At 43.2% G+C, this 72,089-nt stretch overlaps 4 protein-coding genes and 1 long non-coding RNA gene across 7 annotated transcripts; 1 reads left to right on the top strand and 4 right to left on the bottom strand.

Moving 5' to 3' along the window:
* The first annotated feature begins 7,874 nt into the window (after nucleotides 1-7,874).
* Nucleotides 7,875-32,188, top strand: LOC124259820. Its single transcript, XM_046694021.1, is given in 3 exon segments — nucleotides 7,875-8,012; nucleotides 30,463-30,927; nucleotides 30,930-32,188. Coding segments are annotated over 2 exon segments (1,557 nt in total). The 5' UTR covers nucleotides 7,875-8,012; nucleotides 30,463-30,629.
* On the bottom strand, nucleotides 19,286-19,789 carry LOC124259812 (alanine and glycine-rich protein-like). The gene has a single exon (XM_046694015.1). The coding sequence runs from the start codon at nucleotides 19,787-19,789 to the stop codon at nucleotides 19,286-19,288; it is 504 nt and encodes a 167-aa protein (XP_046549971.1).
* On the bottom strand, nucleotides 19,786-20,442 carry LOC124259813 (glycine-rich cell wall structural protein 1-like). The gene has a single exon (XM_046694016.1). It carries the CDS (start codon nucleotides 20,440-20,442, stop codon nucleotides 19,786-19,788), a length of 657 nt encoding a protein of 218 aa, XP_046549972.1.
* Nucleotides 32,189-32,281: 93 nt separating the features above from the next.
* LOC124259821 lies at nucleotides 32,282-35,741 on the bottom strand. 3 transcript variants are annotated; one of them, XR_006893928.1, is made up of 3 exons: nucleotides 35,490-35,741; nucleotides 35,049-35,220; nucleotides 32,282-34,758 (listed from the first exon to the last, which is right to left on the bottom strand). It is a non-coding gene; the product is annotated as an uncharacterized LOC124259821 (long non-coding RNA). The 3 variants fall into 3 exon arrangements; XR_006893930.1 differs by lacking the exon at nucleotides 32,282-34,758 and adding an exon at nucleotides 34,904-34,927; XR_006893929.1 differs by lacking the exon at nucleotides 32,282-34,758 and adding an exon at nucleotides 34,976-35,014.
* A 26,051-nt stretch (nucleotides 35,742-61,792) lies between these two features.
* LOC124259807 lies at nucleotides 61,793-65,145 on the bottom strand. Its single transcript, XM_046694007.1, is given in 2 exon segments — nucleotides 61,793-63,673; nucleotides 63,676-65,145. Coding segments are annotated over 2 exon segments (1,626 nt in total). The 5' UTR covers nucleotides 64,376-65,145; the 3' UTR covers nucleotides 61,793-62,747.
* Between the last annotated feature and the right edge of the window lie 6,944 nt (nucleotides 65,146-72,089).

Consider the following 72,089-nt stretch of genomic DNA (forward strand, 5'->3'; position numbering starts at 1 on the left):
GGTGAGGTGAGGTGAGGTGAAATTGGGTTTAACGTCGTGCTTGGGAATATTTCGCTCATATGACGACGTGCATGCGTGTGTCTGTGTATGTGCGGCTGCTTGTACTAGCCCAGACTTAAGCTGGTTTTATAGTGCTAGCTCACTGAGATACCATGCCGCAGTGAAGCATGAATACCCCACTCAGACACAGTATACTGACTCCGAGCCGACCAGTCCTTGTTGTACCCAATAATGCCGCTGCCAGGCAGGGACCAACAAGTACCATACTTTAACGTCTTTTGGTATGACGCGGTCGGGGATCGAACCCGCGACCTTCCGCTCTAACCACTACTACACTGAGGCGGTCTACACATCATGATCCACACATGATTTGCAGGCCATTTACCACACAGAGGATACATGTTTCTCATGACCGTGGCGTCAACTTTGACATATACATTCACATATTACAAGCAGCTTTACTAAGAATCATGGGTTTCGATGATTAACTATATTTCACTGTGCCATTCGCTTGTATCCTAGACATTGTGTTTATTCTCGAAACATTGGCGTGTTTAATTAAACGCTTGATAAATATAGATAAATAATTCACTGGCTTAGTTACCAACTGTTACATGTTGGTTTGGTAAGTCATCCACCCGTGACTGTATAGCTGGCTAGGCATGATCCGCGGCGTCATCTATAGAGTCGGAGCTGAATAGTGTATATTCGTCAGTGATAAATTAATAATTGTACATCGATCTTTCTGCGTAAAGGTACAAGTGAAATCAATGCTTTATGAAGGTCCTCTATATCAGTAATTGTCTACTACGACGTAATTTGTCTTTGTGAGCTGCAGCGAGCACAAGGTGGTTGAGAGAAATGTATTCCCATGTTTAGTGTACTATGGCGATGGTCGGGCAGTGGGAAGTGTGTATCATTATAATCTACCAGAACGTTATTTGTCTCTAAATACACAATACCTCTTGGAAAGTGGTTAACTGCACTTTCTCAGCAAAGTATAGATTGTATTATTTCTGTAGGTTGAGTCCCATCCAGGATTCGAACACACGCTCTCAGAATAAGGCACCTAATTACCAGCAAGCAAAATCAGCGATTTAACCCACTCAGCCACCGCCGCTTCCAAGTACTAAAATCTGTATTGTACTGAGAAAGGGTTACCCAAATATAACATCTGCTGCATTAAACCACTTTCTTAAAGGCATTACAACGTATGTGGCAGTTAACGTACCTGTATTGGGTATACATAATTTGTTACAACGTTATGTGTCATTGTTAGCTGTAGTCAGGCTGTATTAGGAGTATATAATTGGGAATACTTTGTTACAACGTTATGTGTCATTGTTAGCTGTAGTCAGGCTGTATTAGGAGTATATAATTGGGAATAGTTTGTTACAACGTTATGTGTCATTGTTAGCTGTAGTCAGGCTGTATTAGGAGTATATAACTGGGAATAGTTTGTTACAACGTTATGTGTCATTGTTAGCTGTAGTCAGGCTGTATTAGGATTATATAATTGGGAATACGTTTGTTACAACGTTATGTGTCATTGTTAGCTGTAGTCAGGCTGTATTAGGAGTATATAATTGGGAATACTTTGTTACAACGTTGTCATTTTAGGCCTGGGTGTGTTGGGAACATAGTGTACTCGGTATAGTCTAGTTCAACGTAGAATACCTTCATGGCGGTAGTGAGGAGGTGTTTGGAGTTTATACTTGATGGTGATGATCGATTAGTCGTTATTGACGTTATCGCCATTCGTATGATCGGATAACGCAACATACCGGTTAACAGGGTAAATATCATACTGATCCCCAGCAAATACTACAGTGCTGGATTACCTCTTTGTATCGAAGTATTAACTCTGATTATTTCTATTTGACAAAGACAGTTGCACTAGACCATAAATATTGAATTATGCAATGTTGTAACTATCTTGTTTTTGTTAAATTATCTATAAATACTGAAATACAGGTGGGAATGTTATCTAGTTGAGTTAGCTGTGCATTATCGAGAGTCTGCTTTTCTTGAAATACTGAAAACTCGATATGGATTTGTAGTTACAAGGCTTTTCCATATTTAAAGTACATGTTCTTCGAATCTGGAAATGTCACGTTCATTAGATCTGATCGTAGCCAATAAATGGGGATTAATATATAACCAAGTTTATTTTTGTTGAGCTCTTCACCAGCAGAAAATCTTTACTATGAAGTTTTAAAACGTGCTCACCCTATGTGAAACCAATATATGATATGTTTCTGAGAGAAGCACATTGTGTCACGAAACAAACATCTGATCTAGACGGGGCGGTGGGCTAGACCGGTGGTTAAAGCGTTGGCTCGTCACGCCGAATACCCGGGTTCGATTCCCCACATGGGTACAATGTGTGAAGCCCTGGTGTCCCCCCAACGTGATATTGTTGGAACATTGCTATAACAGGCTCAGTCCAAAGTTATCTATGCTCATATCAGGAAGGTTAGTTAGCTACCCAAAGACGGATGTTAAGAGTTGCATACTTTCCATTTCCTCCAGTGTGTGAAATAAACATGACCCCACGAAGGAGAAACATGCTATGAAGGACCGAACAAACCAACGAACGCTAGTATTTACATTAAATAGGTGCACTATTAACACAAGCTATGTAAGTGTGCATTCTTCATGTCGATACAACTGACCCCCAAAATAGTCAAGTATATCTTTCTCTTCCTGAAGTTCAATTTGAACATAATTCCAACATAAACAATACTGCCACGGTGTTCGAGTTTTATCATATCGATCATATTTGATAACTCCTTTGTTGAAGATCTTTTTCATGTTGACCCAAACGGGTTGTGTCGTCAATGATTTTTGCTAACAGCTAATAACACTAAGTACATCATCCATCAGCAGAGTCGTTGTTCTAATATCGACATTAACAATGGTCATTTAGAGATGGAAACTCGGGAATATGTGAGAACGTCATCATTGTCACAGTTGGAAACATCTGGACGTTGGATGAAAAGACTGCTTTGTCTACAAAAAGGCCATTAGTGTGTAAAGCAGTGATACTAGATGACAATACACAGTGGGTGAAGGAGACATGATTGTATGTGTAGCACCTGTGAACGGTGGTTCGACCTCACTTGAAACACCTGGTAATCAATCACGCCTTTTAATGTGTCATTTGGATAAATGCCACAGGTCACTTGTCTACGAACTGGATTATGTGTATGTACATTCTACAATCTACTTGTCAAGTGATAGCAACGCTAGAAAGCAGTCATCATGTGTGGACAACGTCTTCGGGTATCTGAATTATTAGACACTAGGCATAGTTTATTAGAATTATTATAGTAATCATTACGTGCCTTCGTGGCGGTAGTTAGGAGGTGTTTGAAGTTTATACCTGGGTGATCTCAGCTGCAATTGTTGTTGCCTTAGTGGACGTCAAGAGGTGGTTGGATTTTATACCTTGGTGATCTTAGCCGCAATAGTGGTTGCCTTAGTGGTGGCCGTCAAGAGATGTTGGCAATACGTCTGTTAGAACATATACACCACACTGAAGTCTGGAAGTATCCATATACAAAGTTTTAAAATACGAACTACTTTAGGCCTTACCTATTGTTATAATTACTTAAATGTAATGGTTAGTTGTCCACCCAGCTTCTGCTTTTGGGTATATGTTTATCCTCAGATTTGATGACAATGGAGAACCAGTTTTACCTTTCGAATGATTAAACATACCTTCACGTTTATCATTCGAGGTGTTTAAATATGTATGTATGTTTATCGTTGTAATATAGTCTTTAGAGTTATTAAGGTGGGGAGTCAAACACCGGCTGCGTGTCAGGCTTTCACTATCTCCAATACAAACAATACTCTTCTCAAGTAAATAGCCATTAGGCTTTTAAGTCAGAAAGAAGCAGATCGATGTATTTACATAGGCATTGCTTGACTGTAGTCAACACCTTCACACACTGATATGTTTCGTAGTGGTACTCCTGCCATTATCATTGAAACTGTTCATAGCCATGTAAGCCCCAACTGAAAACAAGTCGGATGTTCCCGAGTTCTGACGGTCGTGTGATCAGATCCTTTATCCCGACGGACGCTGTATCCCAAGGTAACATCGCGTCCAGCGCATCTTTGTCCATTGCCTGCAGACATGGTTACAGCAGTAACGGCCTTTACAACATGACGTCAACTACATTGAAGTCGTCGCCTACAAATTGATTGACATACAGAGAGCGGTTAGGCCGCTATTTCTGTCATGTATGTAGTTGAAGACTATACAGCTATTGCCTGTGCCACCATCGGCTGATGGAACCCGGATGTCTCGCATGTGTCCGTTGTCTGCGTGAGGTTGATGTTTAGATAACAGTATCAGAGGTGGTGCTGCAATGAATACGTGAATGATATTCTATACGGCACTACCTGTTAGTTATCTTAGAGTTGTATTACATGCCAGTTGTAGTACGTGCTGGTAGGTAGCCTTGTAGGTTAAGTGTTCGACTTACACACCAATGACACTGGTTTGATTCTATCTCTCATACAAAGTGTTTAGCCCGTTTCTGGTATTGTGTGGACATAGTTAACATGACATAAGCCATACTCACTCACACACTCATTCAGTCCACCAAGCTGTAGTAAACAAGTCTATTTCAGACTCAAATAAAAACTGACGACGGCCCCAGATCGTTGTGCCAAACGGGTCCACAGTCACATGTTACATATATCAGTGGTCTGTTTGGTGTTTTAACTATAAACTTCACTTCCTAGTTAACGGCACGGATATCGTCCAATCTCAGACCCCTCCACGGAGAGATGCTAGGGTCATTAGTTACCGCTGAGCGGTAAGTATCCCCTGGTGTTTATTCAAGTACACAATGTTTATACGATGAACAGATAAACAGGGTTGTACGGTAATCTGGAAACAAAACATTGATCACAACAGACATATTTTCGAATTCCCCTGTTTACACGAACTAGCCAGATGGTAGAGTGGTTCACTGATGGTCCGAGACTTTATGAACATATTAGACTATTTGTAGTCTGCTGAGATGTAGAAATAATGTTGCTCAATGATTTCGGCGCCGGGTCAATAAACACTGCTGAGATTCCTAGCATATTCCACTTGGCAGGATACACACTTCAGCATTTAACAGGTAATAACACAGGTATGAATAACAGGCTAGATATAAATCATACACCAACAAATACACCTTCACCTACACCTTCCACATCTTCACATACACCTATATCTACACCTTCGCTTCACGCTCACCTTCATCTACACCTTCACACACACACCTATATCTACACATTCACCTGCACGCACACCTTCGCCTACACATTCACGCACACACCTATATTTACACCTTCACCTGCACGCACACCTTCTCCTACACCTTCTACACCTTCACATACACTTATATCTACACCTTCACCTGCACGCACACCTTCGCTACACCCTCACACACCTATATCTACACCTTCACCTGCACGCACACCTTCGCCTACACCTTCTACACCTTCACACACACACACACACACACACACCTATATCCACACCTTCGCTTCACGCACACCTACACCTTCTACACCGTCACACACACCTACATCTACACCTTCGCTTCACGCTCGCCTACACGTTCTTTTGCGTCTTGATATTGTTGCTCAATAACAACTGCGGGAAGAACCCACAACTACATCTACACTTTTACCTACGGCCACTCCACCTACATCGACACCAACTGCTACAACGCATTATGTGCTAGTGCATTGGTAGCGTATAAACAATAACATTGATATGAATGATTGGCGTAATAAGATTTCTTGGTCAATAGGACATATCTAATGTCAGGCGTTGCTACCAAAATGTGGAACTGCTACACACTGTGGAAAGTTAAATGACCAATATTTCACTAATAAAATTTACTGATCAGATTTCTACTCCAAATCCAGACACCAATACCAGAATAACATTAACACCTCAACACCTCATCATTCCAAACATGTTCTTGTTTGTTTCGAATTTCGATTTCTGGGTAAACAGAAGAAACTATATAATTTCCTGCCAAGTATATTGGTACAATGAAGACCATTCAGAATCTAGGCCATTGTCCAGATGCCCATCCTCACAAAATAACACATACACTATGTTGTGTTTCAACTTCGAGCAGACATTAGCAAGCTTGCACACTGACCAAAAACCCCACACATGCAAACAAGAATGGAGTGAATATCATGCTACCGATTGATTTGAAGTGTTTTATGATTTCAACTTGCGAGATGTTAGTCCCTGATTTAAATACCCGTTCTCATGGTGTATGGGTGACGTTTGTGCTCTCTCGGTGATACTGAGAATATTGAATCTGGTAGAACGGAAGGTCCACTCTCATCTGATTTAAGTATTGCTGGACCAATTACGACCAAGTCGATGTGGGATATGGTGCCCTTGACTCTCGTCACATGGAGGTATATTTGTTACAATTACGGCCAAGACGGTGTAGCGTCGTTTTGGGACTGAAACCGTTGGTGAAAATTGGCCAGATCTCATTCTTGATTTCCTCATTCTAAAATTCGGATCAATACTTGATTTCCGGGCAGACAAGGGCAGCTTTCCTGATTGTCACCGGAAGTGGATTCCTGTTGCAAGGCAAGCGCTAGTTATCACATCTGATATGAAATGAATATGCATTTAAAATGTTTGGAATCGTGTACACCTTACTGCAACCTGCTGCCCGACACTTAATGTAGCTACAGTTTGCAAGCAATGACCAACACGTGTTATTGGCCGCCTTTTAAGTATATGTTAAGCTATTGGGAAAGGCGCAATAACTTTGGTGAAATCCCATGTCATCTCGGCTAGCAAACTGGAACTAGTGACTATGAAAATGGAATGGTCTCCATTTGGTACCATATTATCTGAATGGTATACTAGATAATGTCTCCTCATTTATATATATAACATCAGCAGCGGAATTTTATGTGTCAGATTCCGTTGGGTGTATAAGGCAAAATAGCGTCTACGATTGCAAAATAGATCACCGAAAATTAGTGATGATAACAGATGTTCGCGAAAAAAATAGCATATTTTACTCCACCGGTATCATCCGCAACTCAAACAATTTACATAGAATTATAAATGTTTGCTGCAGCAGTGCTTGTCATGCGTCGAGTCTTGCCCAGCGGGTAGACAATCAGGTCTTGACAACAGTCTACCTACCATTACCTACTGCATGATCTATCGGAACAGTACATTCAGTGATTGAATACAACATGATGTTTAGGAGTGTCCAGTTCGACAGGTTGTGCGGCTAGTATATAGTCAGTAATGGCCATCGTTACAAATCTTACCCCTTGAAACCATCCCCGCTTTACCTTCCTTCACTCTACAGTTAGATACTGGTAGAGGAGGAGTCAAACGGCGGAATGAAATCAGGATGAGGTGTTCATGCTATTAACCCTTGGTATTTCTGGTCCAGATTCGACAACGTAAAAGTACTCGTGATGCAGCAGCTATATACATATCCTATATCTCTACTATATGGCTCGACGGATTGATATATACCATATTTCTCTATATCAAAAGCTCAAATGATAAACATAATTTATCCAATGCATTTACATTTGTACGCATTAATAACCACGATTAAATACCTACATTAGACAGAAATGCAATAAAAAGTGATTAATGGAATTCTTCACATAATTTTCAAGTATCACGCTCTGTGGTATATTCAAATATCGAATTCGATTTTTATTATTATTAAATTAAGCTCAACCCGACCATAGAACTATTCATATCACGCTCTGTGAGCTCAATCGATAAATTATGTTGACTGGATATGATGCATAGCATACCTAACTCTGTACCTGTTGACATAAAACTGTATGTTCACCTGACGCTTGTGTAACATGGCAGCGTTGTTCATTGTCGGATTCATGTACATATCCCCAATGAAACAGACTTGACTCCTCTTGAGGTGGGGTTTTTCGATCGTGGAAACAAGCTACACACATTTAGCAAGGTAAGGCGAGTTACCTAAAGTTTTACACATGTACGACAGGTGATTGCCAGTACACCTGAGATCATCGTCAACAATAAGAGGCAGGTAACGTCAGGTGGGCGGCAGATCGTATCCTGCTACACTAAATGTGGGTGTTGAAATGTCAAATGGCTGGTGTATAAGTAATGCCACTTTTATAGCGATGGTAAGTATCAAAACAACATGTACGTATAGATAGTTAGGACTTTCTCCGTATCAGGTTACACTGCAGACAACAGCCCACAGAAGGTGATAGTTAGGTGCATGACAGCAACAGCCATCGATTATATAATTGCTGGCACTAGTCGTATTCAATGTACGTGTCACAAGATGGGTGTTCAAAATATGTTCCTTCACTCAAGCACTTGTCAACATGCCTTTAAGCTGAAGTTTGTGCAAATATGATCGTGAATATGTTTAAGATGTCTCCACGATGCTTACCGACATATTCTAAGGGATTGTAAGCTCTCTGTTACGGGCAGATATAGGACCCGTGTCCGAAGAGTATTTATGTTCTCTGTAACGGGCTGTTCAAAGGTTCTGGTATCCTCAATGTGTTGAACCCCTCTGTTACGAATAGTTTAAAGGTTCTGAGGTCCTTACTGTCTTTACCCGCTCTGTAACGGACAGTTTAAAGGTTCTGAGGTCCTCGCCCTTTACCCGCTCTGTAACGGGCAGTTTAAAGGTTCTGAGGTCCTTACTCTCTTTACCCGCTCTGTAACGGGCAGTTTAAAGGTTCTGAGGTCCTTACTCTCTTTACCCGCTCTGTAACGGGCAGTTTAAAGGTTCTGAGGTCCTTACTCTCTTTACCCGCTCTGTAACGGACAGTTTAAAGGTTCTGAGGTCCTTATTCTCTTTACCCGCTCTCTATATAGGTAGGTAGCAGCCTCTGAAAGCAGACCGCAACACGGCAACTGTCGCTTGATGATGTTAAACACTTTTCTTGTTAAACTATTTTACTGCATATTGCCAGTGGAACATTTTAGAAATGCCTAGTGAATTAGGAATTGACTTGACGCAGTGAAGGACATAGGCTACACATACGGGGAGGTCAATCCGAGTCTTGACGAGCTAACACTCCATCTCAGCCTGCTAGGGTGGCATAACACGACTCTGTGTAGTAGTATTTCATCGTCACTATCTAAAAGACATAACTGATTGTTAAAGATCCAAACAGCAACTCTCCATCACCCTATTTGTGTGTGTTCCTAATATGACCCTGAAGACCAAGCTCCTGACCGGGTGAACTACAGAGGGTTTCCTTCAGACAGCTTACAGAAATCCAGAAGTCATGTTGGTGGTTTATCGTAGCCTCAGTGGGTTGGTAGCTTAAAGCGTTAACCTTGACTTTACGAAGCCCGTGTTCACACACCCGTACATTACCATCCATGTTGTGTCTCCGGGGTCTGAGTGACCTCACACAGAGGAGGTGTCTGACCCAGCCAATGACGCCTATCTGGAGCGTGGTAGCAAATGGCGATACCAACCGTTCAAAGTTCCAACCATGTTAATCTACCATCTGGCGCCTAATGATTAAATAAGGCTGCTTCATCTAATTCAAATATTTATCAGATCAATATGGAAAATGAATAGGTTATCTTTCCTTAAGGTCTGAGATAAGCTTATTATCGGAGTCGCCAAGTGCATTAGTGTAGCAGCGATATTGCCCACAGTTGAAGGATTTGTGACGGATCCTGGGTAATGCTCATCATTTAGAACATGTGTTGCAGGACGGATTGATTGGTCGTCTTATTTCTATGACTATGGTTCTATGTCTACTCCGAAAACCAATCACTTAAGAGCATTCTTGGCACCCGAGTCGTGACATTCTGCAAGAGTGCAGCGCACTACTGTATCACTTCTGGGGTCACATCGCTGTGCAGCATACAAACCGATATCTATCAGAGCATATCAAACCGAATCAGACGAAAGGAAGACACAATTTTATCAAATTTTATTTCAACGTTGCCCAAACAAGATCATTAAATAGATTAATTTTATTCGCGAATCAATATCATATCGCGTTAGTAAACATTTCTATGGCATGATTCGTTACGGAACATTCACTTAATGATTCAAGGAATGGGAGTTTTGCAAAGCTGCTTTCAGTGAACGTCTAATCAACAATCGTCTTGTATTACAAACAGTGCAACAGAGCCGTGACCCCGTATACTTGAGCTGACACAGAACACCCAATACGTTAGAGAAGGTGGCCGTAACACACATGACCATGTATGTTATAGATGACACACGTGATCATGTTTATTAGAGAGAACATCAATGTTCCTAGTTCCTTCTAAGTCTATAGAGCCAAGCCATCTTCTATCATGTCCACTATGAATTCAATGCTTCAAACCGGGAACATCTTTTAGCACAGTGGAGAAAGAGCGGCGTTATTGAGTTGTATTATGTTTGACTGTGATGTCTCTTGATTGCCCGTTGCCCCTTTACCTCCCCGTGTATAGATAATTGCATTAAGCAGATTCTCGACATGGTAATGAGGTTATAAGCTCCTGTAATTATTTTTCTAGATTAATCGACCTAATTTATCATGGCTGCACCATCAATAATCCATTCTCTGCTTTTAAAAGATTAGTTTTTTTGTGAATTACTGAAGGAACTCCACGTTATGGAAGCTAATGGGATATTTCTTGTACTATTTCTCGCGCAACTGCTTCCTTCCAACTTCTGCTGACATATTCCAATCCTCCGAGACGGTTGGTTTAACTCATAAAACTCATCAGGGTATTTGGTCTTCTACAGCTGCCGCATACTCTTCACAGCGGAATCTGTTATACTATGTCACGCCCATAGATAGGAAAGATCCCCCACGATTGTTGTAAATCATGCACAGCATGAGTGAGTGGGAGAGTGAGTGAGTGAGTGAGTGAATGAGTGAGCAGGAATGAAGGAGCGTGAGTGCATGTGTGTGAGCTGCCAGAGAGGGACATCGTGACATAGTTTTACGCAATGTTTTGGAGGCTGGGCTGCAATAGAAGATGACATCAAAGGATTTCAGTCTGATAATTATACTTGAAATGCATCTGCTTTTTCTGAACTGAGAGCGTTTCGCTTCCATTGTATTATGGGAAGATCGCGATGTGAACGTTCGCGGCGTGACCTACTTTATTTATATACGACTGTCAGCTGCTTTTATGATCCCCTTAAGAGTCATTAAGAAATGCTCCCTAAATGACAATCTAATTTTCTACGTGGCTGTCAGGATACGTTTTAAATGCACAGTGAAATATGACAGCTGTGAGACCAAATTGCAAAACGCCAACCATTCCAATTGGTTGTTACTGTACAATTGGGAAGAGAAGATAGCTTGATTGATGTGGGGAATGGCGGTGTCTTCTCGTTGGCTTCTTTTTCAGTGTAAAAGAGATGCGATTTGAATAAATGTATAATATTGGATGTTAAACCACTTAAATGACCAAAACATACCTACACCTACAGAGTTACGAGTATGAAGGTGGGAATGGATACGACAGCCGTCACAGTTTATAACACTTGCTTGGACAATCGTTCTAACAATACGGTAAAAGTATCAGGACTTAAAAGACCATAAGCCATAAAAGAAGTGCTTTGACAGCCATTCACTTATGCCTGAACAGTGGTACTTGGACAAAGAAAGACACCGGGTTCAGAATTATCGCTTTACTATGCGCGCGTGTGCCTGCGTGTGCGTGTGCGAGTGCGAGTGCGAGTGCGTGCGTGTGTGTGTGTGTGTGTTTGTGTGTGTGCCTGGGTGTTCCAATGCCGGCGTTCTATCCCAGGCTGCTCTGTCGTCCTATCCGCCACAATGCAGTTATGTACGACCATGGGTACTCCAGAAGCCTATGATTGCCGGTTTAAATTCCGGTGCGCACCAGTTATGTTTCACAGCTTGTCAGCTCCATACAGTTCACCGTTATACAATGTCATCACCTCGGTTACTTGTCCTGCAGGGGTAAAAGGGGCGTCAAACCGACTCACTCACCCACACTGAGATTGAATGTCGCAGTTTACCAAACACGCTGCACTCAGACATGGACTGTCCTACTGATACCTTCAGGCCAGTCAGGGTAACAGTGGTTCCACCATTTATCGTCTTTCGGTATGATGCGGCAGGGAATCGAACCACTGGCCCTCCGCTCTCCAGGCGTACACTCTATCCACTAGACCACACAGGCGGGCCGTCTCTGACTGACTGACTGAGTTTGGTTTTACGCCGCTTTTAGCAATATTCCACCAATATTACGGCGGGGGACACCAGAAATGGGCTTAACACATTGTGCCCATGTGGGGAATCGAACCCGGGTCTTCGGCGTGACGAGCCAACGCTTTTACCACTAGGCTACCCCACCGCCCCCGGGCCGTCTCTGGGAAAGAATGTATAGCTGGACAGACATACAACAGAGAGCCTTCTCTAGAAAAAAAAATGTATACCTGGACAGACATACCAGGAGATTGTACCATATGATACGGTAACCAAACAACCGACCTTTCTCTATCTGATAAGTCGAGGGTCAAATCTACACCTTCCCGTGCAGGTCCGAGTTAAAATTTGCCTTCAGCAACCGATGCTTGTCGTAAGAGGCGACGACGAGATCGGGTGGTCAGGCTCGCTGATTTGGAAACTGCATGTCATCGTATCCCAGATGGTGTAGATCGGTGCTCATTTTGCCAGTCACTGGATTGTCTGGTCCAGATTCGATTATTTACAGGTAGCCGGAAAATTGTTGAGTGTGGCGTTAAACAAACAAACAAACAAACAAATAAACAAACCTACACCGATGAATTAAATTGTAGATACTGGCAGCTATATAACAATACCTAGATATATGTAGGTATGGACCCAGACAATCATAGCTGGATACCAGCAGTTATGATTGATCTTCAAGAATCATAAATACAGCCAGGTATTCAAACCTGAGCACTGTCAGTCACAATTAGATTATGTGAGTTAGAACACGAGTACTGCCTGTGCAGTCTGCACAAGTGGCCGTATATCTGACAGGTTTATCAGGTAAACAAAAACTGCACGTGGTCTATCTATTCAATCTGGGGGATGTTGCTGTGTGGGGGTCAGGGCGGGGTAACGAAGGTAATCCCACGCATTCACACATTCCCCGCCTGAACAGGCGGACAAGTGAAAACACGTGACAGGGAGGTTAAGTAACTGTCGGCCATTGACCTTTCCAGATCACATTACATAATTTCTCCTTGAGAGATGTGGCCTTAAACACCAGGCTGTTTCAGAAAACAAATATCACGCAAACTGTAATGTTCTACTAATGTTCTAGTAATGGCATCATTAGAACATCCCCCTTAGTCAGTAGTTGAGTTAACTCATCTGAACAGGAATGTATCGTATTCGATGAGGGGCGGTGGAGAAGCCTTCTGGTTAAAGCGTTCGCTAGGCATGCCGAAGGTACGGGTTCGAATCCAAACATGGTTACATTGCTGTTATTCCCCGCCTTGATATTGTCAGGAATTTAATCTGGGTGCTAAATCCAAAGGAATGAAGGCTGTGGACGTCACGTGACATCTCTATGGGTATGGTGTTATACAGTCAAGAGGCACTATATTTTGCACAGCGAGTAGTATTTACTTCGACCCATCGCTCACATGCGACATACATCTGAGACACCATTCTTTAACAGAGTAGGTGTGAGTGAGTGAGTTGGGTTTCACGCCGCTTTTAGCAATATTCCAGCAATATCACGGCAGGGGACACCAGAAATGGGCTTCACATATTGTATCCATGAGGGGAATCGAACCCGGGCCTTCGGCGTAACGAGCAAACGTTTTAACCACTAGGCTACCCTAAACAAACAAACAAACAAACAAACAAACAAACCTACACCGATGAATTTGATTGTAGATACTGGCAGCTATAACAATATATAGATATATGTAGGTATGGACCCAGACAATCATAGCTGGATACCAGCAGTTATGATTGAACTTCAAGAATCATAAATACAGCCAGGTATTCAAACCTGAGCACTGTCAGTCACAATTAGATTATGTGAGTTAGAACACGAGTACTGCCTGTGCAGTCTGCACAAGTGGCCGTATATCTGACAGGTTTATCAGGTAAACAAAAACTGCACGTGGTCTATCTATTCAATCTGGGGGATGTTGCTGTGTGGGGGTCAGGGCGGGGTAACGAAGGTAATCCCACGCATTCACACATTCCCCGCCTGAACAGGCGGACAAGTGAAAACACGTGACAGGGAGGTTAAGTAACTGTCGGCCATTGACCTTTCCAGATCACATTACATAATTTCTCCTTGAGAGATGTGGCCTTTAAACACCAGGCTGTTTCAGAAAACAAATATCACGCAAACTGTAATGTTCTACTAATGTTCTAGTAATGGCATCATTAGAACATCCCCCTTAGTCAGTAGTTGAGTTAACTCATCTGAACAGGAATGTATCGTATTCGATGAGGGGCGGTGGAGAAGCCTTCTGGTTAAAGCGTTCGCTAGGCATGCCGAAGGTACGGGTTCGAATCCAAACATGGTTACATTGCTGTTATTCCCGCCTTGATATTGTCAGGAATTTAATCTGGGTGCTAAATCCAAAGGAATGAAGGCTGTGGACGTCACGTGACATCTCTATGGGTATGGTGTTATACAGTCAAGAGGCACTATATTTTGCACAGCGAGTAGTATTTACTTCGACCCATCGCTCACATGCGACATACATCTGAGACACCATTCTTTAACAGAGTAGGTGTGAGTGAGTGAGCTGGGTTTCACGCCGCTTTTAGCAATACTCCAGCAATATCACGGCAGGGAACACCAGAAATGGGCTTCACACATTCTATCCATGAGGGGAATCGAACCCGGGGCCTTCGGCGTAACGAGCAAACGTTTTAACCACTAGGCTACCCCACCGCCCCTTATGAGTATGATAATCGGTGGTGATGTATCACTTGCCGCTAGAATCATGGTACTGATTCAAAAATATGTATTTTTTCAACGTCAAAGAAAGGGTTATGGCATTGATAAGACACATACGCATGATAGCAAGTATCATTCTATGTTTCTACTTTATGCTACACTGACAGTAACCTTAGCACTGGTGCTGGCAGATCGCGTCAGGAACGTTATGTCTGTAGTCGCAACCGCCTCCGTGGTGTAGTGGTTAGAGCGTCCGCCCGGAGAGCGGAAGGTCGCGGGTTCGATCCCCGACCGCGTCATACCAAAAAGACGTTAAAATATGGTACTTGTTGGTCCCTGCCTGGCGCTCGGCATTAATGGGTACAACAAGGACTGGTCGGCTCGGAGTCAGTATAATGTGTCTGAGTGGGGTATTCATGCTTCACTGCGGCATGGTATTTCAGTGGGCTAGCACTATAAAACCAGCTTAAATCTGGGCTAGTACAAGCAGCCGCACATACACATACACACGCATGCACGTCGTCATATGAGCGAAATATTCTCAAGCACGACGTTAAACCCAATTTCACCTCACCTCACCATCTGTAGTCGCTTCTATTCACACTGTCATAATTGGTTTACAGAACACAGGGCTGATCAGTGATGAATAATATATCAAGTTTTGCACCAAGGCACCCGTGAAACCAGTCACATGACAGCTAATGAATTTGCCCGTTTGCTTGATTAGTTCTCCCATCTAATGTGGAGATCGCCTCCTTGGTTTAGTGGTAAGTGTGTCTGCCTGGATAGACCTGAGGTTCGATCTCCTCACCGTCATGACCGTGTTATACCCAAAGACGATACTTGTCCTCACCGAGCCTGGCGCGCAGCACTAGGAGGCTTGTCGAGTCAAAGTCGACTAACCATTAGTCTGTCTCACAGTCCCTGAACCACAATATTTTCCCTACATAGCCCTCCATGTAATGCTAAAGCCCTAAATGAAGCAAGTCTAGACTTCCTCAGGTTCAATGTAAATGGGTTTTTCCTTACTGTCAAAATTATATATATTCAGAGACTAAGCGTTAGTCTAACTAAACGTCGGTACACTGTGTCAGACTTGGTGTTAAACAGTGGTGTGTTATATCAGAGGGACAGTAGAACCGGCGTAAACCCGGACAAGTACCGGCCACACACACTCACGTACAAGTGAACTATCTTGAACCCCATTTCAACCACAGTCGCCATTCTTTCGGAGACACATCTCACTGTCATAATGAGTTTACGTACATTTATTCATCGCAAACAGAATTGTGTCGTGCCCGTTTGCCATTGACGACCTTGGCCTTAACCTGCCCCGCACTTAAAAGAGCAAGGGAACTCGTTGGCTAAAAATAAAATATGCCCCATCAAATCACGATTTTTCGAACTTCCGAAGACCCTAGCTCCCAAAGAACTGCTTCGATTTTTGTGCTGTACGTCTCATTTTGTAGGTAAATCTATTGGCTTGAAATGTGTGCAATTTTAAATGGGATAAATACAGTGAGCATTGTTGAATTCGCCCTGAAACGAGCTTGGTGTGTTGACCTAGTTACATCCCTTTCCTTTTATATAGTACTAAGACCCCGCCAGTGACAGTATATACCTTGATGGCAGTTTTTAGCGTTACAAGCCCCTGTGATCTCAACTTCACCTTCTAGAGTGGAGATCATTTTGAAGGCGCCCCCGACAACAGGCGAGCTGTACACTTAACCTAACCGAGTGGTTGAAAGCAATGTCTTAGCTGTTACCATGTCATTTCGCCTTGTTGATAAGAAATAGAAATGACGTGTTTTCTTAAGTACTGGCACCACCATAACATTACGGTCATTGTACATGACGCTGAAGGAGAATTTCAACTTGATTAGAGACTTGAGATTGGGAAGCCATCAGCAATGATTAGTGAATAGTTAGACTGTACCTGTTGTTGATTGCACAATGGGGGATTTAATTAAATACCTCCAGGGAAATATAGGCTTTGTGTTTCACCTATGTTGTTGTAATAAATTGATTATTCCTGTCCGATTCATTTAGTTCCTATTACTCTTTATGGGCTGTCAACAGTCTCCCATAGCAACTTGTTAAGAATGGATGCACAAGGGGTGAACATGTATTGTGAAAACTAGTCGATATCATTCAAAACTGACTACTCTAGTTCTGATCTCCATCCCATATCGCCTTTCTGCCATGAGCCGGGCACGTGTCTTTCAAGAGATAGGGAGAGGGGGGGTTATGGGCGTTTGGGAGGGGACGGGGGGGGGTTATATTACTTTAACTTTTAAAATTGAGGATAGGTTGAATCATAGTCAGCATAACATTTTCTGACAATCCAATTGAATAAAACGACTGGAGCAAGCCTGTTCCTGAACATCAAAGTACGTACGCGTATTGGTGTGGATAAAACATAGTTAATTCAATATTTGTGCAATAGCACTGCGTTTAGGGATGTGACAGCAAGATTTATGAGAGGCATTCCGCACATCACGGCTGATTCTGGTTGAATAGTGACAAGCATGGTGCACCTCCGGCTACTGGCCTTGACATGGCGGCTGTAATCCGCCTTCAGTTTCCCATCCATCAATGAACAGATCCTTTGCTGAAACCATTTGCTGGCTTTTCAAAGGAACGCCAAGAAATCTGGTCTAGTAAACAGTGAAGCCTGTTTCAGATGGGGACACGGCTATGGGCTGTAGGAGGCGTTCAGGACGGAGAGATGTAGGTGATGGGGGTGATTGGGACGGAAGGATTGGGGTGGCGGTGGAAGGTGACCAGGACGGAGGGATGGGGTGGTGGAAGGTGATCGTGACGAAAGGATTGAGGGGTGGGGGGTGACCCAGGACGGAGGGATGGGGGGGGTTTGAGGTCGGCGGTGTAATATTGTATGTTCGGTATCGTACTCGGCACAGGTACTACAAATGAGTACCCCAGGTACGTTTCTGTATTCAGGAACGTATCCTAAACAAAGACAAAATACAGAAATGTGCCCGGTACCCTAAATGGAGGACGAGTCCATATTCCGCAACCCTAAACCGAAACCGTATGTAGTTGTCCCCGTTCAACTGATGGCGAGTGGCATTGTGCACAGCTAAATATTCGTTACCGTGTATGCTCTTATATAACGCAGTCAAATGCAGTTCTGATTAAGAAAACGACACATACAGAATGGAATCGTCTTAGGGTACGTTTCTGATTTTACAGAAACGTATCTGGGGTACTCATCTGTAGTTTAGTTTTACGCCGCTTTTATTCCAGTATTGTCACGGTTGGGACACCAGAAATGGGCTTCACACGTTGTACCAATGTGGGGAATCGAACCCGGGACTTAGGCGTGACGATTGAACGCTTTACCCACTAGGCTACCCCACCGCCCAACTCAAATCATGAAGATCACACGTCTTTGTACGGTGTGGAGGTGACACTTGGCCTTCTAGACGGTTCATTATAAGTGACGCGAGTTGTGGAACCTGAATATTCATGCTGGAATGATGTATGTGGACGAGATATTAATTGGCTGAAACAGGATGCACGGTTCTGTACACCGTCATCGATTTCTATTTATTAGCTCTGAGCGATTCGCTGGTGCTTTATACTTGTGAATTGTCATGTTAAACATATTCTGTTATAACAGTTTGTTGAAGCATATCATTCTAGATATCAGAAATGCATAATTCATTTGTTAGTGTACTTTGAAACTACTGAACTTGACATGCAATGATCACCATGTTGTCGCTCATCTAGTAATGCTGGGCATCAACTACTTCCACCCTGCTCCACTCTCTCTACACTCATGTACTGTAGTGGATATATTTACAGTAATTACTCCACACCAGACCCCATCTCCGTGCTCTCACACCTGACCCCCTCCCTGCTCCAACCTGACCCCACCTCCCACACCTGACCCCACCTCCCACACCTGACCCCACCTCCCTACTCCAGACCTGACCCCACCTCACTGCTCCACACCTGACCCCACCTCGCCCTCCCACACCTGACCCTCCTCCCTGCTCCACACCTGACCCCACCTCCCTGCTCCACACCTGACCACACACCTGACCCACCTCCTACTCCACACCTGACCCCACCCCTCCCTACCCACAACTGACCCCACCTCCTTTCTTCACACCTGACTCCCACCCTCCCTACTCCACACCTGACCCCTACTTCCTACTCCACACCTGACCCACCCTCCCTGCTCCACACACCTGACCCCACTGCCCTGCTCCACACCTGACCCCACCTCAAACACCTGGACCCAACCTCCCCACACCTGACCCCACCTTCTCACCTGACACCAACCCTTGGTCCAACTGACCCAACCTCCCACAACTGAAACCACTCTTTGCTTCACACCTGACCCCACCATCCCTCCTGACCCCATCTCCACACCTGACTCCACCTCCATACTCCCACACCTGACTCCCTGCTCCACACCTGACCCCACCTCCCTGCTCCACACTCCTGACCCCACCTCCACACACCTGATCCCACCTCACACTCCACACCTGACCCCACATCCTTGCTCCACACCTGACCCCCACCCCCCTGCTCCACACCTGACCCCACCTCCCATGCTCCTACACCTGACCCCACCTCCTTGCTCACACCTGACCCCACCTCCCTGCTCCAACCTGACCCCACCTCCACACCTGACACCACCCACACCTCCCACCTCCACACCTGACCCCACCTCACTGCTCCACACCTGACCCCACCTCCATGCTCCACACTTGACCCTCCTCCCCTGCTCCACACCTGACCCCCACCTCCTTGCTCCACACCTGACCCCACCTCCTTGACACCCACACCTGACCCCACCTCCTTTGCCCCAGACCTGACCCCACCCCTCATTGCTCCACACCTGACCCCACCTCCTTTACTCCACACCTGACTCCCCCCTCCCTGCTCCACACCTGACCCCACCCCTCCCTGCTCCACACCTGACCCACCTCCTCCACACCTGATCCCCCCACCTTCCTTGCTCCACACCTGACCTCACCTCCCACACCTGACCCCACCTCCTTGACACCTGACCCCACCTCCCTGCTCCACACCTGACCCCACCTCCTTTGCTCCACACCTGACCCTCCTCCCTGCTCCACCCTGACCCCACCTCCCTGCTCCACACCTGACCCCACCTGCCCACACCTGACCCTCCCTTTACCTCCACACCTGATCCCACCTGACCCCACACCTTGTTTCCACACCTGACCCCACCTCCCTGCTCCACACCTGACCCCACCTCCTTGCTCCACACCTGATCCCACCCCCCTGCTCCACACCTGACCCCACCTCCTTGTTTTTGACACCTGACCCCACTTTCTTGCTCTACACCAGACCCCACCTCTTTGCTCCACGCCTGACCCTACCTCCCTGCTCCACACCTGACCCCACCTCCTTGTTTTTGACACCTGACCCCATATTTCCGTGCTCCACACCAGACCCCACCTCCTTGCTCCACACCTGATCCCACTTCCATGCTCCACACCTGATCCCACCTCCATGCTCCACACCTGACCCCACTTCCGTGCGCCACACCTGACCCCACCTCCTTAGTTCACACCTAACCTTACCTCCTTGCACCACACCTGACCCCACCTCCTTGCTCCACACCTGACCCCACCTCCATGCTCCACACCTGACCCTACCTCCCTGTTCCACACCTAACCTCACCTCCTTGCACTACACCTGACCCCACCTCCTTGCTCCACGCCTGACCCCACCTCCCTGTTCCACACCTAACCTCACCTCCTTGCACTACACCTGACCACACCTCCTTGCTCTACACAAGTAAATAATCATTTAATGTTTACAAGAGTTCATGCTATAACTTTAGATCCTTAAAACTGTCTTACCTGAGTAGCCCTGAGTAGCCCTGAGTATAAAGTGTCACTGGACAATCATGCATATTTCAATCACGCCACTGAACAAAATTTCCGTCATGCCATGTGCTTTTGGCCAATATTACTTCTGGAACCAGTGGATGGTCAGTTCCCAAGGTACGTAACTCTTGTGAGCATGCAGACGAACAGATGCTGCTCCTTTGGAAATGAGGTCACGTTGATTACATAACGTAGATTAGACAGACGTCCTTTAGCACCCACCAAACGTTTAAAGTGTAAAGGAAGAGCACCTCCTTCACTTAGTTATTACTACTGAATAGGTCCATTCATTTTAAAACAGTGACACTTTAAACCTGTGAAGCATCATGGTGAGATATCGGCTGAAATTTAGTGGCTGTTAGATTGATATTGTATTGTCCCAATAGAAAAATGTAAATATAGTATACTATCTAATTAATACATATCAGTTTTAAAATTATTATATTGTCATTTTCATGGGTAACGTGGATTACACTTTTATGGAGAAATTCTAAAAACAATACACCATATGAAGATATGTTCTGGGTATGGACGAAAATGTAATCTGTTTTGGTGATTTACATTGAAATATTCACTCAAAATGTTATACTATCATTGGAGACATGCACATTTTGGTGATTTTGACTAACTTTTTATCCTGAGTCACACACATGAATAACAGATCATTAACAATTTCTACCTAACAAGCCTGTCGCCTAATATAAACATGAAATGATCAGGTGAAGTCACCAAAAAAGTGTTTTTATTAATGCAGAGACACATTTCGTGAGAATAGGTGAGGTTCGTTCTTCCACGTGGACACACTTGCTTGTCGCAAAACGCGACTAATGGCATCTGGTGGTCAGGGTGGCTGACTTCATTGATGCAGGTCATCGAGTCCCATCAAGTCATGATATCAGTGGATTATCTTGTCTAGATTAAGTTATTATAATTGCCGTTATAAAGCTATGTTTTCTTTTGCGGAGTATATAAATGCAAAAATTACCCCAAAACACAAACACTACCACCAATAATCTGATTTCTACGGTTCTCTACTTGATAATCCGACCAACTTTCCCCATTTCCTACCACCTTTATCCAGCGTAACCACGCCTACTGCATTAGTATCCCCTTCCCTCCTACATCCCAGCAACAAATCCCCCACTCGTAGACTGCCCAGCACGTTGCTATGTAGGTCTCCCCCAGCTCCACCCTTCACCCTGATCCCTCCAATACCTGTCTTCGCTTACACGACCACTTGCCCACCAACGCAAACCACTGAATCAGCCCATCTCACCTTTCCCATCCTTTACCTGACTCTACACCTCACCTCTAACTATTCCCATGCTTCATCTCTCAGGCCACTCATCTTCACCCTGAATCAAGTGATCTCGTAGAGACGTGATCTCGTACAGACAGTGACACCTGATTCAGATAATGAACATCATGTAAAACGTGAAGAAAAAGTCTTGCTTCCATTAACATTACCTTTTGGTCTTGGATGCGTCCTAAAGGTCATGCCTTCGCATGGTAGGAAGCCGAAGGTTCTGTGAAGCCAACTCTCTATTTAATGGACCAACAGTAATGTCAGAACAGGGATATTACCTCGCTAATACATTTCTCTGTGTCTTTGATTTCTATTGTAATTTATCACTTCCTACCTCGATCCTTCACCCGGCCTCAAAGGCCGACTACACTTGGCCGACGTGGTAGCTGACAAGCCATGTTGTCTCGGCCCTGGGACTAAAACAAGGGTTCACACAGTGGACACAAGAGTTGTGAAGGAAGTAAATAATACAAGCTCCTTTCATTATAACATTTTCTCGACTCCGTTGACATTTGACAATGAGTGACAATGAGTCGTCGATTTCAAGAGGTGTTGGAATTTCAAGTTTTTCTTAAAATTATTTTTTTTAATTATTTTGTGTATATTTTGAATGCATTAGATAAAAGTATATGAATGTATACAGGTTTGCCTGGGAATATACAACATGAACACAAGCCCCACCCCCACCCGAACTTCACCTCCGCTGTTGTACAGACCATCTACTTCCCAGACAGACGTTGTGTCGTACAGGGTTTTGTTTTGTTCTATACTCATTAATGTACAGAGCGTCCACACACGGCGTTGCCGACAGCATCAAAGATAATAAGACCCAAGTGTACCCAGCTACATCAGACATCTAAAACTACTCATCTCAGAACACAGCTGACTCTCTGCATTGTATACACTGCCTCATTATACAATATACGACAGATTGGTTCATAACTGAATCTTTGATATACTGATTCATAACTGAATCTCTGAGATACTGATTCATTACAGAATCTGCTATGTACTACGTCATCACTGAATCTGTGATATGCCGCCTCATCAATTAATCCATGATATACTGCTTCCTTACTTAATCTATGGTATACTGCTTCCTTACTTAATCTATGGTATACTGCTTCCTTACTATTAATCTATGGTATACTGCTTCCTTACTTAATCTATGCTATACTGCTTCCTTACTTAATCTATGGTATACTGCTTCCTTACTTAATCTATGGTATACTGCTTCTTTACTTAATCTATGGTATACTGCTTCCTTACTTAATCTATGATATACTATGGTATGCTTAATCCTATACTGCTTCCTTACTTAATCTATGATATACTGCTTCCTTACTTAATCTATGATATACTGCTTCCTTACTTAATCTATGATATACTGCTTCCTTACTTAATCTATGGTATACTGCTTCCTTACTTAATCTATGACATACTGCTTCCTTACTTAATCTATGGTATACTGCTTCCTTACTTAATCTATGGTATACTGCTTCCTTACTTAATCTATGCCATACTGCTTCCTTACTTAACCTGAGATATACTGCTTCCTTACCAGATCTATGACATACTGCTTCCTTACTTAATCTATGACGTTCTTCTTCATCGTTGTATGTATCGCATACTTCATAATCCATGATATACTGATTCATTGTTCAAACTATGATATACTGATTCATTACTGAATCTACGATATACTGACTTGTTATCAAATGTATGGAATACCTTTTATTGTTTAATTTATTATATCCTGCCTCCCTCATTGAATCGATGGTATACAGTCTCATTATTGTACCTATAGTCTACTGGCTCGTCCCTGAATCTATCATACACAACTTCATTGTTGAAGGGCGGTGGGGTAGCCTAGTGGTTAAAGCGTTGGCTCGTCACGCCGAAGACCAGGGTTCGATTCCCCACATGGGTACAATGTGGGAAGCCCATTTCTGGTGTACCCCGCCGTGATATTGCTGGAATATTGCTAAAAGCGGCGTAAAACCGTACTCACTCACTCACTCATTGTTGGATATAAAGTATGCTGCTTCAATTTTGAATTAATTATATGATGCATCATTACTATATATTAGATGCAATGCTTCATATCTGAAACTATTAACTAAATGTGGAACGTCATTCTGTATCTGTGGCGTCTCTCTATTGAAACTGAAATTCTGTTTCGTTATTGAATCTGTAGTACATTATGTACCTTTCTAAGGTCTACCGTGTGTATGTGTACATATATATGTATGCGTGTGTGTGTATCGGCACTGATGTCTAATCACTGTACAAATTTAAACCTAACAAATGTGTCAGGTATCAAGCTATGATCATGTGAAAGGTTGCAATTAACGTCTCAGCATTGTGTGAACTATGTAATGTGTCATCCCTTCGTTTGCTGTTGTATGCATGCCTGAACGTTTCCAAATGTAAACACAAGCAACAAACCCTTTCCCACATCCACCAGAATGTTGCCAAGAGCAGAATTTACTTTTCAATATCGACTCTATCATAAGCATAGTGGCTATGAAATAGTGATGGTACCATGTTCGCGATAAGGTGAGCGTATCCTGCCACAGTTGTACAACATCGGGAACCACTTATAGTACAGATCGTGAATCGCATAAACTGACCCTGTCACTGATGCTTCAAATTTGGAAATGTCCTCAAATTGTGAACTAAATACGACTGTAGCGACCCTCGTTGTATTGTTTCATGGGGCATCACTGAATCTAAGACCCAACATCAATCCATGTGTTGTATCCTCTAATCAGTTGATGCACGGTATAATGTTTCCACATTCGATGATGACAGTCTCTCGGCTTTCAAAGTATTGTGTTAAATGTCCTCAGTCCGTGAGGTGTGTTTAGTGTTCCTGTATTGCAGCTATGTATTTCAATTATTACATGAATCTTGCTGAATGAGTGACTGAAAGAACTGCATTATGCTGGTGAGTTGGTCATTTTCTGATCACAACAAACCCATGATTTTGCCCTTACAAATACTCACTCGATATTATCAGACACAATTTGCGTATTGGTCGTATCTGTGGCTATTCCCGGAGATCTAACTCCAGTGTAAGCCTTCCGTACTCGTTGGTTGGTCTAGTGGAGGGAGAGTTGGCTCCTTATGACGATAATTCGGGTTCTATTCCCAAGCTGGTACAATGGTGTCCCCAAGCTTATATGGGATACTGCTAAATGTAGGTCACCCGGTTTTTACATCAGTGGTTCAGGACGGATTATATGTGTAAACCTATTGGCGACACACACCATCACCCACAGACAAGTTGTTGCCCTATACTAGGCCTCGCTGAACTCATACATCCAGACATGTCTGCGTTCTGTCGCCTGTACCCTGGGCAACCTGATGTAATTTCCCCATCCCCAGATATGTCTCGCACCCCTAGGCTCACACAGCCAGCTCCGTCGTCCCACCCCGACTTTCCAGTCTCAGGAGCGACTCTATTTCCGCCGTGCTCTAGGCTTTGTGTATACCGTGTAATTGACGGTGGGCTACCCGCAGCTTTTGTAATTTGACGCTGTATGGAGCTTGCGCATATCTGCGTATACTGGACTCAGTGAAGGTATCGTTTTCTGCATAAGAATCAGGTAAAGAACTCCTTCAGAAGTACTGTAGTGCCTGGTGAGCAGATTGTTATCCATCATCCCATAGCATCAGCACGCCATCTAGAGATCAAGTGTTACACAATGTGCACAGGCTAATATGTCACTGCTTGAAGGCCAAAGGCATGGAACAAACACGCAAACTATCATACCCAGGCCTAGTAGAACAATTAACATCGAAAACATTGGGGAGACGGTTAAAAAATCTTGCGCAATTTAGAAAATACAAAAATAACAACATTTAAGCAGATCTCTCCATCTGATACAAATGAAATCTGACTTGACATTCATGGTTCTGCATGTACAGTAGTGCCTCAGCCTGTGACATTGCCGCCATGACAGAGATTCTATCCTGTAGTCGAGGATGGAGACGGTTTACGTTGGTGACGTCGGCGAGGTGGACGTTGGGTAAATATGAAACGTCACCGACAGAGAATATTTAGCCTCGATTATCTCCGGAAACATGTCGAATTGGACGTAAAGGGTAAAATAGTGGGGAAAGTATATGAATGGGTCAGTGAAAATCGCTCTAAGATTTTGACAAAAGGGGTAGCATTCCAATCTCTATTGAGACCACACAAGTTGCATGGAGACTGGGTGTTTGTTTCCTAGCACCCATTACCTGACTACCACCATCACTGCGCTCTATATACCTTCAGCTGACAATTCTCTTTGTAAGTCAAAGAGTTTGCTCACATTGCGTGTCATCAAATCAGCGATTGCTTGAGTGTTTATATCTGCACAACACGTAAATTGTTTGATTCCTGGTTTGTTCCTGTTTCAACTGACAGAGTGCTTGTAGCATAAACACCCATAATATTAACTAAGGAATAAAAGTATTTATTATTTAAAAGCCATTCAACATGTTTCTGAAACTGACATTGTTTTTTGATGAATATATGAAACCATGAATCTGCCCCATTGACATCTAACTATATGAGAAGTCTCTAGAGTTCTATACTGTCTCCCGCAGTCGACGTCCATTAGCCAGGGGTAATCCGATGGCTGTGGGCGACTTGTGCAGACACTATTCTGTATTTGCTCAGTGGTCCTAGTTACATAAAGGGGCAATACAGCGAAGTAATTGTCAACGTTGTTGTATGTACATATGATCTACTGCCAAACATATAAACACAGCAGAGTGCTCAGCTGACGGGAAATGTGCTCAAGGCAAATCCAATCTCGCCTGATCTCACACAAGCCACAATATTTCCTTGCAAACAGACTGTTTGATAAGCATGGCCAGATGATCTCAGCACCTTGTGAAATACCAGTAATGTAACGACATTATTGATTATTAATACACGCTGGTGAGCTAGGCACACCTTTTGCTCTTCTTTATTAAGATGGATCCAGATCTCCGGCTCGTCACGTCTTCAAACGGGGACGAGGCAGTGCACAGAGGTATATCGGTCCTACAGAAATGGAATAGATGGTCCTGGCATAATCTTTTATTAAGTTAAAGAGGTTGGATGTACTTATAGAGTAATTACTTTTTAACGCGGATTGTTCCAGGCCTAATGCTGAGGTCACGTATAGGAACTTCCTGCAGATCAATCCGCTATCACGTGACTTTGAAACCGTGCCTGAAGTCATAGAGAAAATTAGAAAATAAATGAGAGAAATATTGAAGGTTGAGACGGGATTTGCTGCGTGACAGGCGCAGTCCGCCAACGCCAGGTCGTAATTAAGTGTATGTGGGTCGGCGACGCATGTGTAGAGTGGCAGATCGACAGTCTAGTGTACACATCCTACACGTGTAGAATGACTAGTGAGCCAAGACACGTGGTAGATGTCTTACAACCGTAATTACTATATGGTCAGCGTATATTTCCATACATACCTAACATAGAGTGGCAGATCGACAGTCTAGTGTACACATCCTACACGTGTAGAATGACTAGTGAGCCAAGACACGTGGTAGATATCTTACAACCGTAATTACTATATGGTCAGCGTATATTTCCATACATACCTAACATGTGATCAATGACAAGTAATATAGAAATGTTAACCCAGAAATCAAAAGAGCTCAGTGTGAAACCAACACACAAGAAATACAATTTATACAATTAATAATCATCTTATACAATGGACAGATCCAATTTACTGCAAAGTAAATACAAAGGTAGTACGAGTGGCAGTACAAAATCCAGTTTCAGTACAATAACAATGTACAATAGAATAGCAATGGTAGTAGCAATAATATCCATGATGTTCATTCAGCAGCAACGGTAGACAAGCTTCCGGAACAGCCAAGGCTAGCTAGATATCCAGGGTAAAAATAGTGATCTCACACGACTGTTGATCTGGATGTATGGTGAGATGATAGAGGCATGCACTTACCCCCTTATATAGTGGAAGATGAATACATAAATGATTAAATATATGTATGCCTTACATTTGTGTAAAGTCACAAGTAAGTGAGTGAGTTTAGTTTTACGCCGCACTCAGCAATATCCCAGCTATATGGCGGCGGTCTGTAAATAATCGAGTCTGGACCAGACAATCCAGTGATCAACAGCATGAGCATCGATCTGCGCAATTGGGAACCGTCACAAGTAAGTTCAACTTGATGTACAAAGTGTATGCATGTAGAAAGGTCCTTGGTAACCATGCAAATTATTTGTTTCTAAATTTGAAAGCAGGCCTTTTCGTTTCTGGTGAATATGTTCAATGGGATAGACGCCTGTATCCACATTCCACTATAACATTACTTGACATACCCCGGAACGTTGTGGTATGGAGGAGCACACCACCTCGTGGTTTTATGAGCGCTTCTAGCGCCGTGAATTTGTGTAATTGTTGTTTCTTTTTTTTAAACATGGTGGCCATCGGTTTTCAGGTGGGTCTTGCAGCTTGGAACGTTTTGGTTTTGGGAGCATCGAAGCGTTTCTGTTCCATAGACTGTGTTTCTCTAGGTTCATAGCCATGAATCCAGGTCACCTGCCGCTATCCTAAAATGAAATTTCTTATCCGCTTATGATGAACTTCATCATTCTTGGAACCGATGGGAACAACCTTTAAAGTTATAGATGTTTAGGCGTGTGGGTTTGTTTCACTCGTGGAGTGCGCTAATTGTTCAGTACCATCAATATCAAATATACAATATGTGGAAGTCAGTTATCATCAAATCAGTGATTGGAACATTTACTTCTGTTAACTACAATTGAAAAACAGGCCACTGTGTCACCTATAAGCATGACAACAACGTAGATATGCTTGACTTAGTACTTGCAATACCTACAACATGTACTTGTCGTATTTCTACTTGTCGACTTGTGTATGCAAAACCAGTCGGCGCAAATTCTTGTACCGATCATACGGAGCCCAGTCTATGTCGATGTAGTAGAACCACAATCGTAACCTTTGTGTTCTTTCCCCATCTCTTGTCTCTCCATCTCGTGGGCTTCCTCCCTCCATGCACAATCCTCTTCCACATACCACCTCGCCCGTAACCCAAGGAACAGTATGATTCCCCTCGTGTTCATCTCCGGATATTGGCTCTATGATTGCTTCAGTTGTATACTCGTAAGACGTCCAATTATTCTCAGCTAATTAGCCCTATCTGCCCTTTACCAAACTGGACTGCTGTTTGATTTGATATGATTCAAAGGCTTTCCCTGGAAAGTAGAAATATAGAGTGACAATCCTTGTAGCAGTTCAGAATTGGCGATTTCTTGTTTTCGCACCATTAATGAAACACTACTTTTGTCAATATACTGTCTAAAAGGAGCATATTTATGCTCCAGAGTCCGACACATTTGCGATTGATCTCATATCATAACAAATTTTCGGAGATTTAGCTCCATTATACAAACATCGCATCAGCGGTTTTGAAAGATATATCCGCCATGCTCTTATATATCAGTCGTGTGTCATCAGCCTCGAAATACCCATTTCCGGTCTAGACTAACCTCGGGCGCCAGGCTACAAACAAGCTGGTCACGTGTCTATGGAGAACGAAAGAAGGAGAGGGAGGGAGAGAGAGAAAGAGGTAGCAATAGGGAGGAGGGAAGGATTACCCAGTTTTTGAAAGGTTGAAGAAAGGTTGGACGGAAGGAGTGAAATGGGAAAGGGGGAAAGAGGTGGAGAAAACAGAATGTGTCCTTCCTGTTCACTCAAGTCAGTAACATGGCTCAGTTGGCTGAGAGAGAGGGAGAGTTGAGAGACAGGGCCTGTCTGTCTGTTTGCCATTAACGCCATGAAGTGTTGCACTGGAGCTGGGGCAGTATCAGACTTTCTTTGTATTGTGCGTGGATCAATGCTTCATCAGTAGTGACGAGATAACAGCACTTGGATTTGACATACCTGCCTCGTGCAATACGTATTTTCTTGCATAAGTTATATAGACAATTTTTTCGGACTTTTAAATTGTTTACCAAAACGCGCAGTATAATCAAGCCATGAAGACCACTGAATGGACTTAATATGGCGGTCACTGAAATACTCTTATTTGGAGCAGAAAATTGCAATCGTAGTTCTATCGGCATTGTGCCAAGAACGGCACTGTAATCACGTTAGGCCCAGACAGCTTCGATTTAATGCCTTTCTAATTTTGAACAATATGATTCACACAAAGAAACCTGCCAGGCAATATTTCATAGCGTACGCAGTTATACAAGCAAATTGTACCATAAACATTCTGTTATTCAAATACATTGCAGTTGAATGAACATTTATCTTCATATTCTCTCTCTCTGTCTTCAGGTGGATATGACTGACATCCAAAGACCTGAAGTGACGTGGTGGCAAGTCACGTGGGACGGTCGTGGAGGGTCCGGCCAGGATATGTGGACGGAAATGTGGACAAAGTATCTTATTCCATGAAGAGGTCATTGTGACCTTCTCGTGTGTGAACACGTTCAGCGCCAACGATGTTTGTGCCACACGCGAGAGTTCGCCTCACGGGCATCCCCGCACCCGGACGCCGGAGACGTGGGGCGGCAAGGAGGCAGAGGGCAGCCAGGCGGAAGTTGAAACTGAGGGAGCATTTACGTATGCCTTGTCTCTTGCCAACTTGTGCTTCCTGTCTTCTTGGCCTGGTGGTGTTACTAGGTGGCGCTGCCATGTCACTAGTGGGTTACCACCCTATGTTTGCAGAGGGACACGATATCCATAGCAACCATACCGTAACCACAACAGAGGGCAGTGTGACATTAAATACACCATGCATCGACATCCAGGCATCAAGGCTCTTTCATATCTCGGACCTATATTCATGGGATGCGGCTTATTTATAATGATAATTGCAGGCGTTCTTTATTGTGAAATAATTGATAAATATGTTAATATTGAACAAGAAAAGACATTGAAATTACCCAAAGAGGAATTGTATGAAATAATCATACACGAGTTAAGGAAGAATTATTTTCGGGGTATCGAAGTTCCGTTGCCAAATATTAATGGTGAGCTCCCACGAAGTAATTCAATAAAGAGGACGCTGTTTAAAGCTCTGAGTATCAGCACACCCGCCCTTCTGTTGACTCCGGAGATAAGCAGGCGGTGGCAGAAGAGGACCAACATGCTGTCTCGCAAATATCAGGAGGACGTGCAAGAAAAGATAAAGTTGAAACTATTTCCCACTGGTGATACTTGGGTAAAGACTTCTTCGTTGCCCAACATAACACCAAAGGAAGGGTCAGAGAAGCAGGAGACTCCTAGTGATGACGTTGTGTCTTCGAAATACCTGGAGACGAAGCGGATCTCCAGGAGTTGTGGAAATGTGGCCGATATATTCACAGATAATGTGGATAACTCTCACTTGTCTTCATCATGTTTCGATAATCCTGCGTATATCCCTGACATGGATAAAACTAAAGTTATTGCCCTAGTAAGGGAACACTGTAAACAGCTCGTTAGGTCCACGGAAAGTAAGTGTAGTGTTCGATGGAAGGATGAACGCGGAAGTGACGTCAATATACGTGCGCGTCATCCCCTAGCAACCAAGGAGGAATTACGTTTGTTTGATTCTGTTGATGAAGGCAGTAAGTTATGTGTCGGATCTACCCCGTCACTGAGAGAGGTACAGCATCATCCGTTACAGTCGTCGTCACTGGAGTGTGATGAGTGCAATGGAGACTCGGACGTTGAGGCTGGCCGAGCAAACAGCATTGCTAAACACGTGTCTGTGATAATACACAAAGCCTCTGTGCATCAACCAGATGATAGTAATGACGTCACTAATATGCAAAGGAATTCTGGGAAATCTTATATCAGCGATAGTGACAGAAAGCCTGGTAATGACCAGCTGGACGTGAACAGGTCCGATTCTAACAGGAGTAGTATTGGCATCGGGGACGGTGGGCAGTTCCGGCCTCCGCTCTCACCTAATCACTCGGTACTTCCGGTGGAGGACGAAGTAGACTCCAACGATTCCTTTTCTCTGTCTAATGTCCTGCACCACGTCGATATGTCTCGGGTCACGCATCTATAGGGTTGTACATAGGTTTCATTGAAGTCATTATGTATTTCCATTTATCCAAACTCCACACATATCAATCACCAGGAACTGTGATGATGTACACGTCTCTCGAAGGCAGCAGGGCGACCAACATATGTACATAACAGCACGTTTTATATTGTTCTTTGTGTATTGTCACGTGTCCTTGGGGCTCCTTCAGCATCTTATCACAGATTCCAGTTTTATAATACTACTTGTTTTAAACAAACCAAGTATTAGTGAAAGAGTTGGATTTAAGCCATTTTAGCAATATTATTGCAATATCAGGACATAGGTAATGTTCTAGGGTCTGTGGTTTCCAGCATACTTTAACCACTATCCTACCGCCCTACCGACACAGTGTAGCGTATTTTAGTCTACTTTCCATTTTCAGTTACACATTAATAAGTACAACCTTACTTTTTAGGTTTGTTGAGTGAGTGAGTGAGTGAGTGAGTGAGTGAGTGAGTGAGCGAGTATTTAACGTCGCATCGGTAATATACTAGCTGTACAACGATTATGCAAGAAGCTGGCCAAGTCAGCTGTAACCGTATATATAATCAAACGATATAACAGCTGATTACAGTTAGAGACGTCTACACGGTGTACCGGTGAGATGACCCGAAACTGACATTCGAAGGTGTGTGAACAACACAATCTGACGCTCATACGTTTTATCACGTGACCGTTTTCTTATAGTAAAACAAACACAGACGGATGACTTCCTGATTCCCGGGGACAACCCTTCATTATCATAATAAATACAGTAATGAGTTTTTAATCATTTTGACCCTTTAATCTTATCATTTAAGTATGCATTGGGATTAGTCAGAGAATTTAACTGCATACGCCTTTAAGAAATCCTCGATATGACTCATCCGACCAAAACGAAGATATGAGTATGAAACTGTAGTGACAGACCACAGCCAGCTTTGAATGTATCTTGGTATCATCTTTCTAATCACCTTTCTGTGATCGGCCAATTGATCAATGACGGACACTTGTAATCACCACATGCTCATCCCTCCCGTGACGTGTTTCCTATCATCCATGTACTGTATTTGACGTACATGTAGCACAGCACGCTGTCATCGTGGCCGATCTACGGAGCTTGTTCGTAGGAGGCATTTTTCGCCTGCTATTATTTGAATGTATGTATTGTTAACGAAACTGCAAAAGCTGAGTAGCTGGTGTACACATCGCTCATGTTATCGTATTCCGCGTCACGTTGTATCACTGTCAGTCTAAATTAAACTACGTAATGCACCCATCCGGGTATGAAACTGTGATTTACAAAAATGTAAGACATGGCTTAAGAGATATGAATTCATCGGAGTTTGAACTTCCGTGGATCGAAGGACAAACAGTGCATGTAAGTCGACGCGATCCTGGAGGCTGATCTTTATCAAAAAAAGGTATAGGGCACAAAGATACCTTAACCACCGCGCAGATTGCATCGTTTGGTAATGTCCAATAGGTTTGGTGAATCAGTCATGGTCATAGCGGATATTACGATGTACTATTATGTTAATACATTATGCTATGACGTATTCTCTTTTACGAAATTGGGTTGTGATGACGTTGTCTTTTGTCAAACTAGTTTGCCAATTTCCGATGGTATTGTACACCGGTCATCGTGATAATCCTTTCGGTAATGTAAGGGTGACAAACATACGGTGCAACTACGTTGAAAGACAAAGGTTTTTAATGGACTTAACGACAGTACGACTGTATATCGGAGTAAGTCGAACATTGTTTTTTCTCTGTATACAATTAATATCAATTTTAATGGTCATAACTATTTCCATAATGAATGTTTTCAATGAAAATTTCACTTCCGCATTCTTTCACATCATACTTACATTCTATCACATACCTGTATTGTTGATCTGTAAGATGCTGAAGTAGCCTGTGGAGCCGAGTTGTTTTACCAAAGATTGGTTCCGTATATGACCATGCACTGTACCGTGGGGCAAGGGATGTGGTGAGATTCAGCACTACGGAGCACTTTCTATCCACGGCGTCAACACGTGTTCAGGGACACATTTAAACGTAACCAGCAATCAGGGAAGTCTTAACTCGCTTCAATAAGTATGTGTCGTTTTCGTGTTCCCAATTCTATCTGGTACCAACGTTCGACTATGGAAACTAAAACAAAGTTTACAAATTCAACTCCGGCTATTCGAAGTTAGCTATTCCCATGAACACTAAATCCGATACCCGGCGTTTGGGTAATCCGTGTTTCCAGTAACCGGAGTCAAAACGATAAACACTAGAAGTATGTTTCCCTACATTTGTACTGCGCTCACCATTTCGTTCTCTACATTGTTTCCTAAATAGTATATATCTCATACGATCGGCTTTTCCTTCCATAATTTGTTCCCTGCGTTTTATTAGGGTTCACATTTTCCTTCCTACATTTCCCATACGTCAACCTTCCGTTCCCTACACTGTCAACTACAGTTCCCATACGTCAACCTTTCGTTCCCTACACTGTCAACTACATTTCCCATACGTCAACCTTTCGTTCGCTACACTGTCAGCTACATTTCCCATTCGTCAACCTTTCCTTCCCTACACTGTCAACTACATTTCCCATACGTCAACCTTCCGTTCCCTACACTGTCAAGTACATTTCCCATACGTCAACCTTTCGTTTACACTGTCAACTACGTTTCCATACGTCAACCTTTCCGTTCCCTACACTGTCAACTACATTTCCCGTACGTCAACCTTTCGTTCCCTACACTGTCAACTACATTTCCCTTCCCGTCAACCTTTCCGTTCCTACACTGTCAGCTACATTTCCCATACGTCAACCTTTCGTTTCTACCTACATTTCTGTTCCGTCAACATTTCGTTCCCTACACTGTCAACTACATTTCCCATACGTCAACCTTTCGTTCCCTACACTGTCAACTACATTTCCCATACGTCAACCTTTCGTTCCCTACACTGTCAACTACATTTCCCATACGTCAACCTTTCGTTCCCTACACTGTCAACTACATTTCCCATACGTCAACCTTCCGTTCCCTACACTGTCAACTACATTTCCCTACATTTCCCATACGTCAACCTTTTGTTCCCTACACTGTCAACTACATTTCCCATACGTCAACCTTCCGTTCCCTACACTGTCAACTACATTTCCCATACGTCAACCTTCCGTTCCCTACACTGTCAACTACATTTCCCATACGTCAACCTTTCGTTCCCTACACTGTCAACTACATTTCCCATACGTCAACCTTTCCGTTCCCTACATTGTCAACTACATTTCCCATACGTCAACCTTTCGTTCCCTACACTGTCAACTACATTTCCCATACGTCAACCTTCCGTTCCCTACACTGTCAACTACATTTCCCATACGTCAACCTTTCGTTCCCTACACTGTCAACTACATTTCCCATACGTCAACCTTTCGTTCCCTACACTGTCAACTACATTTCCCATACGTCAACCTTTCGTTTACTACATTGTCAACTACATTTCCCATACGTCAACCTTTCGTTCCCTACACTGTCACCTACATTTCCCATACGTCAACCTTCCGTTCCCTACACTGTCAACTACATTTCCCATACGTCAACCTTTCGTTCCCTACACTGTCAACTACATTTCCCATTCGTCAACCTTTCCTTCCCTACACTGTCAACCATTTCGATCATTATCTTGTTCCCTACTATTTCAAATTACAACTCATTCGCGAGTGTCTCGTATGCTCACGATTTGATATGGATTCATAAACACATATTCATGATTCAGTCTGAATTGAACAATCTACTCTGCTCTTTGCAGAGACATTTCTTGTGGCAATGGAAAGAGTTTTGTCTTATATATTTATCACTTTTAATTACAATATGCTATACTGAACGGTTGGGCCGATTCCTTTACCTTTGTGGAGTTGGTACTCTCGAAGATATGGTTATAGTATAACTGCCCGTAGTTTTATCCAAATCTGTTGACATGGCTAATACAATGAAAAGTGAGGTTTGAATGGAATATGAATGCTCTGTTATACTATAAGCAATAACCAAGTGCCAAACGAGTATTACCGTACATCCCAATAATGGAAATAGTTCCTAAATCACCGTAATGTGAGCTGTCTCCCCTTGTGCCCTCACGGTTGTCTCACGCCCAAGGTGCTGCGTGTTTGGGCGAGACTGTCCGCACAGCAAGCAATGCACGATTATCAATATGCACTTTCATGTTCTTTAAATTTCTAGGATTACGCACAATATGACCACCGGGTGTCTTCCTACCCGGACCGGGGGTGTTCGAGTCAGTCATGTGGCCCCGGAACTACACGTGTCAGGGTGTCCACCGGCGGATACAGTAGACTGAATGCTTAGACACTGAGGAAATCGAGATATCCTGCAATGTAATGTAGCCACAACACAAACTAGAAGTATTATATAATATATAACAGAATCCAGGAACAAACATGTTGGGGAATTGATTATGTATTGATTTCATTAGTCTGGAATTTCGAAATCCTTGGATTCCTCGTTCCTCACATTTATTCGATCACTGTGTCAGCCATATTTCCTTATCAAAGCAAAGCAGGTACAATATTGTATCCCTAAGAATACATTTTGGAACGACGCCAAGGATGTTTCAGTAAGGAATCATGAGAATCTTGTTTTTACATGATATCTCATTGTCATAAGACTAAAATAACAGAAGTAATATCGTAAAGCATTCTCTGTAGACGAATGTATGATTATGTGAATGATTTACACGGCTGTTACAGCAGGACATCTGTCGGTTTCCTCATCAGCCCGTTACTATGCAAACTCCTGATGCCGTCCATAGCACCATCGTCAGCATCTGACTCCATGTGTGATCGTGTGTGTCCATGTGTGATCTCTCCGTGTGTCGACACTCCAATAGCATGTCACCATTTTGCAACGAGATTAATAAAATATTACTGTCATGTTTCATTCTGTGTTGTGGTCTGTGGCTTCGGGATGTGATGGAGATGTGTAATACTGCTGAAACAAATATCTGCTCATGATATAGTCACAATTGTACATTCGACTCTGCTTTTTGGCAGAGATTTCTTAAGAATGCGGAAAGGGTTTTGTCACTTCTATTTAAAGATGGGATGAGAATGAATTGAGGATGGGGTGAGGATTGGTTGAGAATGGGCTAAAGATGGGCTGAGGATGCCATTGGGCGGAAGATGGGCTAGGGATGGGTTAAAGATGGGATAAAGATGGGCTGAGGATGCCATTTGGGCAAAAATGGGCTAGGGATGGGCTAAAGATGGTATGAAGATGGCTAAAGATGGGCTGAGGATGCCATTGGGCAAAAATGGGCTAGGGATGGGCTAAAGATGAGGATGCCATTGGGCAAAAATGGGCTAGGGATGGGCTAAAGATGGTATGAAGATGGTTAAAGATTGGCTGAGGATGCCATTGGGAGAAAGATGGGATGAGAATGGGTTTGGAGAGTTTGTTTTTGTTATGTCTGGGTTGTGTGATTGGGTGGAGATAGGCTTTGCGTAGATGGGAAACTGAAGTCTGGATGTCCGTGTCCAAGGTGAACCCTTTAGTCGGGGTTACTAGAGATAGGAGTTCGTGGATGGAGCCTAGAACATCCCTTGTACATACGACGGACTGTCGATAAAGAAAGGCTAAACAACTCATACACATGCTTTAAGAAAATATCGCATGTATAGTGCTCCTATCTAAAATATTTTAAACTGAAAAAATGCCCTGACGTGATTTAATGGATCATAATGGTTTGGCATGAACTCTTGTTTCATGCACAAAACTATTTTTCATACCAAATTGCAATATGCACATATTTGTAAACAATAGTTGCTGCCATGTACAGGATTTTAGAAGGTCATTTTGGAAGACATATTCCACGTTCTTACGTATTGATGAAGACATAATATATTTTTATTTGGGCATCATATAGGATACAAAGCTATATCGTCAATGTGTTCTACAGACCTTTGAAACAAGATTTAACCCTCCGGCAGTCTGATTTGTCTTGCAGTCCGGGAATACTTGTTTCTTTGCCTCAAAGTGTAAGAGTGTTTTATCCATCAACTGATCAATGTGTCTTTTATCCGTCTGCCATTTAGCTCAGGTAACATTCTGACAATGTATACATGTGCTAGTTTTATGTGCTACCTTAAAGGGCGTGCGTTGAAAGCTGACTTTTGTTTACACGAAGGAACAGCTAAGTAATGCTTTATTGATCGAACTCTGCGTACACAGTGGAGGCCCGGAAGCGGTGAGAGTACAGGTGAGTACAGGTAAGGAGTCACACTGGAGCCTTCTCGTGCGGATCCAAGTGCACGTACAGGTGTGTTTACAAACTCACAGCAGGTTTCTCACACATGTGCCTTTCCTGCTCAAAGCACATGTAATATGTTGTTAAAGCATATGTAATATGTTTGTCCACGTGGAGTGCATTAACAGTAATGCCCAGAAGGTACCTAAAATTATATAGTGAAACCATTCGGATTATGAAACGTCCGGATTAAGGAATCCCTTGCTCATGTAATGTGTTTAAAAGTCCCTAGCAGACCAGGGCCTCCATTCACAATGCACACAGCTGTTCGTAGGTCACTAACGTAACCTTAGTGCAATGTTAAAGAATGGCACTTAAGATTAACCTTAGTAAAGGTGGCTTCGTAAAAGGAACCCCAGGTTGCAAGGTTTCGCATGATTCAGAGATCAACTGCTACAGTTCACATGGTGTTCATGCAAAGCTTAGTACAGGGTTGTGTAAATGTAGAGGGCGCACTCATAACAATTCATCGTCTAGGGGTCAAGGTTGTGCCTCACTGAAACTGTTCTCTTAATAATTAGGAAATGAGAAGTTTACACGATAGACAGCCTTCCAGTCACATGATCGTTGACGTTAATCCGTTTTTCACGTGAATGTGTTCACTGCCGACCCGCTGGTGGAGTATCGATCATTAAGATATTTTAATATTGAATTCGGGATTTGGCATACATTGTAAAAAGTCAGTGTGTTTGACTTCATGCCCGTCGTGAATAATCGCGCTGCGATCCATCCCGGTGAACAAAAGAAGAAGTGCACACCAAAACTATCGACTGGAACCAGCCGAGACTGACAGTGACAGCCAACAATCTCCTGCTGCAATCTATGAAATTACTTCAGTATCTGTTCGACGCATCTTATAATCACCTTTGAATGATCGACCAAATTATCGGTAATGACTAACATCAAATCGCCACAGGTTCATTGACAACTTAGGAAATCTGCCCCGTCATGTTGGTCGTGTCTTGTGATGAATCTGAATGTATTAGGACGCACTGTCACTGTGACTTTCTCATGTCTTATCTAATGCTGAGATTATTCAAATTTGGTCGTAAATATGAAACGTCAACGCAACAGAATGACAAGTCTAAACTATCAGCCGAAACAGACACAATTGAACATGATGGGCAAACTAGTGGTGGAAGCTGTATAGATGTACCACTGAAAGTCATTGATAACAGCAAGTTTTCTGACAACGATGGACCAGAAAACACAGTGACACGACGTCGCAGTTTCTGGTTTTGTTGAAACTACATACCTCAAACTTTAAACGATGGCACAGTATTGATGTTTGAGTACACACACACAGCATTGATGTTTGAGTACACACGTAGTATTGATGTTTGAGTACACACACAGTATTGATGTTTGAGTACACACAGAGCATTGATGTTTGAGTACACACAGAGCATTGATGTTTGAGTACACACACAGTATTGATGTTGAGTACACACAGACATCATTGATGTTTGAGTGCACACACAGTATTGATGTTTGAGTACACACAGAGCATTGATGTTTGAGTACACACAGTATTGATGTTTGAGTACACACAGAGCACACACAGCATTGTTGTTTAAGTACACACACAGCATTGACGTTTGAGTACACACACAGTATTGATGTTTGAGTGTACACACAGAATTGATGTTTGTGCACACATACACACACCAATGTCATCTCTTGTTTTTAGGAATTATTATTTCTATTTCGTTGAGAGGCATTTTAGGAGTTGTATGGAAGGTGACACAAAACAACGATGGACCAGAAACACACAGCCAGCATTGGTGTCGCAGTTTCTGTATTGATGTTTGAGTACACACAGCATTGAGTACACACGATGGAACAGCATTGATGTTTGAGTACACACACACAGCATTGATGTTTGAGTACACACACAGCATTGATGTTTGAGTACACACTTGACGTTTTAGTACATAGGTTTAGCGGGACATCATTGATGTTGAGTACACTTGGGCTGTTAGGAAATTTCGACAGAGATCATCATAAACCTCTCACATACCTTTTGACATCAAAATCAGAGAAATTTAGAACTTTCTGATTACTCATTTGACATTGATCACATTCCACGAAAAAACATTCCAAGTGGTATTTTGAGTCGTAAGCCCGTTGAAGACGCTGCCAATGAATTACCAGTGAGTTGTATGGCAATTAGCACACAAAAGTTGATTCTTCAGGTGATAGGGAAAACGCGTTCGTCTTCCAGTTCGTACGGCGACGACATCATTTTAGGAGTTGTATAGGTGATGGAAAACCAAGTTCTATGGATAGGCAACTTCTTTATTGCAATAAATGCGACATTTCACTTGCATGATAACGGTGTTAGTACCAACACCGAAACGTCGCACTCATTGCAATAAAGAAGTTGACTATCCATAGAACTTAGTTATCCTTATTGTTTCTATCAAAAAGGTGTTTTTGTGTGACAAAACACGATCACCTTCCAGGTACACCAGACATGGACTTCAAGACATCAATGCCAGTTCCGACGTTCATTTAGGTCTGGTCAACACTCCATGCAGGTACATGTTACAGAGGATACACAAAAAGTAAAGAGGCATATCTTTATGATGCTGACCTCTCCATTCCGGAATACACTGACGCTCGGATCTTTCTCTGCCGAGTTCCCATATATTTGTTATTGCATGTCTGAAAACCAGAACTTAATACTATTACAACAGGTGGTAGGTTTTGAAATAGATGAGTGGGGTATCATTGATAATCTTGATCATTCAGATTGTTCGTTGGTCGCTTGTAATCGTTCTCAGAGTATTACTGTTTCGGAACTATTAGTCGGTAAAGTTCGTTGCACGTTTCAAGATTCAAGATTTGTATTACAGTATTAGAGGCCTCCGGCCCAAAGTACATGCAAAACAAACTTTGCACGTTTCAGTCGTTTCACATACGGCCAGATTGATTCCCGAATTCCCTCGGTGGAGAAAGAATGTACACACACTGGACCTGGAACTAATAGTAATCAACTTCTGCGGACTTCGTCCAGCTAGCATTAACACGGACAGTATGGTCAACGATGAGTGACCCTTTGACTCAGCAGATGTAATTTGTGAGCCAACAGGCAGTATGCTCACACCGACAGCCGAGTCTATAGTCTCGGCATAGAGAGTCGGGACCAGTCTGGGCGGTGACAGAGTCTTATTTCTCTCCAGGAATTACCGGGGTTATTCGATTTTGCCCTGTACAAGGGCTTTATTACTGAGAATTTCATTTCATTTCCTCCAAGAAGGCCTTCTAGAGCTTTTCTAACTGAAGAAAGCAATTTATTCCCTTGGAGTGTCAAGTCAATCCCGTATCCGGAATAGGCGGGGATTCCAAACTTTAGTGCGGACAATATTCGGGAGGGAAAAAAGCTGGAATCGGTCTTTTCTGTCAGCGAAACGCAATTTCCGATTTGGAGATACGACTACGGGCGGAGTTTAAATCGTTTATCTGACTTCAAGTTGTCATGATTCTTAAGGTAACTTTCAAAGAACAATTAATCGGTTGTTTACTGGTGAAAATATAACTTGTTTTTCCCTGAAGAGTCCAATGAAATCCATGGTTCCGAGAGGGCAGCTCGATGGCATGCGGAGATCGGCAGCGATTGTGGATATAATTGTACTGTTGGTGCACATGGGACATTTAAACAGAGCATGATCAACCATTTCTAGGTCACCGTGTAATAAAAACAAGTAGAATCATTAACTTGATTCGTATCAGACTCATGCTCCACTTTCACATCTAATATAGACAACCCATTGCTAACACTAGGCGAAAGGTCAAGTAAACTGTAAATATAGGTTATTCCGCTTTTTTACGTTATTGCAAAGAAGTCTTATAGTGTTGTCCTCCATTCTCAGACAGGAACGATTCTAAGTTGTACTGTGTATATGATATAAAATACCATTATTGCATCATCCTCATCTATTGCTCTACGTTAAAAGTTTCATTATAACTATTATCAACAATTTCATTTGTATATTTTTAAATTATTCAAACATCAATATTTATTTAACTTCCCCGGACCAAAGGTCTTTGCTTTTATCAATTACTTGTACTATATTTCATATATTTTAATTCAGTTATGTTAAATGTGGATAAATTGTCGATTAGGTTTCAGGTTGTACATAGTGTAAGAACCCCACCGCCATATATCAGTGATGTCCTTGTAACCACCGCTGGAAGAAATCTTTCATCTGCAAACGTTTACAGTAAACACCATTTTACATCCCCCTATAGCAATATGAGGTTGTACTTCACCGCGCAGGGATACTAGCACCTCACCTCTCATCTGCTCAATAGTAATCTAAAATGGCAGCACGGACCTCAACCAGCCGCCTTCAAGCATCTCACTGCACCGGTCTTTGAATATTTAATCTTCTCAAGAAGGGAATGTTTGGCGAGATGGTATCGATGTTTACCTGCACGATTATCGAGAATTCATCGCCATCTTGCTCAAATAAAGTGAGCATCCCGCCAATGACGAGTCGCTGCCATCTCATGTGTCTCCCGTCTACTTGAAGACGTTAGACCGCACACCCAGGCGGAGGCATCTTTAATCAAACTGCCACGTCGACAATAAGGACAGGCCATAGCTCTGGGGACAATTAGCGCTTATCCCACTCCCAAAACTATTAGAAAATTACTGGCCTATATTTCTCCAGATTTCCTATTGACTCTTTCTGTAGAAAGTAGTGCGCGGATCGATATCTCAGATACGGTCTTCTATGGGTGAGTTACTCAAATGTACATACACAGAAACCAGCCAAATTCTTCCTCTGTGTTGTTTTCTGTGTACGGGAATCGAGTGTTTACCCTCAGGCCGCTTTATGAAACAGCCCTCACAGACACATCATTAACTCGTTCTTGCTGCTGGAATATTGAACGGACAATGTTTGGCTCAAAAGCTCACGAGAAATGGCACGGTTACGGAACATATGGTTGTATTCCCAGCAATATGTACTGAAGAGATCAACGCATTCTGGCTTCCTTTATCAGCAGCACTGCGCGATCAAGACCCCCATCGCCGGATGGGAATATCATGCTGCAGTCATGTACTTTGCTCTGTTCTTAGAGGCCTTATTGAATGTTCTGATTTTTTCACCTTACATAAACTGAAGGAAATGTATCAAAATTAATTGAAATAGGAAACTAAGCATTATCCAAATAGCATTCTTTAACTTTACATTAGACTATGCAGGTTGATAATATTTGATTGAGTATGGAGACTTTCAGATAGGGGTTGCTCAACAGTGAGGAGATGAACATAAGGGATGATAATAGCATATGGTCAAACAGTTTAGGGCAGCAAATATGGAGATACTGCCAAAAATGGGGAAAAATGGAAATACTGTCAAAAAATGTGGAAATGCTATCAAACAGTGTGAAAATATAGTAAACATACTTTGAGCTTTTGTCTTCAAGTAGGCAAGGAGATTGAGGAGAGTGTATCGGTCCTCTGCAATCATTGCGAAGAGGTGACTAAGGGGGTCGGGTGCATGATCCGTCTCACTGGCCTGGAAATCCGTATCATTGAAATTGAATTGATCGATGATTATCGTGTCAATCACTGCACTATCTTGTCGAGATCCAATAATTTACTTATATTTACGACATATAGCTGGAATATTACTTAGTTACGCATTAAACACTAAACAAAAGAATACGACATTTTTAGGTTGATTTCGTCCCGATCCACCTACCCTACCAGAACAGGCCATCTTATTATGTTTCTCCAGTTTCCCACGATGAACCATAACCTGCCTGCGAACTGTGTACTTAGATTTATTACACTGGCTTAAACATTCTCCATTGGTAACTAATGTCGGTGAATTGGAATATATGAGATGCCGAACTTCTTGGTGGAAGGGGCACTTGCATCTGTCACTCCTACTTAAAGTGTTACAGGGTAGTAGTATCGCCAGCATCTGGTACACGCTGTCGAGACGCAACATGGCCACGGGGAAATACCATATCTTCAATGAAGTGGTATATTTAACAAAGGTAGGTTTGGAAATGATAGCAGGAATTACAGAGAATTAACAATAAAAATATAACATTGTCAAAATCCAACTGAGATGAAGAGGGTATTTTAGACTATTGTGGCATAGTGCATCATGTTACTTTTACCTGACGATAACACCATGTTTGCGAACTCCAAAAACACATACATATGATTCGTATATGCAAGAGAAAAACGGGGTTTGTCCTTATCTTTTCACACACCAATGCAAGACCACAAAGCAGTATTTACCGTGCGTCATCCATTACGTTGTCTGATCTGACAATACAAAGGTAGAGCCATGAGTATCCGTATTTGTGGGGGGAAAGCGGCCTTCAGATTTTGTATAACTTACATCATATCAAAGCTAATACTGTCAGTACGTTCTTTACATTCCTTCATACAAAAACAACGTGGCGTATTTTCACTTTTCCTTCTGAAAAAAGCGTAATACAACACTTAACTAAGGAATTCTTTGGTGTTTCACTTTAAACGCCTCCACATTCTAGCATGTTTTGAAGCACTGTGTGTATTGGGCTATGTTGCACTGGAAACAACCAATACTCAGGTGTTACACTTGACACAACAAATACACAGGTGGTTCACAAGACAAATACACAGGTGGTTCACAAGACAAATACACAGGTGGTTCACAAGACAAATACACAGGTGGTTCACTAGACAAATACACATGTGTTTCACTGGACACAACAAATACACAGGTGTTTCACTGGACACAACAAATACACAGGTGTTTCACTAGACACAACAAATACACAGGTGTTTCACTAGACACAACAAATACACAGGTGTTTCACTAGACACAACAAATACACAGGTGTTTCACTAGACACAACAAATACACAGGTGTTTCACTGGACACAACAAATACACAGGTTTCACTAGACACAACAAATACACAGGTGTTTCACTAGACACAACAAATACACAGGTGCTTCACTAGACACAACAAATACACAGGTGCTTCACTAGACACAACAAATACACAGGTGGTTCACTCACTAGACACAACAAATACACAGGTGGTTCAACTTGACACAACAAATACACAGGTGCTTCACTAGACACAACAAATACACAGGTGCTTCACTAGACACAACAAATACACAGGTGCTTCACTGGACACAACAAATACACAGGTGGTTCACTAGACAAATACACAGGTGGTTCACTAGACACAACAAATACACAGGTGGTTCACTGGACACAACAAATGCACAGGTGGTTAGACACAACACTGGTTCACTGGACAACAAATGCACAGGTGGTTCACTGACACTGGATACAACAAATCCACAGGTGGTTTACTAGACACAACGTGGTTCACTGGATACAACAAATGCACAGGTGGTTCACTGGACACAACAAATGCACAGGTGGTTCACTAGATACAACAAATGCACAGGTGGTTCACTGGACACAACAAATGCACAGTTGGTTCAGTACGGTACCCGCATTATTCAGTTCCTGACAGCCACACCCTGCAAGACATGTCCTACAAATATGCTGGTTTGGATAGTTCTGTGGTCAGTAAGAGTATTGTGGAAGCATTCTTTACATGGAATCAATGTGTTGGCGTTTGGCATGTCGTACGGTGAAGCAGTATAGAGACGTCATGTGGCAAAGGTTATGGTCAGTGGAGATCAGGTGCTGCACGCATTGATAGTAGGTTCAGGTCATAGCAGTGGCTGGAGTACAATGTAGCAGTTTGCGCAAACAAAGAAGAGACGAGGACCTGTTATTGCTATATTAGGACTTGGATTCACATGCATCTTTGAAATCTTGAAAATTCCTGGCCTCATACTGTAAACAAATAGAGGCCGTGATGGATTGTTGTTGATGAAGCAGAAGCCACTGCTATCATTAAGTGGTGCGGAAACTGAAAATATGAAACGATGGATGTCGTAATTCATCAAAAGAAAGTAAACATTTCAGACGCGCCTTAATTACTATTTGTGTTATGCTTTATGATGTTTACTGACAATTCCCCTGAAACCACAAAGAGATTCGGTTATAAGATGAAAGTCAAACTGAACTTCACAGCTTCAGCCAATGAAATCCCAAACGTTTCTTTCAAGTGCGTTCAGAAGACAAGAGTCGCTCGGCTACCACTGAGAGAGATGACACAAGCCGGGAAACCACAGAAGAGTTTTTTATAAGAATTTACAAAGAGTACCTCTCGTCAGAGAATAGTGCAGATGTGTCTACAAAAAGAGAGTCTCGAGAGGCCATGTACTTCTTGGGTGATTAAGTGGAACTCACTGTGACCATGCCATTGAAGGCCGGCCGTGCAGTCCTGATACATACAGCACCAGCAGTGTAATGATACATACGGCACTTAGTGGCGTCCTGAGCAGCACTAGTGGCATCCTGATACATACAGCACCAGCAGTGTAATGATACATACAGAACTTTGTGGCGTCCGAATACATACAGAACCAGCAGTGTCCTAATATATACAGAACTGTGTGGCGTCCGAATACATACAGCACTTAGTGGCGTCCTAATACATACAACACCAGCAGTGAAATGATACATACAGCACTTACTGGCGTCCTGATACATACATCACTATTGGCAACCTGATACATAGAGCACTAGCAGTGTCCTGATACATAGAGCACCAGCAGTGTCATGATACATACAGCACTAGTGGCGCCCTGATACATACAGCACTAGTGGTGCCCTGATACATACAGCACTAGTGGCGCCCTGATACATACAGCACTAGTGGGTCCTGATACATACAGCACTAGTGGCGTCCTGATACATACAGCACTAGTGGCGCCCTGATACATACAGCACTAGTGGCGCCCTGATACATACAGCACTAGTGGCGCCCTGATACATACAGCACTAGTGGCGCCCTGATACATACAGCACAGCACCAGTGGCGCCCTGATACATACAGCACTAGTGGCCCCTGATACATGGCAGCATACAGCACTAGTGGCGCCCTGAAACATACAGCACCAGTGGCGCCCTGATACATACAGCACTAGTGGTTCCGCATACAGCACTAGTGGCGCCCTGATACATACAGCACTAGTGGCATGGCGCGCCCTGATACATACAGCACTAGTGGCGTCCTGATACATACAGCACTAGTGGCGCCCTGATACATACAGCAGTAGCCCAGTGATACATACATGCACCAGTGGCGCCCCTGATACATACAGCACTAGTGGCGCCCTGATACATACAGCACTAGTGGCGCCCTGATACATTACATACAGCACTAGTGGCGTGGCGCCCTGATACATACAGCACTAGTGGCGCCCTGATACATACAGCACTAGTGGTGGCAGCACTAGTGGCGCCCTGATACATACAGCACTAGTGGCGCCCTGATACATACAGCACAGCACTAGTGGCGCCCTGATACATACAGCACTAGTGGCGCCCTGAAACACAAAGCACTAGGGGCGCCCTGATACATACAGCACTAGTGGCGCCCTGATACATACAGCACTAGTGGCGCCCTGAAACACACAGCACTAGGGGCGCCCTGATACATACAGACAGGGAAGGTTGTCCACACCATCGATACACACAGCTCCAGCAGTGTCCAGGCCACTGATAAAGGAGTACGCAGAAGTACAATACAGTTACTCACAGTCCTTACTCCTCAACACAGCAGGATAACACAGCTACTGATTATCATACACCTCAACACCGGAGGACACACAGTTACTTCACAGTCCCTACACCAGAACACAGAAGGATAACATAGTTATCCACAGTCACAACATCACCACACAACAGGATAACACAATTACTCACAGTCCCAAAAGCACAACACAAAAGGATAACACAATTACTCACAGTCCCTACACCACAACACAGAAGGACAACACAGTTATTCACAGTCCCTACACCACGACACAGAAGGACAACACAGTTACTCACAGTCCCTACACCACGAACACAGTTATTCACAGTCCCTACACCACGACACAGTAGGCTAACACAGTTATTCACAGTCCCTACACCACGACACAGACAACACAGTTATTCACAGGCTAATACTGTAGGCTCACAGTTCCTCACTACACCACGACACAGAAGGACAACACAGTTATTCACAGTCCCTACACCACGACACAGTAGGATAACACAGTTACTCACAGTCCCTACACCACGACACAGTAGGATAACACAGCTATTCACAGTCCCTACACCACAGACACAGTAGGATAACACAGTTATTCACAGTCCCTACACCACGACACAGAAGGATAACACAGCTATTCACAGTCCCAACACCACGACACAGAAGGACAACACAGTTATTCACAGTCCCTACACCACGACACAGTAGGATAACACAGTTATTCACAGTCCCTACACCACGACACAGAAGGACAACACAGTTATTCACAGTCCCTACACCACGACACAGTAGGATAACACAGTTATTCACAGTCCCTACACCACGACACAGAAGGATAACACAGTTATTCACAGTCCCTACACCACGACACAGTAGGATAACACAGTTACTCACAGTCCCTACACCACGACACAGTAGGATAACACAGTTATTCACAGTTCCTACACCACGACACAGTAGGATAACACAGTTACTCACAGTCCAGGAGTTTCTGTTCGTGTCAAACTTCAAGCTTAAAACTTTTGGAAACCGGACTTTTTCATATGCAGCCCCAACCTTGTGGAATTCACTCCCATACAATCTGAAAGTTTCTGATACTATTGCCACATTCAAGTCAGGACTCAAAACATACCTGTTTTCAATTTATTATTAGGAACTCTATTTTGGACGTGTACATATTGCTGTATAAATGTGGGAGACTCTTTTAATCTGTCATTGTTGCGCCTTGAGCATATCTGCTGACGTGGAAAAGGCGCATGAAGAAATCTGCATTTTATTATTATTATAACACAGTTACTCACAGTCCCAACACCACGACACAGTAGGCTAACACAGTTACTCACAGTCCCAACACCACGACACAGTAGGCTAACACAGTTATTCACAGTCCCTACACCACGACACAGTAGGCTAACACAGTTACTCACAGTCCCAACACCACGACACAGTAGGCTAACACAGTTACTCACAGTCCCTACACCACGACACAGTAGGCTAACACAGTTACTCACAGTCCCTACACCACGACACAGTAGGCTAACACAGTTACTCACAGTCCCACACCACGACACAGTAGGGCTAACACAGTTACTCACAGTCCCAACACCACGACACAGTAGGCTAACACAGTTATTCACAGTCCCTACACCACGACACAGTAGGATAACACAGTTATTCACAGTCCCTACACCACGACACAGTAGGCTAACACAGTTACTCACAGTCCCAACACCACGACACAGTAGGCTAACACAGTTACTCACAGTCCCAACACCACGACACAGTAGGCTAACACAGTTACTCACAGTCCCTACACCACGACACAGTAGGATAACACAGTTATTCACAGTCCCTACACCACGACACAGTAGGCTAACACAGTTACTCACAGTCCCAACACCACGACACAGTAGGCTAACACAGTTACTCACAGTCCCAACACCACGACACAGTAGGCTAACACAGTTACTCACAGTCCCTAACACACCAGTCCCTACACCACGACACAGTAGGCTAACACAGTTACTCACAGTCCCAACACCACGACACAGTAGGCTAACACAGTTACTCACAGTCCCAACACCACGACACAGTAGGCTAACACAGTTACTCACAGTCCCTACAACACACAGTTACTCACAGTCCCAACACCACGACACAGTAGGCTAACACAGTTACTCACAGTCCCAACACCACGACACAGTAGGATAACACAGTTACTCACAGTCCCTACACCACGACACAGTAGGCTAACACAGTTACTCACAGTCCCAACACCACGACACAGTAGGCTAACACAGTTATTCACAGTCCCTACACCACGACACAGTAGGCTAACACAGTTATTCACAGTCCCAACACCACGACACAGTAGGATAACACAGTTACTCACAGTCCCACACCACCACGACACAGTAGGATAACACAGTTACTCACAGTCCCAACACTAACACGACACAGTAGGGCTAACACAGTTACTCACAGTCCACCAGTTACACAGTCACAACACCACCACGACACAGTAGGATAACACAGTTACTCCCACTCACAGTCCCAACACCACGACACAGTAGGATACAACACAGTTACTACTCACAGTCCCAACACCACGACACAGTAGGCTAACACAGTTACTCACAGTCCCAACACCACGACACAGTAGGGCTAACACAGTTACTCACAGTCCCAACACCACGACACAGTAGGATAACACAGGCTAACACCACGACACAGTAGGATAACACAGTTACACAGTTACTCACAGTCCCAACACCACGACACAGTAGGCTAACACAGTTATTCACAGTCCCAACACCACGACACCACGACACAGTAGGCTAACACAGTTACTCACAGTCCCTACACCACAGTTACGACACAGTAGGCTAACACAGTTACTCACAGTCCCTACACCACGACACAGTAGGCTAACACAGTTACTCACAGTCCCAACACCACAGACACAGTCCCAACACCACGACAGGTAGGCTAACACAGTTACTCACAGTCCCTACACCACGACACAGTAGGATAACACAGTTACTCACAGTCCCAACACCACGACACAGTAGGCTAACACAGTTATTCACAGTCCCAACACCACGACACAGTAGGCTAACACAGTTACTCACAGTCCCAACACCACGACACAGTAGGATAACACAGTTACTCACAGTCCCAACACCACGACACAGTAGGCTAACACAGTTACTCACAGTCCCAACACCACGACACAGTAGGCTAACACAGTTACTCACAGTCCCAACACCACGACACAGTAGGATAACACAGTTACTCACAGTCCCTACACCACGACACAGTAGGCTAACACAGTTATTCACAGTCCCTACACCACGACACAGTAGGCTAACACAGTTACTCACAGTCCCAACACCACGACACAGTAGGCTAACACAGTTACTCACAGTCCCAACACCACGACACAGTAGGCTAACACAGTTACTCACAGTCCCTACACCACGACACAGTAGGCTAACACAGCTATTCACTTTCCCTCTCAAATGGTCCTTGCAGGCCAATTTTATGGCATTAAGATCTGACGAAGGCCATCGTGGTAAGTATTATGTCCTAGACCTTCGTATATAGGACAATATATATTTACTATTAATTATAATGGTATTCATCTTCGATGTCACAAAATATACGTAAGCTAAACCTTAATGATTTCGCAATAGAGGAATCTCTTCCGTGGTAATGTTTAGATCAGCTGACACCAAGTTCTGATTCGGGTTCAGGCAATGACTTGAAAAATGACGATGAAAAATATCATACCGTGAACTTCCGTAAATAACTGAAGTCACTTCTGATTAAACATATCGACGGCACGGATGCGAATATACTTAATGGAATCATTACATGACTACTTGTCTGAGACAGCCAAATGACACCACAGCCACACATGTATGTCCAATCAAGCACATGTAGACAGAAGTACTGAAATGTGCAGGCGTGTTGTAAGCGGTGTCCAGAAACTACCACCATTGAACTCCAATACTTCAAACAATGAGTGGAAGATACAATGCACGATAGAAATCTTTCCCATTTTCCATTTATCATACTACTTGGTGTTGACATAGCAACATTCAACAACTTCTTACAACCGAGGTGAAAGAAAATATTCAAATATATCGAACTCTTTACAACACCATGCCCCAGATCCATAAAACAAATAGGATGAATTTATGAATCAAATAATTTAAAATACACCACCACCTTAGGGATATCATAGCAGGCTTGTAACAGAGCTTTCTTTGCTCTGGTACCGAGATTGATTACGAACGCACTCAGGCTCTGTGTGGGGTAAACAGTAGGCCACGGTGTTTGTAGTCATTCATAACATTGATAAATTCACCTTTAAATATGCGTTTCTTTCTTATGGTTACACGACGACCTCAGCGAAATATAGCAATATTTGATATATTAAGATCAACACCAAGTCTCTATTTATCTGAATATTCAGATAATATGTCAAGCAGCTTTTGTAGACCAGATATAGTAAAAAACATCAAAATCCCATCATCTGCAAAATGTAGCGTGGAAGGTTCTATAACATACATCAGGGAAGAGCATGGAAAGTTCTATAATACATATCAGGGAAGAGCATGGAAAGTTCTATAATACATATCAGGGAAGAGCATGGAAAGTTCTATAATACACATCAGGGAAGAGCATGGAAAGTTCTATAATACATATCAGGGAAGAGCATGGAAAGTTCTATAATACACATCAGGGAAGAGCATGGAAAGTTCTATAATACATATCAGGGAAGAGCATAGAAAGTTCTATAATACACATCAGGGAAGGGCATGGATAGTTTAATAATATACATCAGGGAAGAGCATGGAAAGTTCTATAATACATATCAGGGAAGAGCATGGAAAGTTCTATTACATATCAGGGAAGGGCATGGATAGTTCAATAATATACATCAGGGGAAGAGCATGGGAAAGTTCTATAATACATATCAGGGAAGAGCATGGAAAGTTCTATTACATATCAGGGAAGGGCATGGATAGTTCAATAATATACATCAGGGAAGAGCATGGGAAGTTCTATAATACATATCAGGGAAGAGCAGGGAAAGTTCTATTACATATCAGGGAAGAGCATGGAAAGTTCAATAATATACATCAGGGAAGAGCATGGGAAGTTCTATAATACATATCAGGGAAGAGCACGGAAAGTTCTATTACATATCAGTGAAGAGCATAGAAAGTTCTTTCATACATATCAGGCAAGAGCGTGGAATGTTCTATAATATACATCAGGGAAGAGCAGGGAAAGTTCTATAATACATATCAGGGAAGAGCATAGAAAGTTGAATACACATGTAATACATATTAGGGAAGAGCATGGGAAGTTCTATAATACATATCAGAGATAAAGATGGAAAGTTCTTTTACATATATCAGGGAAGAGCATGGGACGTTCTATAATACATATCAGAGATAAAAATGGAAAGTTCTTTTACATATATCAGGGAAGAGCATGGGACGTTCTATAATACATATCAGGCATAAAGATGGAAATTTCTATATTACACATCAGGGAAGAGCGTGGAAAGTTCTATAATACACATCAGGGAAGAGCATGGATAGTTCTATAATACACATCAGGGAAGAGCATGGATAGTTCTATAATACACATCAGGGAAGAGCATGGAAAGTTCTATAATACACATCAGGGAAGAGCATGGATAGTTCTATAATACACATCAGGGAAGAGCATGGATAGTTCTATAATACACATCAGGGAAGAGCATGGAAAGTTCTATATACACAACATCAGGGAAGAGCATGGAAAGTTCTATAATACACATCAGGGAAGAGCAGGAAGGGGGAAAGGAAAGTTCTATAATCAAATCAGGGAAGAGCATGGATAGTTCTATAATACACATCAGGGAAGAGCAGGGGGAAAGTTCTATAATATACATCAGGGAAGAACATGGAAAGTTCTATAATACACATCAGGGAAGAGCAGGGAAAGTTCTATAATATACATCAGGAACATGGAAAGAATACACATGGAAAGTTCTATAATATACATCAGGGAAGAGCATGGAAAGTTCTATAATATACACATCAGGGAAGAGCATGGAAAGTTCTATAATATACATCAGGGAAGAGGGAAAGTTCTATAATATACATCAGGGAAGAGCATGGAAAGTTCTATAATATACATCAGGGAAGAACATGGAAAGTTCTATAATACACATCAGGGAAGAGCATGGAAAGTTCTATAATACACATTAGGGAAGAGCAGGGAAAGGAAAGTTCTATAATACATCAGGGAAGAGCATGGAAAGTTCTATAATATACATCAGGGAAGAGCATGGAAAGTTCTATAATATACATCAGGGAAGAGGAAGAGAAGAGCAGGGAAAGTTCTATAATACACATCAGGGAAGAGCATGGAAAGTTCTATAATACATATCAGGGAAGAGCATGGAAAGTTCTATAATACACATCAGGGAAGAGCATGGAAAGTTCTATAATATACATCAGGGAAGAACATGGAAAGTTCTATAATACACATCAGGGAAGAGCAGGGAAAGTTCTATAATACACATCAGGGAAGAGCATGGAAAGTTCTATAATATACATCAGGAAGAGCATGGAAAGTTCTATAATATACATCAGGGAAGAGCAGGGAAAGTTCTATAATACATATCAGGGAAGAGCATGGAAAGTTCTATAATACACATCAGGAAGAAGAGCAGAGCAGAAAGGAAAGTTCTATAATATACATCAGGGAAGAGCATGGAAAGTTCTATAATATACATCAGGGAAGAGCATGGAAAGTTCTATAATATACATCAGGGAAGAGCATGGAAAGTTCTATAATATACATCAGGGAAGAGCATGGAAAGTTCTATAATATACATCAGGGAAGAGCATGGAAAGTTCTATAATATACATATCAGGGGGAAGAGCATGGAAAGTTGGAAAGTTCTATAATATACATCAGGGAAGAGCAGGGAAAGTTCTATAATCACATCAGGGAAGAGCATGGATAGTTCTATAATACACATCAGGGAAGAGAGCAGGAAGAGCATGGAAAGTTCTATAATAATATACATCAGGGAAGAGCATGGAAAGTTCTATAATATACATCAGGGAAGAACATGGAAAGTTCTATAATATACATCAGGGAAGAGCAGGGAAAGTTCTATAATATACATCAGGGAAGAGCAGGGAAAGTTCTATAATACATATCAGGGAAGAGCATGGAAAGTTCTATAATATCACATCAGGGAAGAGCAGAGGGAAAGTTCTCTATAATAGCACATCAGGGAAGATCAGGAAGAGCAGGGAAAGGAAAGTTCTATAATATACATCAGGGAAGAGCATGGAAAGTTCTATAATACACATCAGGGAAGAGCATGGAAAGTTCTATAATATACATCAGGGAAGAGCATGGAAAGTTCTATAATATAGTTCTATAATCAGGGAAGAGCATGGAAAGTTCTATAATATATATCAGGGAAGAGCAGGGAAAGTTCTATAATACACATCAGGGAAGAGCAGGGAAAGTTCTATAATACATATCAGGGAAGAGCAGGGAAAGTTCTATAATACATATCAGGGAAGAGCAGGGAAAGTTCTATAATACATATCAGGGAAGAGCAGGGAAAGTTCTATAATATACATCAGGGAAGAGCATGGAAAGTTCTATAATATACATCAGGGAAGAGCATGGAAAGTTCTATAATACATATCAGGGAAAAGCAGGGAAAGTTCTATAATATACATCAGGGAAGAGCAGGGAAAGTTCTATAATACATATCAGGGAAGAGCATGGAAAGTTCTATAATACACATCAGGGGAAGAGCTGGATGCCCTCTCTAGTGGACATATTTCGGATTATCGAAAAGACATGTTACTCACAGTGCTTAAAGCACAACACAGTAGGAAGATGGAGTTAATCAGTAATGTAACAGTGTCTCAACATTTCATACTGGAAAACCATAACCGATACTGAAACTAATTATAATCGTTTTGGACGCATCGCGTGATATTTCAGTCGTCATGATGTATGACTTTCTACTACACTTAATCCTACCTTGTCACGTAGGCGCGTGGCACGGTTGTATATAGCAAATTAGTCTCTGTTTGGAGGACATACATTTGACCAGTTACCCCGAGAATCTGAGCCGTCAAGAAGATGGCCATGCCAGCAGTGACATGCAGTGCAAGGGAGGCTACTCCACCATGACCCGGGACTTTCTGGTCTGGTCTGAAGCACTCGAGTGCAGTGGGCTCATTCCATGCGAGCTGTTAATAGGCTAGGTGAGATTGTGTCAGCAAAACATGCATTAGATCTAGGCAATAGTGTGTCATTTGATTATTTTACTGTTCCAAATCACCGATTGAACGCCCACTTAAACATAAATACTTTATATTTATTGAATTATGAATGTATTGTTGTGTTTTCTTGAAACTCTCCCCGCCGTGATATTGCTGGAATATTGCTAAAAGCGGAGTAAGATTAAACTCACTCAGTCACTCTTGATACTCCTGTAAACCAGTGTGACCGGTAGAATTACTGCTTCCTTATCAACACCTTACATAACCACGTCTATGTGCCGCTGGCGTTCAGGGCGAAGCTGCCATTATAAAAAAAGCCCGGGCTTACACATGATTGTTGCTAAAAATGTTGGGCAAGCCCTCAATACCATCAAAATATAAAGCTTTGCAACCTATCGGGCTTACACGACAAGAGTGGGATTGCTACGCGCCTTGCGGTCAGGTGATGACGTGGCCAGACTACAACAGACAGGGGATGGTCTCTCATGTCGATGACTCTCTATATGGCTTTGTACCACTCGGCCTGAAGACACCTAGTTAAATAATATTATAGTGGCACCAACAAATAATAGGTTACGGAATGGAAACGGAAGGTCCATGACAAGTGAGTGGAGGGTTTGTAAATTACATACAATCATGTGAAATTGGATTTGCAAATTCTTGTGTAACAACTAAAGCAGTTCCATTGTGTCTTAAAGTCCAACAGACTTATTTTTCCCCCATCTAAATTGGAGAATTGCTGGAGGAATTAACAGGGCAGGTCAGCTTCTCACCACCTTACTGCGCACCTTGTTATTCTCACTGTGGACATTCCCATTTGTTGTCTTATTCAAATCCAACTCAAATAGGACTTTTACACTGACCACATACCTACACGTCTGTTGGTTCTCCATGTAGACATTCCTCGGTCAGGCAGTACATATGTAGTTTTCGTGTTATCAAATACACATATATCAAATACACATATATAAAACCTAGTGAGTGGTGATTTATGTCGGATATAGGGTGGAGGGGCACCAGAGTCGTAGATAGCGACAATCAACACGTCACACGTTTAGGAACATACACCGCACACACAGTGGGGCTAGAACAGCGAGAACACTCTGAGGTACACTGAGGTCACACACTGGACAGACGTAGAAATACACTGGAACTATGTATAGGACAGACACAGGGTGATACACAGATGATACAGATGATACACAGGTACACACGGGGGACACGGAGGATACACAGCAACACTTAGGTACACAGGTACACAGGTACTCAATGTGCCTACACTGACCGTAGACCGGTTCAGACGGGATATACATGTATTGAATTGATACACCTGTACACATTGGGCACAGGCGGGGAAAGCATAGGTTCACAGACGGGCACACAAGGAGAATACACAGGGGCTCACGAGGAACGACCGGAGGATACACAGGAACACATGGGGTACAAACAGGTACACACTGGGCGTTTGTGGAGGATACACAGGGATATGGGGGCACACACGGATTCGTGAACACATGGGGCACACCTGTGCAGGGTGTACGAAAAGTATATGTCCAGTAAATGTGTCATGTGTCTGTCCTGTTTGTGTTGGATGTGTTTGCTGTTTCCCAGTCACACAGTGACAACGCAACGAAACATCAACAAAACACTCACATGCTGACATACTGAGTTTCGTGGCACAGAATGTCCTGTGTATGTTATTAAAACCAAGAAATATGTTGTAATTAATGCTTTTCCTTTGGATTATAAATATTTTATTCATGTCCAAACCTTCCAATAACGTCCCACGTGAAATCCCACTGCCACACTCCAGCCCAACTACACATATTGAACACGACGTCTCACCTAGCAGAATGAGACGTTAGACATCACACGACTTCGGTCGCTCTTTTGATATTACTATCGTAATTTAGTCGGATCAAAGCGAGGCAGGTATTTTATATCACGTTTAATATATACCTGACGTTTTAAGCCCGCGTAGAGAAGGGATGGGATCACCGACATAGGCTGATGGAGTTTGACACCCAATTTCACCCACACTCCTGAAATCACATATTAACTTACATGACTGCGATTCATTTATTTGGTTGGTTTAACAGACAGACAGTAATTTATCTCGACACCAACACACACTGTGTTGCTAGTGTCGGCTTAGGTGCAGGGACGACGTCGCCATATAATGTATTTATGTCTTATCTCGGTCCATTAAGTCACAATGAATGTAGTTTTTGCTTCAGAAAGCGGCATTTGTTGGTAGGCTAAGCGTGTTGATTAGAACCCCAGGTTTTCAATCACGTTCCCTTCCTGTCCACCCGGATCAGAGACTGCTTACCTGCCACACTCAGCTACTTACCTTGATTGAGAGTCACGACTACCTGATACAGGTACCACGTTCTCCTGCACAGTGCTGTACACGGAAATCTAATATGAAGACTTAGTTTAATATGAACTCTTTCCCTTTCCAACGAACTGTTGAATCACGGATGTACAATCTTATACATATATATTCCATATTTCGCAGGTATTCATTCGGGAAGTGCAGTGTCCAGTTAAATGAGGTCCTAACAAAAGCGGATTTACTCTATATTTTAAAGGAACTCCTCTATCTCAAACCTTGGCAGAGGAGAATTGAAATCTTAAATGTTCTAGCTCTCCTGTCTCTAAATCTTGCGCTTATTGTCATATGATATGATAATGTCACTTAACTTGTTGACTCTGTACATAACATATATACAGTGTGGTTTCACTGGGCTGGATTCGTCGCCCTGACCCCGACACATTACACCGGGACAATTACTTTTAAGAAGGCACATGTGTATAGCAGCGAAGTTAGAAACACACCATTAGCCTGGTCGTGTCACTCTGTGATACTGAAAGACTCACCAACAACAATTATATGTACACAGGCAATGTTGGTGTTTGTTTACATGCTGACTGGTTCCACCCACTGATTTTTATAGCTTCGGTACTGTTCACAGCGAGTTGAAGAAAGGAACGCGGGAACAAATCGCAGTGAATGGCAGGTAAAGGAAGGTTGAGTTTTAACAATCAACAGATCAAGTTACCTCGTTCAGATATGTTCAGCTTACCACTCTCAGCGCATTCAGTGGGAAACGGAAAACTAATGTATTTACATACCTACATAAAGAATCCCATTTCCTCTAGCCCTGCTAGTGGAGGTATAACGACTTATGTGGCGGTGTACAATGAATAGTCAAACAAATCAGCTACAAATTAAAATGAATTTATAAACCTGATTAGATCTTCAAATATTATTTCCCAAATGTTATGAAATATTTGTCAAGTAGCTAATCCATCATTGCAAACATAACGCTGATATTGACGTAGGTCGTCATTAGTACTGAGGATGGGAGACACAGGTGAACCGGTCGCCAGTTTTGTCACATTCGGAAGAGAAGGGTTGCTGCCCTCCAATGTGTCCCATTACTAACACTGGCTGGAACAGTTCAGATTCCTTCATTCACAATACTGACGGAGGTGTTGACTAGCCCACTGGTTAAAGTGTTCGCTCGTCACGCCTTAGCACCAGGTTCGGTTCTCCTTATGTATACAATGTGTGGAACACATTTCTGGTGTCCTCCCCGTGATATGGTTAGAATAAGAGGCTTAAAACAATACTCACTGTGATGGTGACAGTTTATTCCCTGAAATTATGTTCCAGGCTGCTTCCAACTCGTTCAGTAATGTGATCATGTGATACGCCTTCGTTCATTCTTGTAGTCGTTTTCATTCACTTCACAGATATCATAGGACTTAAATTAAAAGTCATAGGACACGAATAAACATCCTTTATATAGTTTTACGTTTTTACATGGATGTGTTTTATCCGAATGTAAAATGGAGACTGGAAAGAAAAGTGTCATTTGGTTTTGGCACTAATTTAGTTTGTACGTCTGAAGCTTATATTCACTTCTAAATATCCACCAATACTATTTCGTAGTCCCTGTCACCTACATTACGGGTAGAAGTAGCTTTCACAAAATGCGATGTTCTCTACAAAGCTATTTAAAAACATAACTCCAAATGTCAATTACAATATCGCCATCCCATGATGGCTAATCGGTTGTTATTGGTCTGTTTACACCATACATTTGTTTGTTTCTTCATAGCAGTACATGTCAGCGACATGACACTTCGAACCTTCCTGAAAGGACAAGATACAACAGAGTGGCGTACAACAATACACTATAACTGTGTGGGAGGAGAGAGAGGCAGCTGGGTAGCATGTCCATCACCTCCACAGTATAATGTATGAATAACAGTTCAACATGCCAGTAAATATAACAAACTGCAGGATGCTTTTGTACGATTTACTAGCTCTGGATTTCTGGATCCTTCGTATCTATATGTCTATTTCATGTACAAAAATAGTTATTCAGTTATGTATTAACAGTTAATACTGACGGAAAACGATAATTTCATGTAGAACAATATATCAACATTATCACAGATGTGTGTGATTAATTAACATGAAGAAGATTCAACCGGTGTAACAGTCATAGTTAAGTTATATACTCGTACATTTATACATATGCATAACATATGCATGTATCCATTGCATAACTTCTCCTTCTCCCTCCTTCTCTGGTGGACAAACATGTAGAGGCAAATTAAATTCGTTTACACGTTTGTTTCTGCCACGGGGATATTATCTTTAGAATTTTTTGTCCATTTATGCTCTGGGGATAAGTGGTGGATAACAACAGAGGCAACGTTTCATAGGTATTGGATAACAGTTCAGGAGACGTTTCATAGGTATTGGATAACAGTATAGGAAACGTTCCATAGGTATTGGATAACAGTTCAGAAAACGTTTCATAGGTATCGGTTTTCAGGAAACGATTCATAGGTATTGATAACAGTACAGGAAACGTTTCATAGGTATTGGTACAGGAAACGTTTTAGGGATAACAGTATACAGGGAAACAATACGTATTGATAACATACAGGTATTGGATAACAGTTCAGGAAACAAGATAACAGTAGGAAACGTTAACAGTATAGGAAACGTTTCATAGGTATTGGATAACAGTACAGGAAACGTCAGGAAACGATTCATAGTTCAGGAAACGTTTATTGATAACAGTGGATAGGTTTTGGATAACAGTTGATAACAGTACAGGAAACGTTTCATAGGTATTGGATAACAGTATAGGAAAAGTTTCATAGGTATTGATAACCTTTCAGGAAACGTTTCATAGGTATTGATAACAGTATAGGAAACGTATTGATAACAGTTCAGGTATTGGATAACAGTTCATTGGATAACAGGAAACGATTACAGGAAACGTTTCATAGGTATTGATAACAGTACAGGAAACGTTTCATAGGTATTGGATAACAGTATTATAGGAAACGTTTCATAGGTATAGATGGATAACAGTTCAGGAAACGTTTCATAGGTATTGGATAACAACACAGGAAACGTGTTCGGTCCAAAGGTATTGACGCTATACAAGTATTTGTATGTATGTGTCAAAGGTATAGGATAACAGTACAGGAAACGTTTCATAGGTAGTTGATAACAGTATCGTAAACGTTTCTAGGGAATGGAAAACAGAACATGAAACCTTTCATAAGAGGTTGATAACAGTACGAGAAACATTTCTAAGGTAGTTGATAAACGTTTCACAAATAGATGAAAGCCATTCACAGATGATGTCATTGGCCTTGGAGATTAACATTACATGTAACTTCACCATTCATAAACCTTATCCGCACCTCACCTCCTTGTGGATACCAGAACGAAGACGGATGGCGCTGCTACCTGTATCTTGTAGTCTCTCTTCAGTCAATGACTACAGTAATGACACATGGTGCCAGATGCAGCAGGTCACACACAAATGTTAACATTTATCACAAAAGGAATTCGTCAATGCGTCAGAGACATGTTGTTTCACCTCCATGTGAACGTCTGTGGATAAATACATTAAACTATAAATAAATAATAGTTTTAAAACCGATCAGCTATAGAGCTGATGAACGTGTTATTAAGTCCATTGAAATTGACATTGTATTACACACCTATACTACGAATCCTCGTCTATATCACTGAGAACAGAAAGGCGGTTGCTGTCGGTTAATGCCGCGTCATCTGACGTGTTCTCGTCGTTATCGGTGTCTCCTACCAACGTCTCCGTGACAGCGGGGATCGACAACGACGACTTAGGGCCTTTCATTAAGACGTCTTTATCAGGCGGTGTCATTTTCTGGCTCTTGCTTGCAGTGATATCACCTTTACTACTGGACTCCATCTTTTTTCTTGGAGGAGTTGCTGCTGTTGAGAGATTCGGAGCTGGATGCTAGCGCTCCATCGACGCCCTTCATGTGGGGTGTGGGAGCTCCAGACGTCGACAGTTTCCGAAGCTTAATGTTTCCAGATGGACGCCGTTTGTCCTTAAATGATTCCACGGAAAGCTGACTTTTAACTGTCAAACTCGACCGTCTTCCTTTTCTGTCCTTGGCTTTGTCTTCTTCCGCTTCATCTGGTTGTGGGAGAGGGGAAGGAGGGGTCAGTGGTAGTTGATCTGCAATGGTTTTTGCTGCATCACGCCAAGATGGAGAACACTGAAACTCGTATTCAACATAAAGCTTTTTGAATTCCGTTCTCCAACTGAATGGTTCTGTGTCTGCCTGATATGCAGCCTCCCGTCTTGGAGTCCAGGCTGACTGAGGTCGCCGGATTGAAGGAAGGCCTCGCTCTATTTCGAGTTCGTCGTAGGGGACAGCGGTCAGCTTAAACACGTACTCTTTGGTGTTGCGGAAATCCGACAGACTGACACATCTGATTATACTGTCCTCGTTCTTTGCGTTTGGTAAAAGGCATCGTTTTGGTGTCTTGTTCCTCGGTGTGGACTTCATGCTTGCCTGACTCCGTCCCCCTGATGAGAGACTGGAAGCTGAACTTGCTGATGACGTACGGCGACGTTTCAATAATGCCGTCTTGGGACGCTGAGGTTGACGCATTGAAGAAGCCTCCTCGGAAAATGACTTCAAGTTACTCTCCGTAAGTGACAAACTCAAAACACTTTTCTGACTTGACAGCTCACACTGTTCATTTTTCTCATTCGAAAGTTCATCTTTCTCACCCTTCTCACTTCTTATCTCATCCTTCTCGTTCTTCTCGCTTCTTAACTCATCCTTTTCCTTCTCCTCTCTTCTTATCTCATCTTTCGCGTTCGTCTCGCTTCTAACCTCGTACTTTCACTTTTATCGCTTCTCACACCGCACGTATCATCCTTCTGGCTTCTCGTATCGTCGATTTCATTCTTCTCGCTTGTCACTTCATATTTCTCAATCTCCTTTTGTTTCTCATCTACCTCCTCCTCAACCTCTTTCTCACGATCCGACAGAAGCTCGACACATTCTGTCCAGGTGAGCTTCTGTGCCAGGCTGCGGGCGGTTATACCCGCCCTATTCTCTCTCTCCAAGGACAAGCCATATCTCCGGAGGTGTTCCACAAGAAGCTTCACCATGTCCACATTCCCCGACTGGACACAGTAGTGTAGAGCTGTGTTGCCATGTTTATCAGTTTGGTTCAGATCAAAGTCAATCGCATGAAGGAACACCTTGGCCAACGCATCCCGTTCATAGATACATGCATAATGCAAGGCGTTTAAACCCGCCTTATCCCTCAGAGTCAAATTGGCCCCATTTTCTATAAGATGTCTGGATATCCCGATTCCCCAAGACTGTGGCTCCATCAACGCGCACAACATCAACGGGGTCTTACCCTCCACGTCCCTACTGTCGATGTTCATGCCGAGGTCCACAAGGTCACGCACCTGCTGTAGGTACCCCATCTTCATGACGTCACTCAGGCACAGCGGTGGTCCCCGCAACAACGCCGATGCCGACTGTGGCCTCATGTTGATATTGGTCTATCAATCTTGTCTGACAGTTATTGGTTTGATTGAGGATACTCTGTGGTCATTAGGCACACCATCGCGTTGCTGGACTAATTCTCAATAAACTGGAATCGAAGTTAGAAGCCTCTGTATGTTCCCGTGTGTACCGACAGCACGACACACTGGTGACAGGTAGGTTCAGGCACCGATCACACGACACACGGGTCTTCAGCACACAGGTAGAATAAGCCACGGTAATCCCCAGTTAAAGTCATGACACATGTGTAAACAGAAAGCGACTAGGCGACAAATTCATATTGTCCAGATACTAAGGCTATACACTTGATATGAATACACTGTTATTCCCTTTCGGGTTCTTGTAGCTCCGTATAACAGTGACAATACTCGCCAGTGAAATAACTTGTCAAATTACTCAGCCTAATCCAGCGAAGCGTCGGTATGAACTTCCAACACAATGCGGCTATGTAATAACACTGTCTGTCACTGTCTCTCACACAAGTGACGAGTCGGAGCCCGTGGGTAGGGGTGGTGGCTATTGGGGAGTGGAGCGGGTAGCGAGACGTCCGGCTTCGTCAGCCGACACACAACCAATATTGGTAAATAGCCTGACCCAAGTTTCAAGCTTCGACCCGTCGCTAAGTTATGAAGGGGGTCAGCTGACGGGAGAGTTACAACTGCCGGTCGTTCCATGCCGCCAGGCGAGTGAAAGGGGTTGGATGACAGGGTGGCATATTATTGTTAGCAACGGGCGTGTTGGTGAATATCGCTATATATCTCGCACTTAACACATGCTGGTAAGCCATGAACTCAATCATTCATTAGGTGGTGGTTTTAAAAAATCCAGCTGAATTGTCATCAAATGTTTCTAGACATGCACTGTTTCCGCTCTTATGTTGAACATAGTTACAGCGACGGTGGGGGTTCTCTTTGAGTCGTGAAAAGATATGTGGCAACGGGTTAACTGGTGGAGAAAGTGTACCTACCACTAAACACTTTGAGGTAGCCTAGCTATACTCGCTTAGCTATGACGCACGTACCCTCAATGTCAGGTACATTTACAACACACTATCACAGGGTCACTCTCACAAGCTTCTGACAGAGAGAATAGTGACAGGTTTGTAAACAGTTGAAACTGACAATAAGCTATTTACGAACGATTTATTATGGTCGTTTACATATACACGTATATGAATATATGAATACATGTGTATATGTATATGTTTGTATGCATCTATGTGTGTACGTATATGTACTTATATGTATTTCCTGAGTGTATTAGAGTGTGTGTGTGTTATTCATGTGTGTGTGTGTGTGTGTCTGTCAGCGGCCACTGATTTCAATGTTAAAATCGGACCTCTGTTATATGACATGCTGTAAGAAAATCTTGAAAATATATTCTGAATTTAACCTTTTACTTCCAGATTAAAAGGTTTAAGGGACCGTCACACAACGGAGACCCCACCTCACTATGAAGGGACTATCACACAACAGAGACCCCACCTCACTATGAAGGGACTATCACATAACGGAGACCCCACCTCACTATGAAGGTACCTTCACACAGCAGACACCCCACCTCACTATAATGGGATCATCACACAATTGAGACCCCACCTCACTATAATGGGATCATCACACAAAGGAGACCCCACCTCACTATAATGGGACTATCCCACAGCAGAAACCCCACCTCACTTTAATGGGACCTTCACACAACTATGAGACCCCACCTCACTATGAAGGGGCTATCATCACATGGACCTTCACACAAGAGACCCCACCTCACTTTAATGGGACCTTCACACAATTGAGACCCCACCTCACTATGAAGGGATCATCACACAACAGAGACCCCACCTCACTATGAAGGGACTATCACACAACAGAGACCCCACCTCACTAAGAAGGGACCATCACACAACGGAGACCCCACCTCACTATGAAGGGACTATCACACAACAGAGACCCCACCTCACTATGAAGGGACCATCACACAACGGAGACCCCACCTCACTATGAAGGGATCATCACACAACAGAGACCCCACCTCACTATGAAGGGACTATCACACAACAGAGACCCCACCTCACACATCATGAAGGGACCATCACACAACAGAGACCCCACCTCACTAAGAAGGGACCATCACACAATGGAGACCCCACCTCACTATGAAGGGACCATCACACAACAGAGACCCCACCTCACTATGAAGGGACCATCACACAGCAGAGACCTCACCTCACTATGGAGAAACTGTCACACAACGGAGACCCTACCTCACTATGAAGGGACCATCACACAACGGAGACCCCACCTCACTATGAAGGGACCATCACACAATGAGACCCCACCTCACTATGAAGGGACCATCACACAATTGAGACCCCACCTCACTATGAAGGGACCATCACACAGCAGAGACCTCACTTCACTATGAAGAAACCATCACACAACGGAGACCCTACCTCACTCTGACTATGAAGGGACCATCACACAACAGAGACCCCACCTCACTATGAAGGGACCATCACACAACGGAGGCCCCACCTCACTATGAAGGGACCATCACACAACAGAGACCCCACCTCACTATGAAGGGACCATCACACAACGGAGACCCCACCTCACTATGAAGGGACCATCACACAACGGAGACCCCACCTCACTATGAAGGAGACATCACACAATGAAGAGACCCCACCTCACTATGAAGGGACCTTCACACACAGAGAACCCACCTCACTATGGAGACCCCATCATACAGCAGAAACCCCACCTCACTATGAAGGGACCTTCACACAATTCACAACAGAGACCCCACCTCACTATGAAGGGACCATCACACAACAGAGACCCCACCTCACTATGAAGGGACTATCACACAACAGAGACCCCACCTCACTATGAAGGGACCATCACACAACGGAGACCCCACCTCACTATGAAGGGACTATCACACAACAGAGACCCCACCTCACTATGAAGGGACCATCACACAACGGAGACCCCACCTCACTATGAAGGGATCATCACACAACAGAGACCCCACCTCACTATGAAGGGACTATCACACAACAGAGACCCCACCTCACTATGAAGGGACTATCACACAACGGAGACCCCACCACCTTCACTACAGAGAACCCAGGTGAACCTTCACACAACAGAGACCCCACCTCACTATGAAGGGACCATCACACAATTGAGACCCCACCTCACTATAAAGGGATCATCACACAAACAGAGAACCCCACCTCACTATGAAGGGACTATCACACAGCAGAGACCCCACCTCACTATGAATGGGACCTTCACACAACAGAGACCCCACCTCACTATGAAGGGATCACACAACAGAGAACCCCACCTCACTATGAAGGGTATCATACAACAGAGACCCCACCTCACTTTGAATGGGACCTTCACACAATGAGAGACCCCACCTCACTATGAAGGGATCATCACACAACGGAGACCCCACCTCACTATGAAGAAGGGACTATCACACAACAGAGACCCCACCTCACTATGAAGGGACCATCACACAACGGAGACCCCACCTCACTATGAAGGGACCATCACACAACAGAGACCCCACCTCACTAAGAAGGGACCATCACACAACGGAGACCCCACCTCACTATGAAGGGACCATCACACAACAGAGACCCCACCTCACTATGAAGGGACTATCACACAACAGAGACCCCACCTCACTATGAAGGGACCATCACACAACAGAGACCCCACCTCACTATGAAGGGACCATCACACAATGGAGACCCCACCTCACTATGAAGGGACCATCACACAGCAGAGACCCCACCTCACTATGAAGGGACCATCACACAGCAGAGACCCCACCTCACTATGAAGGGACCATCACACAATGGAGACCCCACCTCACTATGAAGGGACCATCACACAACGGAGACCCCACCTCACTATGAAGGGACATCACACAATGGAGACCCCACCTCACTATGAAGGGACCATCACACAATTGAGACCCCACCTCACCTCTATGAAGGGACCATCACACAACAGAGACCCCACCTCACTAGGGACCATCACAAAGAGAACCTCACTATCACACAACGGAGACCCCACCTCACTATGAAGGGACCATCACACAACGGAGACCCTACCTCACTCATGAAGGGACCATCACACAACGGAGACCCCATCTCACTATGAAGGGACCATCACACAATGGAGACCCCACCTCACTATGAAGGGACTATCACACAACAGAGACCCCACCTCACTATGAAGGGACCATCACACAACGGAGACCCACCTCACTATGAAGGGACCATCACACAATGGAGACCCCACCTCACTATGAAGGGACCATCACACAACAGAGACCCCACCTCACTATAAAGGAACCATCACACAATTGAGACCCCACCTCACTATGAAGGGACCATCACACAACGGAGACCCCACCTCACTATGAAGGGACCATCACACAACAGAGACCCCACCTCACTATGAAGGTACCTTCATACAACAGAGACCCCACCTCACTATGAAGGGACCTGTGAATGTAGAGTCAAATGAAATAACCAAGTCGTGTAACAATTTGTGTGAGTCGTGTGAGGTTGACAAGAACCTTTCAATAACACCGTTCCACATCAAACATATTCCATACTATAAAAGTTAAAGTCGTGGGATTATCTTGAAATAGTTTAATGCTAACGCTATTCGGGGGTATCAAGCAGAGGGGTAGAGGTCTTTGTTTGGACAAGAACCCCTACCGGCACAGGAATGTACCCAACTTAGGTATCATTTCCAGTGCAGCGTCCACGAATCTTGTCCATGAACATTCTGTGATTTATTTTTGACATAACACTGTTTCGTGTTTATCACCATGACGCCAACGGCTGTCTGTCATAAGCTACATGACACAACGTGAGACCTGCTTTTTGAGAGATTGTTCATTTGAGAGGATGCATAGCTACATTAATCCATATTTATCGACATATGGCTTCATTGTAACTTATAGTACCCATGAAGGTCAGGGTTAGAAATGGCCTTCAGCAACCCATGCTTGTTGGACTGACTGACTGAGTATGGTATTCCAGCAATATCACGGCGGGGGACGCCAGAAATGGGCTTCACAAATTGTACCCATGTGGGAAATCGAACCTGTCGGGTCTGCGGCGTGACGAGCGAACGCTTTAACCACTAGGCCACCCCACTGCCCTGCTTGTTGAAGAGGAGACTTGCTGACTTGGTTGATGTCATCGTAGACCCGTTGTGCAGATCGATGCTCATGATGTTAATGGCTGGATTGTCTGGTCCAGATTCGATTATGTACTGTCCGCCGTCATTTAGCTGTAATATTGCTGAGTGCGGCAGCAACAACACCAACAACAACAGCAACAGCAACGACAACAACAACTTACATGATATAGATAGAGAGGTTGATTATAAGGCTATACTGTATGTTGAAGATGGAGACAGCGAGATTCATGACATGATAACAACAGGTTCCAATATTCGAGACTTATCTGACGTCGACATTGACACGCTAATATAAGAAATTGCCATTAAAACGTGAACACTAACGTTTGAGTATATTGTACAGATACTACTTGAAAAAAAAACACTTTGTAGGGTTAGGTTATATTTTAACCCGAGGATGGTGATGACGCATACGTTCTTTCCTGGATACTTCGAATATACGACCGACAGGTGTTTATATCTATACACGTGGATTTCATTTGATCATATTAATGATTTCAAAAAGTAGACACACAGTGTCAATTCGTGTACACGTGGTGTCCGTGCCTCAAATAATGGCCTACACCACAGTGCCAAGTGTATCAGAGGGACCCGGAGTAGGTGTTCGGTTCCTGAACACCTGTGCTGTTATTGTGTCTCAGGCCAAAAACAGTCAATAGAGTCCAGCCTTGTACATCTGGTGGCTACAGCGTGAGATCCCTCACAGATTACTTGAAACAATTGACGCAACTAGGTCGGGGTTGTCCTGCTTGCTTTAGATGTCAACTATCAAAATGGCGCGTTATGAACTGACATAACGAAATGATTAGTTGAACCTATCATACCATAACCTACCGGGTGACGTCTGTCACGTGATATCACACATACTGAAAAACTGAAAGCAGTGGAACATTTAGCTTATTTATACAAATCCTCGAAAAAGCCATTCTACTCAGAAGCGTCTGGTACTCCTAATGAGGATGTGAATTGGCTGTTGACTTAGAATTGATGCAGCTTTAAAACAATTTTTCAGTGCGAGTCGCAGTCGTAAAATTGTATTAATTAATTAATTAAGTAAGTAAGTAATTCTTCTTGTTCCTGATCATTTGTGTAATTTCCTCCATTTGAGACAAGGATTAGGTGGTACAAGTGCACGTCCCAGCAATACATCACTCTTTGTACCCTTTTGTATTCAGGAATATTGCAAAACAGGACATGTCTTCTGGTTTTAGAATCAAAACTTGATGGTACCGGAGTTCGATTTGGGCAGATGTGTTCCATAGTTAACAGACAGGCTTTGTGCGGTATTATTATTTGAGATGCCCTTACACCAAGTCTTTGTATCAAACAATTGATTTAGAGATGCTTAATGGGTGAGTTTTTTCAAGCCTGACTGATTGGAACAACTACAAACCTTTCACGAAGGACAGCCCGACTTCAGATAATTGCTGGCAGGGAACAGAACGGGTTAGTTGTGATGCCACTTGGTAGTGGGCTTGTGACATGAAATGAGGCAGCTATAGACTCAGACTTGCGGCGTCCTAGGTGACTTGGCACCCATGTAACTGCGTTTTGCGTCAGTGGTCTCGTGGATCAAGCACGGTGTTGGGGCTACTGTTCAAACTCACATGCAAGTACACTGTCAGGCATTAGAATACCGCTTGATGTCGTACATCAAACTTTAGACGCACGGATGTACCACAGCTTCACTCACATGTCGACCTCGTGACTGGTCCATTACAACAGTAAAGTTTGCGGCCTGAGCCTCCCCTGCCACTGACCGACTGACATACCGGTAGGTTACGTAGGTGTCAAAAGCAATTGGTGTCAGAGATAGAACCCTTTATGTGGTATATTTCACTCCTAGTGTTGACAAGACGAGCAATAAAGTGCTTAATGTCCAGCTCCTTGGTGTGATCAGTTCCAAATAATGGAGTAGCTTCGACCTGATAACCGACTGAAAGTGACAAGGTGAACGATGTGATCGATATCGCAATATTTGACCTACCCTCTTATACTGGGCACGCATATACTAATGTACAACCACTATATATGACTATATCTATTCTTCAGTGACACCAATAGCATGTGTCTGCCTACAGCGCCCTCTAGTGGGATTAAAGGACATATCATACGTTGGTCCTGAAGTGCATTCACGGTTTAAGTGCAATGACCAACCTATGACCAATAACTGAACGCTGAACACGAGCAATGATCAAACAGACGTATCGTATTTTATCAGCTTGGTGTTTTGACTTGTAGTGAACATACGTTCACCAAACCATGACTAGAGATACTAAATTAGTTATGATTGACATTAACAGACACACTTGAAAAGATACAACCAATACTTAGAGCCTCTCAAAACTCGGTAAAATAGAAAGTCTTTGGAAAGTTACAGTGTATATACCACTAGGACTGACAGAATTCCATCAGTGTACCGCTAGTCTACTCGGGTGTGAGGGAAGGTAGAGTGCGG

Source organism: Haliotis rubra, unplaced genomic scaffold, assembly GCF_003918875.1.
Source record: "Haliotis rubra isolate DU_JTF1 unplaced genomic scaffold, ASM391887v1 Scf739, whole genome shotgun sequence".
Taxonomy (NCBI): Eukaryota; Metazoa; Mollusca; class Gastropoda; order Lepetellida; family Haliotidae; genus Haliotis; species Haliotis rubra.

What these genes read in the sequence shown, in the direction of transcription:
- LOC124259813 (XM_046694016.1), bottom strand. Translation starts at nt 20,442, where the DNA reads ATGGAGGTGGGATCAGGTGTGGAGCATGGAAGTGGGATCAGGTGTGGA.
- LOC124259812 (XM_046694015.1), bottom strand. Translation starts at nt 19,789, where the DNA reads ATGAGGGGTGGGGTCAGGTCTGGGGCAAAGGAGGTGGGGTCAGGTGTG.